Genomic DNA, 58,838 nt, shown 5'->3' with positions numbered 1-58,838 from the left:
CCAATATAGTATAACCCATTTAAGACCCCACACTTGTAGTGTGTAATGTCTGTCAAGACAGTCTACTGTGCATCTGCAGATAAAGTGGACATAGAATTCAATTTCTTGTGGCATGGCCATAAACAATGACTTATTTTGGCATGGCCATAAACAAGGACTTTGGAGTAACAGTTTTACAGAGGAAGAGGTTTTTATTGCCCCTGCTATGACTATATTGGGTAGTGGGTGAGTGTTTGTGTAAGAGAGAGAGAGAGAGAGAGAGAGAGAGAGAGAGAGTTTTTTTTACTGTCGTCTAGTGTTGGGTTTCTTGAGGTTTACCATCTAAATGTGAGGCAGAGGTCATCCATAGTGTCTGAAATGAGAAGTGTAACTCATTCAAAACCTACTGCTGATTTCAGGGTTTACACCAGGACTCCCCAATATGCTTCTCACCGTCTAAATTTATTTGGCCCCCTAAGTTTTCTGAGCAAATATAATGTTAAGGACTATCAAATCACCAAGAAATTCCCAAGTATTCCCAAACATAAAAAGAGAGGCGTATGTGATCGTATCCCAATGTAATCAATGTTTGAAATGATTCTGTTATTGTCCAATACCATGTCTGTTTGGGATTCTTGAGGTCAATTTGCAGTGTACAAATGATTTTTAACTGTGTTCCGGCCCCCGACCATCTCCTCAAGGTAAATTGGCCTAAGGCTGAATTTAGTTGACGATCCCTGGCTTACAGTATCTAAGCACTAACGCAACTGTGTACTCGTGTGCAGCAGGACATTTACCTTCGTTGCAATGTGCCACCATGTGGCAAAACATAGTAACAACACCCAGAACAATGCCATGCGAGGACAACTTTGTTCATGGGTTGAACCTACACTGGAATCACAACACTGAAGTGTTTTTTGTGTGTGATTAATGCTTTGTCTCTCTCCCTACCCCAACCCCAAACCTTGTCCTTCCCCCTGTACAGAGTCTAAAGCCTGCCACTTCAAGAAGGCTCTGGGTGAATGCTTCGGCACCTACCTGCGTTATTTCTACGACCCCATCCATGAGAAGTGTAAGAAGTTTCACTGGACTGGCTGTGTGGGGAACGGAAACAGGTTCATCGACCATCAGGCCTGCAACGCCACCTGTGCTGGGATTCATGGTGAGATGACATGAGATGGCATAATATGAAATAATATGGCATAGCATGACATAAGATTGCCCAATATGACGTAACGTGACTTAAAATGACACAGCATAAACAAATGAATCGTGAATCATGAAATATCCTAATTTAGAGGTTCTACAAATATTTTTGTAGTTTTCAATGCCACATGACACTGAAAAAACACATGAATGTAATGTTGAACAATTAAATGATACTATATTTATAATAATCTGACATAATTACCTGACATAATAATCTGATGTTTTGTCATCAGATGAAGGTAGTGAGGATGAGGAGGATGAGCCCGATACTCCTATTGGTGAGTAGAGATACAGGTCTATATACTCCTATTGGTGGGTAGAGATACAGGTCTATATACGCCTATTAGTGGGTAGAGATACAGGTCTATATACTCCTATTGGTGAGTAGAGATACAGGTCTATATACTCCTATTGGTGAGTAGAGATACAGGTCTATATACTCCTATTGGTGGGTAGAGAGGACAGGTCTATATACTCCTATTGGTGGGTAGAGATACAGGTCTATATACTCCTATTGGTGGGTAGAGATACAGGTCTATATACTCCTATTGGTGAGTTGAGAGATTCACTACATGACCAAAAGTATGTGGACACCTGCTCGTCGAACATCTCATTCCAAAATCATGGGCATAAATATGGAGTTGGTCCCCCCTTTGCTGCTATAACAGCCTCAACTCTTCTGGGAAGGCTTTCCACTAGATGTTGGAACATTGCTGCTATAACAGCCTCCACTCTTCAGGGAAGGCTTTCCACTAGATGTTGGAACATTGCTGCTATAACAGCCTCCACTCTTCAGGGAAGGCTTTCCACTAGATTTTGGAACATTGCTGCTATAACAGCCTCCACTCTTCTGGGAAGGCTTTCCACTAGATGTTGGAACATTGCTGCTATAACAGCCTCCGCTCTTCTGGGAAGGCTTTCCACTAGATGTTGGAACATTGCTGCGGAGACTTGCTTCCTTTCAGCCACAAAAGCATTAGTGAGGTCGGCCACGGATGTAGGGCCGATTAGGCCTGGCTTGCAGGTGACGTTCCAATTCATCCCAAAAGGTGTTCGTTGGGGTTGAAGTCAGGGCTCTGTACAGGCCAGTCAAGTTCTTCCACACCAATCTCAACAAACCATTTCTGTATGGACCTCGCTTTGTGCTCGGGGGCATTGTCATACTGAAACAGGCAAGGGCCTTCCACAAACTGTTACCAAAAAGTTGAAAGCACAGAACCGTCTTGAATGTCATTGTATGCTGTAGCGTTAATATTTCCCTTCACTGGAACTAAGGGGCCTAGCCCGAACCATGAAAAACAGCCGCACACAATTTTCCTCATCCACCAAACTTTACAGTTGGCACTATGCATTGGGGCAGGCAGTGTTCTCCTGGCATCCGCCGAACCCAGATTTGTCCGTCAGACTGCTAGAAGGTGAAGCGTGATTCATAACTCCAGAGAAGGTGTTTCCACTGTTCCAGAGTCCAATGGCGGCGGGCTTTACACCACTCCCGCCGACGCTTGGCATTGCGCATGGTGACCTTTGGCTTGTGTGTGGCTGCTCAGCTATGGAAACCAATTTCATGAAGCTCCCGACAAACAGTTCTTGTGCTGATGTTGTTTCCAGAGGTAGTTTGGAACTCAGTGGTGAGTGTTGCAACCGAGGACAGACGATTTTTACGTGCTTCAGCACTCGATGGTTCTGTTAGATTGTGTGGCCTACCACTCCACGACTGAGCCGTTGTTACTCCAAGACGTTTCCACATCACAATAACAGCACTTACAGTTGACCAGGGCAGCTCTAGCAGGACAAACTGACTTGTTGGAAAGGTGGCATCCTATGACAGTGCCACGTTGAAAGACACTGAGCTCTTGTGATAAAGTACTGTACAGTACAGTGTTAATCATTACTGGTGATATAGTACATTACAGTACAGTGTTAATCATTACTGGTGATATAGTACTGTACAGTACAGTGTTAATCATTACTGGTGATATAGTACTGTACAGTACAGTGTTAATCATTACTGGTGATATAGTACATTACAGTAGAGTGTTAATCATTACTGGTGATATAGTACATTACAGTAGAGTGTTAATCATTACTGGTGATATAGTACATTACAGTAGAGTGTTCAGTCTTTGTTGATACAGTGCAGTACACTGTGCTATTCAATTTTATACACACTGGATGAAATAGCCAAATCCACTCATTTGAAGGGGTGTCCACATACTTTTGTCTATATAGTGTAGGTCTATTCAACAGTTTTGATATTTTATTAATTAGTTGTTGTTATGTTGTTAACAAAAAAACTGACGTTATTCTGCTTCCTGCAGCCCTGATTCTGGGAGTGGTGTTGGGGATCACGGGAGGAATCATTATTGGAGTTGTTATTTTCCTGGTGATACAGAGCAAGTAAGTACACTGTTCATTATTCTCTGATATAGTACAGTACACTGTTCATTATTCTCTGATATAGTACAGTACACTGTTCATTATTCTCTGATATAGTACAGTACACTGTTCATTATTCTCTGATATAGTACAGTACACTGTTCATTATTATCTGATATAGTACAGTACACTGTTCATTATTCTCTGATATAGTACAGTACACTGTTCATTATTCTCTGATACAGTACACTGTTCATTATTCTCTGATAAGTACACTGTTCATTATTCTCTGATATAGTACAGTACACTGTGTTCATTATTCTCTGATAAGGTACACTATTCATTATTCTCTGATACAGTACACTATTCATTATTCTCTGATACAGTACACTGTTCATTATTCTCTGATACAGTACACTGTTCATTATTCTCTGATATAGTACAGTACACTGTTCATTATTCTCTGATACAGTACACTGTTCATTATTCTCTGATACAGTACACTGTTCATTATTCTCTGATATAGTACAGTACACTGTTCATTATTCTCTGATACAGTACACTGTTCATTATTCTCTGATACAGTACAGTACACTGTTCATTATTCTCTGATATAGTACAGTACACTGTTCATTATTCTCTGATACAGTACAGTACACTGTTCATTATTCTCTGATACAGTACAGTACACTGTTCATTATTCTCTGATATAGTACAGTACACTGTTCATTATTCTCTGATACAGTACAGTACACTGTTCATTATTCTCTGATACAGTACAGTACACTGTTCATTATTCTCTGATATAGTACAGTACACTGTTCATTATTCTCTGATACAGTACAGTACACTGTTCATTATTCTCTGATATAGTACAGTACACTGTTCATTATTCTCTGATACAGTACACTGTTCATTATTCTCTGATACAGTACAGTACACTGTTCATTATTCTCTGATATAGTACAGTACACTGTTCATTATTCTCTGATACAGTACAGTACACTGTTCATTATTCTCTGATACAGTACAGTACACTGTTCATTATTCTCTGATATAGTACAGTACACTGTTCATTATTCTCTGATATAGTACAGTACACTGTTCATTATTATCTGATATAGTACAGTACACTGTTCATTATTCTCTGATATAGTACAGTACACTGTTCATTATTCTCTGATACAGTACACTGTTCATTATTCTCTGATACAGTACACTGTTCATTATTCTCTGATATAGTACAGTACACTGTTCATTATTCTCTGATACAGTACACTGTTCATTATTCTCTGATACAGTACACTGTTCATTATTCTCTGATATAGTACAGTACACTGTTCATTATTCTCTGATATAGTACAGTACACTGTTCATTATTCTCTGGTGATACAGTACACTGTTCATTATTCTCTGATACAGTACACTGTTCATTATTCTCTGATATAGTACAGTACACTGTTCATTATTCTCTGATATAGTACAGTACACTGTTCATTATTCTCTGATATAGTACAGTACACTGTTCATTATTCTCTGATATAGTACAGTACACTGTTCATTATTCTCTGATATAGTACAGTACACTGTTCATTATTCTCTGATATAGTACAGTACACTGTTCATTATTCTCTGATATAGTATAGTACACTGTTCATTATTCTCTGATATAGTACAGTACACTGTTCATTATTCTCTGGTACAGTACAGTGTTCATTATTCTCTGATACAGTACACTGTTCATTATTCTCTGATACAGTACAGTGTTCATTATTCTCTGATATAGTACAGTACACTGTTCATTATTCTCTGATATAGTACAGTACACTGTTCATTATTCTCTGATATAGTACAGTACACTGTTCATTATTCTCTGATACAGTACAGTACACTGTTCATTATTCTCTGATATAGTATAGTACACTGTTCATTATCCTCTGATACAGTACAGTACACTGTTCATTATTCTCTGATATAGTACAGTACACTGTTCATTATTCTCTGATATAGTACAGTACACTGTTCATTATTCTCTGATACAGTACAGTACACTGTTCATTATTCTCTGATATAGTATAGTACACTGTTCATTATCCTCTGATACAGTACAGTACACTGTTCATTATTCTCTGATATAGTACAGTACACTGTTCAATATTCTCTGATACAGTACAGTACACTGTTCATTATTCTCTGGTGATACATTACACTGTTCATTATTCTCTGATACTGTACACTGTTCATTATTCTCTGATATAGTACAGTACACTGTTCATTATTCTCTGATACAGTACACTGTTCATTATTCTCTGATACAGTACACTGTTCATTATTCTCTGATACAGTACAGTACACTGTTCATTATTCTCTGATATAGTACAGTACACTGTTCATTATTCTCTGATACAGTACACTGTTCATTATTCTCTGATATAGTACAGTACACTGTTCATTGTTCTCTGGTGATACAGTACACTGTTCATTATTCTCTGATACAGTACAGTACACTGTTCATTATTCTCTGATACAGTACAGTACACTGTTCATTATTCTCTGATATAGTACAGTACACTGTTCATTCTTCTCTGATATAGTACAGTACACTGTTCATTGTTCTCTGGTGATACAGTACACTGTTCATTATTCTCTGATACAGTACAGTACACTGTTCATTCTTCTCTGATACAGTACACTGTTCATTATTCTCTGGTACAGTACAGTACACTGTTCATTATTCTCTGATATAGTACAGTACACTGTTCATTATTCTCTGATATAGTACAGTACACTGTTCATTATTCTCTGATATAGTACAGTACACTGTTCATTATTCTCTGATATAGTACAGTACACTGTTCATTATTCTCTGATATAGTACAGTACACTGTTCATTATTCTCTGGTGATACAGTACACTGTTCATTATTCTCTGATACAGTACAGTGTTCATTATTCTCTGATATAGTACAGTACACTGTTCATTATTCTCTGATATAGTACAGTACACTGTTCATTATTCTCTGATATAGTACAGTACACTGTTCATTATTCTCTGATATAGTACAGTACACTGTTCAATATTCTCTGATATAGTACAGTACACTGTTCATTATTCTCTGATATAGTATAGTACACTGTTCATTATTCTCTGATATAGTACAGTACACTGTTCATTATTCTCTGGTACAGTACAGTGTTCATTATTCTCTGATACAGTACACTGTTCATTATTCTCTGATACAGTACAGTGTTCATTATTCTCTGATATAGTACAGTACACTGTTCATTATTCTCTGATATAGTACAGTACACTGTTCATTATTCTCTGATATAGTACAGTACACTGTTCATTATTCTCTGATACAGTACAGTACACTGTTCATTATTCTCTGATATAGTATAGTACACTGTTCATTATCCTCTGATACAGTACAGTACACTGTTCATTATTCTCTGATATATTACAGTACACTGTTCATTATTCTCTGATATAGTACAGTACACTGTTCATTATTCTCTGATACAGTACAGTACACTGTTCATTATTCTCTGATATAGTATAGTACACTGTTCATTATCCTCTGATACAGTACAGTACACTGTTCATTATTCTCTGATATAGTACAGTACACTGTTCAATATTCTCTGATACAGTACAGTACACTGTTCATTATTCTCTGGTGATACATTACACTGTTCATTATTCTCTGATACTGTACACTGTTCATTATTCTCTGATATAGTACAGTACACTGTTCATTATTCTCTGATACAGTACACTGTTCATTATTCTCTGATACAGTACACTGTTCATTATTCTCTGATATAGTACAGTACACTGTTCATTATTCTCTGATATAGTACACTGTTCATTATTCTCTGGTGATACAGTACACTGTTCATTATTCTCTGATACAGTACAGTACACTGTTCATTATTCTCTGATACAGTACACTGTTCATTATTCTCTGATACAGTACACTGTTCATTATTCTCTGATACAGTACAGTACACTGTTCATTATTCTCTGATATAGTACAGTACACTGTTCATTATTCTCTGATACAGTACAGTACACTGTTCATTATTCTCTGATATAGTACAGTACACTGTTCATTATTCTCTGATACAGTACAGTACACTGTTCATTATTCTCTGATATAGTACAGTACACTGTTCATTATTCTCTGATATAGTACAGTACACTGTTCATTATTCTCTGATACAGTACAGTACACTGTTCATTATTCTCTGATACAGTACACTGTTCATTATTCTCTTTAATTAAAAATATAATAAAATTAAAATAATTTTTACAGAATGATTTTTTGTTGTAATTTGTCTTAATTATACTACAAATAACTAACTGCTCTTTTATATCAAATATCAGTAAGAATCACAAACGTGCACCAAAGAAAGTGAAAGAAGCCAAGATGGAGACACCACTGCAACAGGAGCCAATTGAGATGGCATAGAGAACAGAACACAGGAATGACTGGAAACACCATAGAAATGAGAATGACTAGAGCGCATGATCCCATTCAAGTCCACTTTCCATTTTAAGTGTACCCATGCCAGTCATTGTATTTCTAGGGGAAACACCAGGCAGGGCCCTCACCTGAATGGCCCCTCTCAGGTTGATTTAATAGAGGAATGTAGATCTACAACTAACAACCCTACAATGTAATGTCATGTTTCCCATCATGTGTTGTTATCAGATTATTCACAAATCCTTGTTCCTGGGTTGGAGGAGTGGACAATGAGAGAGTCATATGGTATCTGCCTTCTCCTTCACTAATGCAGGCCAGGCTATTTTCCTCATGGTTATGTTTAAAATGACTCTCAATTATCTTACAACATGTATAAGGCTTTCTGCACTCTCGTCTTTTACAATATGACTTCTGTGTTTATTTCAGGTATATTTGGTAGCTGCTCACATCACCTCCACGGGGCACTATTGTTTATTAATTAGATTACGGCATCGTGTGCTTTTACTGAACTCCTCAGTGGGCAAACAGGGTTCTTCTGATATTCCCATAGTTCTTCACATGGAATGTGTGTTTTATTTTACGTGCTTCATTCTGTTTATGTTTGGTCTGTATCAACATTCACATTGGTTTTGTTCCAACTACTGTATGTAACATTATTGTAAGGCATGATGTGAGAATGAACCAAAACACTGTTTCAAAATATATATATATATATATTATGGGACAGGTTTTACCCACAGAAATAGAATGAATAGAACTGTCATCCCCATTCAAGTAAATTGTGCCATTATGGGACTGAGATGATGTCATCCTCCTGGACTGGCAGCCATTTTGAGTGTACCCATAAGGGCAGGAAGTAAAAGCAGGAAGTAAAAAAAAGCAGGAAGTAAATAAAAACAGCGAGTCAATCTGTGCTGTGATGTTGTTGTTGTGAAATTCCATATACATTTTGAAGGATACATATTCAAATGTGTTACAAAAATAAATTAACACAGATAAACACAAAAATGAAAGATGTGCATAACTTAAAGAGGAATGGAGCTGTGTTGAAATACCGAATACTCATACTGACTACACTAACCATACTATTTGTGATGTAAATGTAGTATGCTTATTGTTCATAGTATGGATACTCATAGAAGTCAAAGATTGTGTGACACCTTCATATGATGGTATTCCAGTGAAATTTAGGCATAACCATTACAAAGGATCAGAAGTCTAGATGGCTCACTACATTTGAACCCTCTTATTAAAAAAAAACAGAAGAAGCTAAATCAATGGCTACAGAGGGACTTATCTTTAAAAGGTAGAGTCCTAATAACCAAGGCTGAAGGTATCTCTAGACTAACATATGGCGCTCAATCTTTATATCTTGAGAGTAAAATTAGCAAGGAGATAGACCAGATGCTTTTCAACTTTCTGTGGAGAAACCGTACCCATTACATTAGGAAAACTGTTGTAATGAACACTTATGAGAATGGTGGACTGAATTTTCTGGACTTCACTACTTTAAATAATACTTTTAAGATCAGTTGGATAAAACAATTCCTAAGAAGACCCACTTCTATCTGGAATTTTATTCCTCATCATGTCTTCTCTACTTTTGGTGGCCTTAACTTCATGTTGTTTTGCAATTATGACATTGACAAAATTCCAGTGAAACTTTCTACTTTTCATCGGCAGGTTTTCTTGTCATGGTCCTTAATTTATAAACACAATTTTTCTCCACACAGATATTATATATGGAATAATCGGGATATATTGTAACAAAAATACTTTGTTTTTAGAATATTGGTTCTGAAATAACATCCTATTGGTGAGCCAACTGGTAAATGCAGAGGGTCTTTTACTCAGTTATAAGGAATTCTTATCACTTTACAAGGTCCCTGTAACACCTAAAGATTTTGCAATTGTTTTAGATGCCATTCCCTCAGGTGTTGCTATGTTATTCAGGAACATGTCAAGACCTGACCCTCAGAGCCTACCTTCTATTGACCCTGTTGACTCATCAGTAGGAAAGATTTGTTTCTCTTTTGGTCCATTCAACAACAGAGCGATACTAACCTTGTTTCAGCAGGATGTTGTCATGCCTTATTGGAATGGATTTATTGATAATATCTGTTGGGAAAAAGTTTGGATGTTGCCACACACATACCTACTTGTTAACAAAATTAAGGAAGTTTCCTTTAAAATGGTTTGTAAATATTATCCTGCCAACCACTATATGAAGAAGTTTAAGGAAAACATCAACTCAAATTGCTCCTTTTGTAAGGACCACCCAGAAACAGTGTTGCATCTTTTTTGGCATTGTATTCATGTAAGAAAACTGTGGCAAGACATCAGTAGATTTATAATTGAACACATTTATGAAGATTTCACACTATTGTGGAGAGATGTGCTGATTGGATTCTTTACATACGATAGAAATAAGCTGAAACATTTTTATGTAATACATTTCATTATTCTTTTGGCCAAATTTCATAAAGACAAATGTAAATTTACAATAAAAAAAAACACATTTTCTTACCCTACAAAAATAAATTGAACTGTATTTTAAAACAGTTAAATACTCTACTAACAAAAAAAGCTGTTAGAATTATAAGTGTATGTATGTCCCTTAAGGTCCTTGTGTAATTGTAATGTGATATTGTACCCCCTAGCTCGATTGTCCATTGTTTATAATCTATATATACTTGTGTTCCCTCATGTACTTTCTGTATTGATTTGTTGTTAATTTAAAAAAAATATTATAATAACATTTTTTTTTTTTTTTAAGTGTGGATACAGTTACTATGCCAAAAGTTCCCAGATGTAGTACTACATTCACCAAAATACGAAGTAGACATACAGTGGATGGACACCATTTCTGTGCTTTTAGGGCCCATAATGCAATTCCTCGGGAAATGGGCGTGGCTTCACAAACGTTTTCATATTTGAATAAAATGGCGGAGAATATGCAGCTGTCGTCCGACGAGAGCGGATACAAATTCAATGTTTTAACTAATTATGACAAATGTTAAGAAAATTTTGAGCAATGCAATGAAGTAATTAGGTTTCTAATAAGTCGCACGTTATGTTGGCTGACAATTTGTTAGTTAAGCAATTCTTACGACCCGCATAGCATATCATTACAGCAGTATGTACCGGTATGTTAGCTAGCTACCTAACGTTAGTTGGCTACTAATACATCAAACTTTCCAGTATATTAAACTATCTGATATCTAACTACCCAACGTTTATTGACTTGATTATTCACGTCCTTCTTAGCTTAGCTAAATGGTGTAGTTGTGCATTCTCAATGGACATTAATTTAGGTGGGTTTATAAATTTGCTCTCATCCCATTTCAGATCACAGAATAATTTGAATTTAGGAAAACTCAACACCCGTTGACAATGGTCGGTGTCCGTAAATGTCGACAAAAAAAGTGGAATTAAATTGTTAGTCACCAACTCTCTGGATAACATAACACCAGCTCTGCTGGGGGGAGTAAAATGGTCCGGCTGTTGTATTATTTGTGTCTGGAAGTAGCTAGTAAAGCTAACCACCTTTAGCCAGTTAGTTTGGGTGCTTGACTGAGGTCAGTATCCTCTTCGGCCAGAGCGCCAGTTGAATTTACGAACAGACCATCTGACAACGCTATAAATTCATGAACACACCCGAAATTGTGAAATGTCTAAGCAAGTAATTTGGGGTGTGCTCATTATGAGACTAACTTTTCGTATGGTTTTGTTTGCGGAACACACAGGCTGGTGTATAGCGTCTCATCCCTGCGTGTGTCGTCTCTTCCATAACCCGTGCAAACCCAGAAGCAACTAGCATTTACATAGGCTTTGAGTAAAACCAGTTCATTTAGTAAATCTAGCCTGCTGTCATTTTTTCTACGGCGCTTATGTAACAATAGTATTCGTTAGCTTGTCCACTATAACATGTTCAAGTGTAACCAGATTAACTTGCTTTGAAGATAAAACTACCATTCAACGCGCAGTAATTCCGTGTCCCTGTTGCTACAGTAGTGACTTCTACTAGCTTTGGCTTCCATCTAGTGGAAAGGAATGATAACTACACTGGGCAGCTAGTTGGCAGAGTCAAAGACGACTTTAATAATAAATGCCATTTAGCAGACGCCTTTATCCAAAGCTACCTGGCTACATGGTAGTGGAAACAGATCACTGAAACAGGATTACAAAAATACAGTCAATTACAGGGTTATTAAGGTGTATTTACAAGTTCCAATAACAAACAAGAAGAGGATCCACATGAAAGGCTTGTGATTGCAAGTCTTTGCCTCTTGCACAAGATCAATAGACAAACAACAGTAGCATATCTTAAAGGGGCAATCAGCAGTTGCTTCATCCGTTTTTGCTCTTATAAATTAATGATATGTAACCATTGATTCTTGAAGAATCTGATAAATGCCTCATGAGCTTCGTTCAACGATCACACTCCATGAGAACCCAAAATATAAGCTTGTTTTACTCCAATGTTTGTAAACAAAGAAAATGTAAACAAATGCTGTATATCCTCAAAACAAAGTTCAACTATAATGTTGATATCATGGATGGTCAGTCCTGTATAGCCTCATAACATGGTTATAACTATAATGTTGATATCACGGATGGTCAGTCCTGTATAGTCTCATAACATGGTTATAACTATAATGTTGATATAATGGATGGTCAGTCCTGTATAGTCTCATAACATGGTTATAACTATAATGTTGATATCACGGATGGTCAGTCCTGTATAGTCTCATAACATGGTTATAACTATAATGTTGATATCACGGATGGTCAGTCCTGTATAGTCTCATAACATGGTTATAACTATAATGTTGATATCATGGATGGTCAGTCCTGTATAGTCTCATAACATGGTTATAACTATAATGTTGATATAATGGATGGTCAGTCCTGTATTGCCTCATAACATGGTTATAACTATAATGTTGATATCACGGATGGTCAGTCCTGTATAGTCTCATAAGATCCCGAGGTATTGAAACCCCTGTGTTTTCCATTGGAAAGGACAAAGTGTCTTCATAGAGCTGGTGAGTGTAATATTGAGAGGGCAGACAGTGGATTTGTTAAAATTTATCTTATAACCTGAAAACTTGCCATACTGAGCAATTGTGTCTAAAATGAGAGGGAGGGATTTCTCAGGGTTGGATATGTAGAGCAAGACATCATCTGCGTAAAGCGAAATCTTGTGCTGCAGGCCCCCTGCAGAAACACCCATAATACTTGGATTGCTCCTTATCAGCTCTGCCAAAGGCTCCGCCCCCAACAAGTAGAGCAGGGGGGACAGCGAGCACCCTTGTCTTGTGCCCCGTTCCAGAGGGAATCTGTCAGAGTTCAGTCCATTAGTAGTCACCATGGCATTTGGATGAGAGTATAGTGATTTGATCCATTTAATAACATTTGGGCCCATATTGAACTTTTCTAAGACTGAAAACAGAAAGCTCCACTCCATCCTGTTAAACACCTTCTCAGCATCCAGTGAAGCCAGGACAGGGGTCTTCTGTGCGTTTACTTGATCAATAATATCAAAAAGACGGCGAATGTTATCAGAAGAGTATCCGCTTTTATTATTTTGGGAAGAAGAGTGTTTAGTCTTTTGGCGAGCAATTTGGTAATTATTTTATAGTCGAAATCCAACAAGCTTATGGGCCGGAAGGACGAAGAGGATAGGGGGACCTTGTCCTTTTTTAGCAACACTGTAATGCGAGCTGTGTGCATTGAGTCCAGGAGAACTCCGTTTTTGCAAAAATCCTTCAGCATTGGCATGAAGATAGGGCTGAGCTGGGGCCAAAAAGCTTTGTAGAACTCTCTGGGGAATCCATCTGGGCCTGGGGACTTATTAGGTGGCATGGAGGTAATTGCCTCCAGGGTCTCCTCAGGAGTGAAGGGGGAGTTGAGATCTCCTTGGTCGGGATCTTCATAACACCAGATCTGAATTGCCTTTTCAAGGAAAATTATCTTCCACTCCTGGATCGAATCAAGAACGATCTCCAAACCTGGATCTCCCTCCCAATTAGTTTAGTAGGAAGAATTAATGTCATCCGTATGAACGTCCTCCCTAGACTGAACTACTTATTTCAGATGCTCCTATGCTATCTCCCACTTTCCTTTTTCAAAACAACTAACCAAAGCATCACCAAATTTATATGGGGCAATAAAAAACCTAGGATCATGTTTTCCACTCTATCGAAACCTGAATCGAAGGGTGGTCTTGCCCTTCCCTCACTTCAATTGTACTACTGGTCTGCCCAAATCCGCAACATGCTAACATGGATCACAAACAGACAAGAGTCAACGTGGATTCAGATAGAAGCCCAATCCTGTGGTTCATTGCCCTTAAGCTCAATTATATTCATTAATAACTTTAGTGAAGTGGGCAACATAGCCAAAACCTTTGTGATTTACAGCACCCTACTAGCGTGGAGGGACTGTAAGAAATACCTGGGCATTTCCTCCCAAATATGTTCTCACTCGCCTATAGTAGGCAACCCAGACTTGCCAAAAGCCCTGAGGGATGCCAGCTTTAATCTTTGGCATACTCTAGGAATCAGGACCTTTTCAGATATATTTCATCAAAAAACCACTACACTGAAATCCTTTCAAAAGCTCTGCAGTGAATTCGATGTGCCAAGATCCCATTTTTTTTTTTTAATATCTTCAAATTAGACATGTAATTTCCTCATTTACCTCCAAGAGGAGGTTTAGAACTCAGTTGAATGAAGTTGAAACCCTTCTTGGCACAATCCATTAAAGGCAAAATATCTTACATATATAATCAAATCAAATGTATTTATATAGCCCTTCGTACATCAGCTGATATCTCAAAGTGCTGTACAGAAACCCAGCCTAAAACCCCAAACAGCAAGCAATGCAGGTGTAGAAGCACGGTGGCTAGGAAAAACTCCCTAGAAAGGCCAAAACCTAGGAAGAAACCTAGAGAGGAACCAGGCTATGTGGGGTGGCCAGTCCTCTTCTGGCTGTGCCGGGTGGAGACTATAACAGAACATGGCCAAGATGTTCAAATGTTCATAAATGACCAGCATGGTCGAATAATAATAAGGCAGAACAGTTGAAACTGGAGCAGCAGCACGGCCAGGTGGACTGGGGACAGCAAGGAGTCATCATGTCAGGTAGTCCTGGGGCATGGTCCTAGGGCTCAGGTCCTCCGAGAGAGAGAAAGAAAGAGAGGAGAGAATTAGAGAACGCACACTTAGATTAACACAGGACACCGAATAGGATTTTAGGAAGGAAATTTACAGTTGATTTGTCAGAGGTCAAACCATTCACAGAGACAAACTGATATCTTTCCGACAGATAAGATCTAAACCAGGCCAGAACTTGTCTGTGTAGACCAATTTGGGTTTCCAATCTCTCCAAAAGAATGTGGTGATCGACGGTATCAAAAGCAGCACTAAGGTCTAGGAGCACGAGGACAGATGCAGAGCCTCGGTCCGATGCCATTAAAATGTAATTTACCACCTTCACAAGTGCCGTCTCAGTCCTATGATGGGGTCTAAATCCAGACTGAAGCATTTTGTATACATTGTTTGTCTTCAGGAAGGCAGTAAGTTGCTGCGCAACAGCCTTTTCTAACATTTTTGAGAGGAATGGAAGATTCGATATAGGCCGATAGTTTTTTATATTTTCTGGGTCAAGGTTTGGCTTTTTCAAGAGAGGCTTTAATACTGCCACTTTTAGTGAGTTTGGTACACATCCGGTGGATAGAGAGCCGTTTATTATGTTCCACATAGGAGGGCCAAGCACAGGAAGCAGCTCTTTCAGTAGTTTAGTTGGAATAGGCTCCAGTATGCAGCTTGAAGGTTTAGAGGCCATGATTATTTTCATCATTGTGTCAAGAGATATAGTACTAAAACACTTGAGCGTCTCTCTTGATCCTAGGTCCTGGCAGAGTTGTGCAGACTCAATCTCCGCTGTGGAGCTTTGCAGCTCCTTCAGGGTTACTTTTGGTCTCTTTGTTGCCTCTCTGATTAATGCCCTTCTTGCCTGGTCCATGAGTTTTGGTGGGCGGCCCTTTCTTGGCAGGTTTGTTGTGGTGCCATACTCTTTCCATTTTATAATAATATAATGTATTTAATGGTGCTCCGTGGGATGGTGAAAGTTTCAGATATTTTTTTATAACCCATCTGTACTTCTCCACAACTTTGTCCCTGACCTGTTTGGAGAGCTCCTTGGTCTTCATGATGCCGCTTGCTTGGTGGTGTCCCTTACTTAGTGGTGTTGCAGGCTCGGTGGCCTTTCAGAACAGGTGTATATCTACTGAGATCATCTGACAGATCATGTGACACAGATTGCACACAAGCAGACTTTATTTAACTAATTATGTGACTTCTGAAGGTAATTGGTTGCACCAGATCTTATTTAGGGGCTTCATAGCAAAGGGGTGAATACATATGCACGCACCACTTTTCAGTTTTTTATTTTTAGGAATTTTTTTAAACAAGTAATTTTTTTCATTGAAATTCACCAATATGGACTATTTTGTGTATGTCCATTACATGAAATCCAAATAAAAATCTATTTAAATTACAGGTTGTAATGCAACAAAATAGGAAAAACGCCATGGGGGAGGAATACTTTTGCAAGGCACTGTACATTTATGTATTTATAGATGTGTGTATCTTTGAATTCGCTGTTGAATGGCCTGCTCCTTATCCATTTTCGGAACACCAGCCCACCGCCCCAAAGTGATGGGCACTCTCTCTCTTTGGGCACTCAGGAGAGTCTGCTGGGATTGTCCTAGAGACAGATATAAGTTACACAAATCATAGTTTTATTTATTATTTGTTATTTATTTAACCAGGTAGGTTAGTTGAGAACAAGTTCTCATTTACAACTGCAACCTGGCCAAGATAAAGCAAAGCACTTAGACACAAACAACAACACAGAATTACACATGGAGTAAAACAAATATAGTCAATAATACAGTAAAAAAATATATATATATAAATATATTATAAAAAAAAATATTTAAAAAATACTATAAAATATATGACATTACCTCTGGCTTCCCAACGGCCACCAGGTCACAGGTCATGCTCATGCCAGATATCAGCAGGTGAGTCCCTCAAGGTCACCCTCACACTTGGATGCCTGTCAGTGGCCAGGGTTTGAATACTGCATCCATGGGCCTGTTAGTAATAGTGATTTTATTATTATTATTATTATTATTATTATTATCCTAAAGGTACCTACATCCTCTTCAAGGGTAAAACTAACTCTCACGACGGTCTTTGAGATAATGCTAAATGTCTCAAACATTAAGTGATTTTTTTCTCCAGAATCTAGATATATTCCATGTTTTAGAGCCCACTATAAGAAGAAGAATGAAACGAAGACATTGTCTGTATCATGTACACTTCACAGATCATAGGGTCTTACAAGAGGCATGTATAGGTCTAAAAAAAGCAACTAATTTGTGAAACTTTTCATACAAACGTAAAAACATACCAAATACACACTTACAACCCTTAGGCTAGGTAACAAAATATAGGTTAGGCTATAGCTTACCTCAATGTGTTGCAGACATCTCTCTAATCCCTCTGTCTCCAAACAGTAACTATTCCTCACATCGCATGCACAGTCTCCTGGGGGAGGATCAGGTGGGAAGCAGAGTCCAGGATGGTGTAAGAGCCAACGGAAGAACTGTCTCCTGGGGGAGGATCAGGTGGGAAGCAGAGTCCAGGATGGTGTAAGAGCCAACGGAAGAACAGTCTCCTGGGAAGCAGAGTCCAGGATGGTGTAAGAGCCAACGGAAGAACAGTCTCCTGGGAAGCAGAGTCCAGGATGGTGTAAGAGCCAACGGAAGAACAGTCTCCTGGGAAGCAGAGTCCAGGATGGTGTAAGAGCCAACGGAAGAACAGTCTCCTGGGAAGCAGAGTCCAGGATGGTGTAAGAGCCAACGGAAGAACAGTCTCCTGGGGGAAGTTGAGATGGTGTAAGAGCCAACGGAGGCACAACGGCCGGGTGAATCACACCGTGCGTCTCCAGATACGATTAGTGGACTGTCACCAACTGTATCCAGAATGGCCTCTGTGTGCTGGGTCAACATGTAGTTAACCTCTGGCACATGGTGCTGTTGGCTTGTGAACCGTCACAGAGACATGGACACCAGACTGAGGAGGTGACATGTTTCCACAAATATGGAGCAGGAGCCCGCCAGTAAAGAAGGCTGCTGATGGCACCAACAGATTCCCTGCAAACAACTTTCCCACTCTGGTCTGGGGATCCCACTTCCTCCTGTGGCCCACAACACACGGTCTCCATGGTGATGGCAAAACCATGTATTTTCAGGGATGAACTGATGACACCTGCTCGACATCCTGGCTCATTGCAGACATTGACATTGAACTCCTTAAGCTTTCTATCAGACTATGTATTGTGGATCTTTCATCTTCAAAAGTATGTCTTGGCTTCTGAGCTCTCAGGTTCATACAGAGAGTTCTGGTCTTCACTGATCTCTCTCTCTCCATCGGCTCCATCTGTGGTGTAGTTCTGGTCTTCACTGATCTCTCTCTCTCCATCGGCTCCATCTGTGGTGTAGTTCTGGTCTTCACTGATCTCTCTCTCTCCATCGGCTCCATCTGTGGTGTAGTTCTGGTCTTCACTGATCTCACTCTCCGTCAGCTTCATCTGTGGTGTAGTTCTGGTCTTCACTGATCTCAGTGAGCGCTATCTAGCTGGGCCTTGAGCTCTACCGCAGCACAGGAACACTCTGGCACCAAGGGGTCAGTTTGGCATGCTATACTAACCGTTCTTTCCTGTTGGTAGAAAACAATTAAGTCATCTATTAGGCTATAGTATATTGGCCATATACCACACCTCCTCAGGCCTTATTGCTAAAGTATATTTCCTTCTTTATCAAATTGATCAAGCACAAATATAATATTTCTTTCAAACCACTTAGGGAAGAACAAAGAACTGTTTTTAACCTCAGTATCTTTGTTGTTCCACAGAAGTGCCTTGTGTGGGGAGAAGTTGTGGCCATAACATAGTTTCCAGGCTAAAAGGGCTTGTTCATGAAATTTGGACAGTTTGATGGGTAATTTTGCTAGAGAATAGTTGCACTTCCACACAAATGTAAGACCACCCAGTTTTAGAATGAAGTACCATAAAGATTCAGAGTTAAACATATTTGATCCAGTTTACTTTAAAGGTATTGTTGATATCAATGAAATCTAGTACTTCAAGCCCACCATCAGCTCTTTGGTTTGATATTACAGGCTTCTCAAGTTTGTGTTGTTTATTTTCCCATATAAAGTCTAGAAAAGTTGTGTTGATATCCTTGCTGGTTTGATCAGCTACAAATAAGGATGGGGCAGGGTAAAACAAAACGTGACAGACCCTCTGCTTTGGACAATAAAACCCTTCCAATAATAGGGAGGTCACGCAGGAGCCAATTAAAACACGGATTTAGTTTTTAACCTCTGAGAGAAAGCGGGATGTTGACGGATAACACGGTTAACCAATCACTAACAACTCGAGTTGTTTTCGCTAAAACGTCACTTCCTCTAAATTCTCTTAAATGTTTTTGGAGCGTTTGACTCGTTTACACTTTCTTTTTTTGTGGACGTGATAGGTTTTGTTTTGATCGTGGCTCCCATCGAAATGGTGTCAAATGAAGATAAATTAATACATCTATTTATAATATGGTCTGTTGCTACGTTAGCTCGCTAATTAAGCAACAATTTAATCACGACACAACAGCTAATTAGCTATCTTTTGCCAAAGCTGCTACGTAAGCTAGCGCAACAACACTGCTGAAACTCGGGAGACGTTAGCTAGCTACCCTAATCTAGTTTGATGGAGTGCCCTCATTTGAACTCCAATGTTTGCATTACCATAGATTCCTCAAGCTTCCCCCATGGTTCCCCATCCTCCTGGTGTTGCAGCGGTGAGTTAGTATACATTTCATTCTGGTAGCTAACGTTAACAACTACATTTAGTCAGCTAACTAGCTACTTGTCTTGACTAGGACTTGTTTTTCTACAGTTTCCCCTGGCTGTCTCTTGATTTGTGAAGTTATTTGCCCCGCACACATTTTTTTTTTACACATTTTGCACCAACGCTATGCGATGCGCCTTCATTGATTTAATAATATTCAGATATTTCTATACTGAAACCAACTTGATGGTGACTCATCTATTTTCATGGCGTGTGAATGTGCTGCCCCATTCATTGACGCCTATTCACGATAGTATCTCCTGACCGGGGGAGTTGCGTTAAGACCCCCGACACTAGTCTAAACATTAACACTCATCGCTTAACGGTAGTATCACATAGAGAATAATGAGGCAGATATTTAATCGGATGTATAAATGTGAAGCATCCGCTTCACACAAATATGGTAGTGAGAGGAAGCCCACTGGCCGGCAGTGGGAGAAGATGGAACTAGATGGAGTTTGGCTGACATTTTGCACATTTTATCATTGCTGAAACGTTTGATGTCAATACAGTTTTAATTTCCCCAAACTAAAATATATTATGAACAGAGTGGACTAAGTTTTGTAGACTTTACCTTTTGCAAAAGTTTAAAATTGCGTTGTTTAGGAGTGGAAAGGCGAATTTAGTTATTGCACACTCGGCACGTCAGAGGAGGCGTTCCCTAACGGAAATATGCAGATATATTCTAGAACTCGCCAATAGGATCTCGCTATCTCGTGCTTAACTCTGCCCACTTCCTTTCTTGTTTTTCCCTCTGACTCATTTGCTCCCATTGGAAACGACAGGCTGTGCTCTCTCTTGATTTAGTTACACACATCTTTGATAGTATCTTCTGACCGGTCGAGTTGTCGTTAAGAGCCCGGACGCTTATTTAAACATTAACACCATTAGCGTTTCCAAAAACGTATTTAAAAAAAAAAAAACTACTCGCATTGTTAGGGTTTGGTGTTCCCACACGGACATATCGCCATGTTTTTATTTATTTATTGCAACAATAACAATATTACACATCAATACAGGGACATTCCTGCGAATACAATGACAAAAATGAAGTAATAGAACACCAGGACATCATTAATATGTGACAAGGCAATGAGTCATTAACAGACATTGAGACATGACTTCTAATCATTTTTCCAACTTTTTAAGTTTCACAAGTTGGAGGGATTTATAACATTCTATCAGTTCAATGAAGAAGAAACAAAACCCTACAAAATAAGGACATGTTCCACCCCATTTAAACTTGTGAATAATAATGTTTAAAAAATAGTTATGATCGGAATTACAAGGATAAGCGTAATGCCATTTAAACATCATCAAAGGTAAACGGGTAATTCTGGAGATTTTATACACAACCGTTCATGACTTTCAATCCATAGTTACCTAGAATGGTGGCATGAAAAAAATAAATGCTCCTTAGATTCTGAATCCGAGGAACAGAAGAAACGAGGCATTTGGTCAAAATGGAATCTTTTGTGCAAGAAATAATTTCCAGGATAGATGTAAGAAAATATTGTAAAATTAGTTTAACTTTTGGAATAACTGGGCAAGTAAGGCAAAGGGTAGTCGCATTTGACCATAACATGGGTTGGTCCCTTCCATAGCATTATATAATTATAATCACCAAAAATTACTTAACTGCCAATCATATCCACTTATTGTTGCATTTTTTTAATCCAAAAAGTTTAGTCATTCATTTGTAAACTTGGAAAAGAGAGAACAACCTCATAACAAAGTGTTCTTAAGTCCAAGTAAAGGAAGTGGAATTGCTTTGCAAACCTTTCATATATTCTCTCTGAGTAATATTAACCTGAAATGTACCAATGAACTCATCAAATGGTAAGAACTCCCCAGGGTTGTCTACCAAATCACATGGTTTCATGCATGTCAACATCAGAAGCCTCCTCCCTAAGTTTGTTTTACTCACTGCTTTAGCACACTCTGCTAACCCTGATGTCCTTGCTGTGTCTGAATCCTGGCTCAGGAAGGCCACCAAAAATTCAGAGATTTCCATACCCAACTATAACATCTTCTGTCAAGATAGAACTGCCAAAGGGGGAGGAGTTAGCCTGCAAAGTAATGTCATACTTTCCAGGTCCATACCCAAACAGTTCAAACTACTAATCTTGAAAATTACTCTCTCCAGAAATAAGTCTCTCACTGTTGCCGCCTGCTACCGACCCCCATCAGCTCCCAGCTGTGCCCTGGACACCATTTGTGAATTGATCGCCCCCCATCTAGCTTCAGAGTTTGTTCTGTTAGGTGACCTAAACTGGGATATGCTTAACACCCCGGCAGTCCTACAATCTAAGCTAGATGCCCTCAATCTCACACAAATCATCAAGGAACCCACCAGGTCTAACCCTAACTCTGTAAACGAGGGCACCCTCATAGACGTCATCCTGACCAACTGGCCCTCCAAATACACCTCCGCTGTCTTCAACCGGGATCTCAGCGATCACTGCCTCATTGCCTGTATCCGCTACGGTGCCGCAGTCAAACGACCACCCCTCATCACTGTCAAACGCTCCCTAAAACACTTCTGTGAGCAGGCCTTTCTCATCGACCTGGCCCGGGTATCCTGGAAGGACATTGACCTCATCCCGTCAGTTGAGGATGCTTGGTCATTCTTTAAAAGTAACTTCCTCACCATTTTAGATAAGCATGCTCTGTTCAAAAAATGCAGAACTAAGAACAGATACAGCCCTTGGTTCACTCCAGACCTGACTGCCCTCGACCAGCACAAAAACATCCTGTGGCGGACTGCAATAGCATCGAATAGTCCCCGTGATATGCAACTGTTCAGGGAAGTCAGGAACCAATACACGCAGTCAGTCAGGAAAGCTAAGGCCAGCTTCTTCAGGCAGAAGTTTGCATCCTGTAGCTCCAACTCCAAAAAGTTCTGGGATACTGTGAAGTCCATGGAGAACAAGAGCACCTCCTCCCAGCTGCCCACTGCACTGAGGCTAGGTAACACGGTCAGCACCGATAAATCCATGATTATCGAAAACTTCAATAAGCATTTCTCAACGGCTGGCCATGCCTTCCGCCTGGCTACTCCAACCTCGGCCAACAGCTCCGCCCCCCCCGCAGCTCCTCGCCCAAGCCTCTCCAGGTTCTCCTTTACCCAAATCCAGATAGCAGATGTTCTGAAAGAGCTGCAAAACCTGGACCCATACAAATCAGCTGGGCTTGACAATCTGGACCCTCTATTTCTGAAACTATCCGCCGCCATTGTCGCAACCCCTATTACCAGCCTGTTCAACCTCTCTTTCATATCGTCTGAGATCCCCAAGGATTGGAAAGCTGCCGCAGTCATCCCCCTCTTCAAAGGGGGAGACACCCTGGACCCAAACTGTTACAGACCTATATCCATCCTGCCTATCTAAGGTCTTCGGAAGCCAAGTCAACAAACAGGTCACTGACCATCTCGAATCCCACCGTACCTTCTCCGCTGTGCAATCTGGTTTCCGAGCCGGTCACGGGTGCACCTCAGCCACACTCAAGGTACTAAACGATATCCTAACCGCCATCGATAAAAGACAGTACTGTGCAGCCGTCTTCATCGACCTTGCCAAGGCTTTCGACTCTGTCAATCACCATATTCTTATCGGCAGACTCTGTAGCCTTGGTTTTTCTAATGACTGCCTTGCCTGGTTCACCAACTACTTTGCAGACAGAGTTCAGTGTGTCAAATCGGAGGGCATGCTTTCCGGTCCTCTGGCAGTCTCTATGGGGGTGCCACAGGGTTCAATTCTCGGGCCGACTCTTTTCTCTGTATATATCAATGATGTTGCTCTTGCTGCTGGCAATTCCCTGATCCACCTCTACGCAGACGACACCATTCTATATACTTTCGGCCCGTCATTGGACACTGTGCTATCTAACCTCCAAACAAGCTTCAATGCCATACAACACTCCTTCCGTGGCCTCCAACTGCTCTTAAACGCTAGTAAAACCAAATGCATGCTTTTCAACCGATCGCTGCCTGCACCCGCATGCTCTACTAGCATCACCACCCTGGATGGTTCCGACCTTGAATATGTGGACATCTATAAGTACCTAGGTGTCTGGCTAGACTGTAAACTCTCCTTCCAGACTCATATCAAACATCTCCAATCGAAAATCAAATCAAGAGTCGGCTTTCTATTCCGCAACAAAGCCTCCTTCACTCACGCCGCCAAGCTTACCCTAGTAAAACTGACTATCCTACCGATCCTCGACTTCGGCGATGTCATCTACAAAATGGCTTCCAACACTCTACTCAGCAAACTGGATGCAGTTTATCACAGTGCCATCCGTTTTGTCACTAAAGCACCTTATACCACCCACCACTGCGACTTGTATGCTCTAGTCGGCTGGCCCTCACTACATATTCGTCGCCAGACCCACTGGCTCCAGGTCATCTACAAGTCCATGCTAGGTAAAGCTCCGCCTTATCTCAGTTCACTGGTCATGATGGCAACACCCACCCGTAGCACGCGCTCCAGCAGGTGTATCTCACTGATCATCCCTAAAGCCAACACCTCATTTGGCCGCCTTTCGTTCCAGTTCTCTGCTGCCTGTGACTGGAACGAATTGCAAAAATCGCTGAAGTTGGAGACTTATCTCCCTCACCAACTTCAAATATCTGCTGTCTGAGCAGTTAACCGATCGCTGCAGCTGTACATAGTCTATCGGTAAAAAGCCCACCCATTTTTACCTACCTCATCCCCATACTGTTTTTATTTATTTACTTTTCTGCTCTTTTGCACACCAATATCTCTACCTGTACATGACCATCTGATCATTTATCACTCCAGTGTTATTAATCTGCAAAATTGTAATTATTCGCCTACCTCCTCATGCCTTTTGCACACATTGTATATAGACTCCCCTTTTTTTTCTACTGTGTTATTGACTTGTTAATTGTTTACTCTATGTGTAACTCTGTGTTGTCTGTTCACACTGCTATGCTTTATCTTGGCCAGGTCGCAGTTGCAAATGAGAACTTGTTCTCAACTAGCCTACCTGGTTAAATAAAGAGAACTTGTTCTCAACTAGCCTACCTGGTTAAATAAAGAGAACTTGTTCTCAACTAGCCTACCTGGTTAAATAAAGAGAACTTGTTCTCAACTAGCCTACCTGGTTAAATAAAGAGAACTTGTTCTCAACTAGCCTACCTGGTTAAATAAAGAGAACTTGTTCTCAACTAGCCTACCTGGTTAAATAAAGAGAACTTGTTCTCAACTAGCCTACCTGGTTAAATAAAGAGAACTTGTTCTCAACTAGCCTACCTGGTTAAATAAAGAGAACTTGTTCTCAACTAGCCTACCTGGTTAAATAAAGAGAACTTGTTCTCAACTAGCCTACCTGGTTAAATAAAGAGAACTTGTTCTCAACTAGCCTACCTGGTTAAATAAAGAGAACTTGTTCTCAACTAGCCTACCTGGTTAAATAAAGAGAACTTGTTCTCAACTAGCCTACCTGGTTAAATAAAGGTGTTCTCAACTAGCCTACCTGGTTAAATAAAGGTGAAATAAAAATTTAAAAAAAATACAAAATGAATACTCTTGTCAAACCAAAGGCCTTTGAAAATGGATTTCCTATTTTAAAACTATATTATTCCAAATCAATGTTTTGTGGGGGGAAAAATTGTGCTTGATTATAATTTTCCAGAAAAATAACATTTGCTGGTGTAACTTAAACAATTTGACATTTAATTTGCTAGGGTCAAAATCCCATTTCATTAGGAGTTTAAGTCCAAGTTTATTAAACAGTTAGGGATATGATACCACAGAGGTAGGATTAGACAGACATTTCAACCATTTAATTCTAAAAGCTCCCAGTAACGACTCAAAATCAATAGCCTGTTAACCTCCATGATCATAGTCTTTCACTAATTGTGATTTCCAAATATAATGTTTAATTCCTCCAAACAAATCTAAATTTAACAGAATTTACTTTTTTTTTTTTTAGGTTATTAGAAGAAAAAGTGCCCGACTTGGGTAAATGATTCTAGATAACCCATCTGTCTTGGACAAAAGAATTACAACCCAAACCATCAAACTATATATATATTTTTTAAATATTTTTTTAAAGACAAAAAAAAACAATTTTAACTGAGTTCGTCGTGAAACTCAAATTATGGCTTGAATTCACTTTAACGTTCAGGAGTTCAGTTTAATGCGACCACTCACTCCGCCATCTTGTCCCCAACCACATATCTCCACGTTACATCGCTTATTTACTGAGACAGTCGGGAAAAGTGGCCACCTGCTCTAATTAGCGATCTATCATGCTCCGAAAACCTGTGTGAGCCTAACTGGTGGGGAGGAAGCGTATTTCATGAACTGGAGGCACACACAGCTTGTAAAATAATCAGGATATCATTCTGCCAGGCAGGTGAAATATATAAAATATATATATTTTATATAAAGTAGCCTAGTATCCTCATTATTTTACAAGCTGTGTGTGCCTCTCGCCACTACTTTAATACGCATCGTGGGGAAAAATAAGTGGGGATAACACTGGTTCATAAGGAGCCAAATGTGGGCCAATGTAACCTCTGAAAACCCTACATACGGCGAAGAAGGGTTTGAGAGCTATGAATGTCCTAATGTTACATGGCGTCTAACGTCTCTTCTCTCTAGTTTGCAGGTCAAACAAAAGTCCTTGGGTATGTCTCACCTGTCTCAATGTGCATTGTGGGAGGTTAGTATTGACATGCAATCATTGTAGCTACTCGCAGTAGATAGTTGGTCATCTCTTTCGACAGTACCCATTCCAGCTTTTAGATGCGTATGAAGGTCCATGTGACTATTGCGAAAGTGATATTACCTTAACTGATGTAAAACTGTAGTTGAGTGCATGTGTTGTGTTTAATGCAGTCAACCGTTCTCTCTCCAGGTATGTGAATGCTCATGCTAAGCAGCACTATGAGGACAGCCAGAGTCAGGTGACGGGAGGTGCTGGTCAGAAGAGATGTGAGGAGCAGGAGAAGAACGCTCAGCACCTGGTCTGCATGGACTGCAGCAGCTACAGTCTCTTCTGGTGAGTGGACCACCTGGTCTGTAGCAGCTACAGTCTCTTCTGGTAAGTGGGCCACCTGGTCTGTAGCAGCTACAGTCTCTTCTGGTGAGTGGGCCACCTCGTCTGCAGCAGCTACAGTCTCTTCTGGTGAGTGGGCCACCTGGTCTGCAGCAGCTACAGTCTCTTCTGGTGAGTGGACCACCTGGTCTGTAGCAGCTACAGTCTCTTCTGGTGAGTGGGCCACCTGGTCTGTAGCAGCTACAGTCTCTTCTGGTGAGTGGGCCACCTGGTCTGTTGCAGCTACAGTCTCTTCTGGTGAGTGGGCCACCTGGTCTGTAGCAGCTACAGTCTCTTCTGGTGAGTGGACCACCTGGTCTGTAGCAGCTACAGTCTCTTCTGGTGAGTGGACCACCTGGTCTGTAGCAGCTACAGTCTCTTCTGGTGAGTGGGCCACTTAGCTTGATAGCTGTGTTTGCTAGACTAGTAGAGGCCATTGTGCAGTGACTTTACCTGAGAAGAACTGTGGCACAGGATTCAGAAACATCTTGGCCCTTGCGTACTTATTACGGCATAGTGACTCTACTGCATACAGCCAGTCCTGTCTCTCTGTTGTCACAGGTGTGGCGTTGACCTCTCTCTCTCTCTCTGTAGTTACAGGTGTGATGACTTTGTAGTGAACGACACCAAGCTAGGACATGTGCAGAAGGTGAGAGAGCATCTACGGAGTCTGGACAAGTGAGTATTCATTAGCAGGATGACCCTACAATGTCTTGTCATTTGCTACTGTTTGCCAACTGGGGTGTTTTCACTAAGAATCAAATGGGAGCAAATTGAACAGAACGTGGAGGGACCTAACTGAATTTGTCCAAGCAAAACCCTAATTTGTATTGCAAAATGGTTTCTGTTGCCAAACATTTTGCTCTAGTGTGCAACTCATGAATTTTAGGGCTGATCGCATTTAGTCGACTGGTCGTTTGTTTGGTCGATAGGCTGTTTGCTGGTTGACCGAGATTTCTTTTAGTTGAGCAGTCGCCCCAAAAATAAGCGTAAAAATATCATGGTGTTCAAGACAATTGCCTGATTGGCTCCTCTCTGAGTGGACTGATCCATTGTGGAGGCTGTGGGGATGGTACAGTCCATCATTCTTACACATGTGCTTCTGAAATTGTATATGGTTATACACTGCTCAAAAAAATAAAGGGAACACTAAAATAACACATCCTAGATCTGAATGAATGAAATATTCTTATGAAATACTTTTTTCTTTACATACCCCCCTTTTCATTCTTGGCTCATCGCTGCAACTCCCCAACGGGCTCTGGAGAGGCGACGAGTTTGCGATAGTAAAGGTTTGATCAACGTATTTGTTATTCAAATTAAAAGACCAATGAATACTGGCCTTTGTGTAATGATTGAACTCCCACCGCTTGTGGGACATTTATTCTGAAGGCACGTATAAATAACTGCACCGAGGACAGACGGTAACTGACAGGCTGACACACATCAGTTACAAGTAGTATCTAGCTAGAAATGCTTTTTAAATTCTAAGAAGGAAAGTAGACGAGGAATGTGTTCCAGCTAGAGTGGACATCTGTCTTCATTAGATTTTGAAAAAATGAAAACCTGCTCCAGAGCCCTCGGGACCTCAGACAGGGGTGAAGGTTCACCTTCCGACAGGACAACGACCCTAAGCACACAGCCAAGACAATGCAGAAGTGGCTTCGGGACAAGTCTTAATGTCCTTGAGTGGCCCAGCCAGAGCCCTTACTTAAACCCGATCGAGCATCTCTGGAGAGACCTGAAAATAGCTGTGCAGTGACGCTCCCCATCCAACCTGACCGAGATCGAGAGGATCTGCAGAGAAGAAGAAACTCCCCAACTACAGGTGTGCCAAGCTTGTAGCGTCATACCCAAGAAGACTTGAGTCTGTAATTGCTGCCAAAGGTGCTACAACAAAGTACTGAGCAAAGGGTCTGAAAATGTATGTAAATGTAATATTTTGTAATAAATTTACAAATAAATCAATCTGTTTTTGCTTTGTCATAATGGGGATTGAGTGTGTAGATTGAGGGGTGAAAAACAATCCTTTCTGTATGCACTGTATATGTTATCAAGGTTTAAGATGATTGTTTTAGTCAATAAAACATCTGTTTGTGCTTCTTGAGGTCAATTTGCTGATTTAAAAATGATTTGTAATTATGTTCCAGCCCCTGAACAATCCGCTGAAGAAAATAATCTCACGGCTGAATCTAGTTGATAATCCCTGATAGCGGGTGTCATTTGGGACAAAGCTCTATTCCACACAGCCTACTTATCATTAATGATATATCTAGTTGATAATCCCTGATAGCGGGTGTCATTTGGGACAAAGCTCTATTCCACACAGCCTACTTATCATTAATGATATATCTAGTTGATAATCCCTGATAGCGGGTGTCATTTGGGACAAAGCTCTATTCCACACAGCCTACTTATCATTAATGATACATCTAGTTGATAATCCCTGATAGCGGGTGTCATTTGGGACAGGCCTATTCTACACAGCCTACTTATCATTAATGATACTATCTAGTTGATAATCCCTGATAGCGGGTGTCATTTGGGACAGGCCTATTCTACACAGCCTACTTATCATTAATGATATATCTAGTTGATAATCCCTGATAGCGGGTGTCATTTGGGACAAAGCTCTATTCCACACAGCCTACTTATCATTAATGATACATCTAGTTGATAATCCCTGATAGAGGGTGTCATTTGGGACAGGCCTATTCTACACAGCCTACTTATCATTAATGATACATCTATAATGCAATGTCTTCCAGTTCTCCATTGGCTGTTGACAGACAGAAGCTCTCGTCTAACTGATATAATTTACATTATGAACTGGGTGGTTCGACCCTGAATGCTGATTGGCTGACAGCCGTGATATTTCAGACTGTATACTACGCGTATGACATAACATGTATTTTTCCTGTTCTAATTACATTGGTAAACAGTTTATAATGGCAATAAGGCACCTCGGGTTTGTGGTATGTGGCCAATAAACCACGGCTAAGGGCTGTATACAGGCACTCCGCGTTGAGTCGTGCTTAACATCAGCCCTTGGCCGTGGTATATTGACCATATACCACACCCCCTCAGGTATTATTGCTTAATTATAACGCTGTGTTTTTGTCAGTTGAGACTGAATGTTATTTATCTCCTACAGCTCTCCGCTGGCTGTTCACAGACGGACGAAGAGGAAACTTCTGGAAAGCAACTCTCCTACCAGTAAACTGTTGAAGGACAATGTGAGTGTTCCACGATTTGATTGGTTTTATTTGCCAGATGTAAAAACTAGATGTTTCCTGATCTTCTATCTCTCAGATACAGACACTTCAGAACAAACTTCCTTTAGATTGTTTTGTAGGATGTAGTGAAACTGTTATGCAATGTGTTTCTATGGGCTAATAGAAAATAATACATATTTTTATTTCTTTTGATCCTTCAAGTGGTCTTTAAAATTCTAAATCAAATAGCTAAATTATCCTTGGTTTGTCCTTAAAATAATTCCGTATGTTAGTAAAGTATTGCCCCCTTTATAATTTTCTCTACTTTTGCTTATTTTTGATACTGAATGTTATCCGATCTTCAACCAACACCTAATATTAGATCAAGGGAACCTGAGTGAACAAATAAAACAACAATTACATATTTATTTAAATAACAAAGCTATAAAAAAGTAATTGCAGCACCCAATGCCCCTGTGTGGAAAAAGTAATTGCAGCACCCAATGCCCCTGTGTGGAAAAAGTAATTGCCCACTTACACTCAATAACTGGTTGTTCCACCTTTAGCTGCAATGACTCCAACCAAACCCTTCCTGTAGTTGTGGACCAACCAAACCCTTCCTGTAGTTGTGGACCAACCAAACCCTTCCTGTAGTTGTGGACCAACCAAACCCTTCCTGTAGTTGTGGACCAACCAAACACTTCCTGTAGTTGTGGACCAACCAAACACTTCCTGTTGTGGACCAACCAAACACTTCCTGTAGTTGTGGACCAACCAAACACTTCCTGTAGTTGTGGACCAACCAAACACTTCCTGTAGTTGTGGACCAACCAAACACTTCCTGTAGTTGTGGACCAACCAGACACTTCCTGTAGTTGTGGACCAACCAAACACTTCCTGTAGTTGTGGACCAACCAAACACTTCCTGTAGTTGTGGACCAGTCTCATGTCTCTGAAGGAATTGTGGCCCAGTCTTCCATGTAGAACTGCTTTAACTCAGCAACATTTGTTGGTTTTCAATCATGAACTGGTCGTTTCATGTCCTGCCACAACATCTCTATTGGGGTTAGGTCTGGACTTTGACTAAGCCGTTCCTAAACTTCAAATTTGTTGCTTCTTAACCATTTTCATTTGGACTTAATTGTTTTGGATCATTGTCTTGCTGCATGACCCAGCTGGCTTCAGCATCACCTCCCAGACTGATGGATTGACATTCTCTGATACAGAGCAGAATTCATGGTTCCTTCTATTAAGTTGTCCAGGTCCTGAGGCAGCAAAGCCTCCTCAAACCATCACACTACCACCACCATGTGTTACCGTTGCTATAAGATTCTTCCTGTGGAATGCAGCGTTTGGTTTTTCACCAGGCATAATAGGACTCATGTCGTCAAAAATGTTATACTTTTGACTCATCTGCCCGTAGAATATTCTTCCAAGAGTTTTAATGATCATCCAGGTGCTTTTTGGCTATCTTGAGTCAACTTTTTTGGCTGAGATGGGTCCCACAGTTTGATCTGGAGAAAGCCATGCAGTCATAAACCAATGAAAGACTGAGTCATATTCATAGCCAATCAAATGGGAACAGAAGGGAATATAGCGTACGTTTTTAAGTATTACATTAAAATACATGAATAGTTTGTCTATGCATCAGAGACAGAGAAATAGAAACAATCTTTTCTGATTGGACAGCAAATAGCCAATAGAAATAGGTTGAGTTACTGACTGTCACTGGTGCTCTTTACTGCCCAGCGCCAGTCAGGTTCGAATAGGTTAGACTATTGTCTGTCACATCACGATGTCGTCACCATCGACGATGGCTGTCGGTCATCAATGATATTACCGTAATATCGCGACAACCCAAATGGCTACCAGTATAGACTGACAACCCAAATGGCTACCAGTTTACAGACCGTGACAACCCAAATGGCTACCAGTTTACAGACCGTGACAACCCAAATGGCTACCAGTTTACAGACTGTGACAACCCAAATGACAACCAACAAATGGCTACCAGTTTACTAGTTTACAGACTGTGACAACCCAAATGGCTACCAGTTTACAGACTGTGTGACAACCCAAATGGCTACCAGACAACCCAAATGGCTACCAGTTTACAGACTGTGACAACCCAAATGGCTACCAGTTTACAGACTGTGACAACCAAATGGCTACCAGTTTACAGACTGTGACAACCCAAATGGCTACCAGTTTACACAGTTTACTGTGACAACCAAATGGCTACCAGTTTACAGACCGGCTGGCTACCAGTTTACAGACTGTGACAACCCAAATGGCTACCAGTTTACAGACTGTGACAACCCAAATGGCTACCAGTTTACAGACCGTGACAACCCAAATGGCTACCAGTTTACAGACAAACCCAAATGGCTACAGACAGTTTTACAGACTGTGACAACCCAAATGGCTACCAGTTTAAATGGCTACCAGTTTACAGACTGACAACCCAAATGGCTACCAGTTTACAGACTGACAACCCAAATGGCTACCAGTTTACAGACTGTGACAACCCAAATGGCTACCAGTTTACAGACTGACAACCCAAATGGCTACCAGTTTACAGACTGTGACAAGCTTGTTATTAACTTCTTCAATTCCATTTAAACTGCTGAGTTTGACAACATACTGCAGGGTATAGATGGAATGTCTTTGTTGAAATGTGCAGTACAAGCTCAGTCTCTGTAGTGTCAGCAGAGCTCTGGGCTAGACGACAATGACAGTCTAGCTGCTGTAAACCCAGACTGACTGTTCTCGAAACAGTCTAGCTGTCATGTCTGCTTTGACACCCTCAGACTACTTATGATGGCTGCCCCAACTTCTGTAACCCTTCTAATAGAGGAATGTCAGTTTCCCTGTGTGTGCACTGTTGCTTCTTAATGGCTCAGCTATGGTCTCTCCTTCCTCTCAGGGTGGGGCCTCCGCTCTCTCTGCCATGGGATTACGTAACCTAGGCAACACATGCTTTATGAATGCCATCCTGCAGTCTCTCAGGTAAGTCCTTCAGGTGAGTTGTGGTTAGGCTTAGGTAAGTGTCTCCGGTAAGTCCCTCACGGCTGAGTTGTGATTAGGCTTAGGTAAGTGTCTCCGGTAAGTCCCTCACGGCTGAGTTGTGGTTAGGCTTAGGTAAGTGTCTCCGGTAAGTCCCTCAGGGGAGTTGTGGTTAGGCTTAGGTAAGTCTCTCAGGTAAGTCCCTCAGGGGAGTTGTGGTTAGGCTTAGGTAAGTCTCTCAGGTAAGTCCCTCAGGTGAGCCAAGGCCCATTATGGTCCCTGTTTGGAACTCAGGTGAGCTGTGTGGCTTAATAAGGCTCTGGTTCTGGCCTCTATATGGCCTCTGTTGTGTGGCCAGCCTCTGGCTCAGGGGTCTGTGGTCATGGCCGGCCTCTGGCTCAGGGGTCTGTGGTCATGGCCGGCCTCTGGGGGAAGAGGCTGGGTGTTAAGAAGCTGGGTTGGGTGGGGAAAGAGGCTAGGCCGGGCCGGTGGGGAAAGAGGCTGGGCCGGGCCGGTGGGGAAAGAGGCTGGGCCGGGCCGGTGGGGAAAGAGGCTGGGCCGGGCCGGTGGGGAAAGAGGCTGGGCCGGGCCGGTGGGGAAAGAGGCTGGGGGCCGGGCCGGTGGGGAAAGAGGCTGGACCGGGCCGGGCCGGTGGGGAAAGAGGGTGTGGGGGGGGGGAAGAGGCTGGGTGTTAAGAAGCTTTTTCTATTCCAGCAACATCCAGCAGTTCAGCTGTTATTTCATGGAGCTGCCAGCGGTGGCGCTGCGGAGCGGGAAGACTGCAGGGCGACGGATGTACCACACCCGCAGCCAGGGGGACACCAGTGTGTAAGGTCTTACGTGTGTGTGTGTGTTTTCAGGGCCTGAAGCTACATTTTTGGTCCACCAGCCACTGTGGCAGATCTACCAGCCACGCAGATTTTTACCAGCCAATATAAAACATTTCCATAAACCGTAACACTTTGTTTGTAAACCAATACATGTGGTTCTAGTATGAAGTAATGTGGTCTATTGCTCCATTTCTTTTAACCACTGGAGTCAGTCAGGGTGTGAGTCTGACCAGTAGCTGCTCTCTTCCCTCGACCCTGATATTCAGACATTGAAAAGAAACATATTTTGTGAACAAAATCTAAGTAGCCAAGAAACATGAGGACAGTCTCACTTCAGTAAACTTTAGTTTTGAGTAAATTAGACCCAACTTTTATGCCTTCTAAAAATGAATGTCTCACTCGGCACCCAGCCAGGCTGTGTTGCAGCGCGAGGTGGGATATAGTTTTTTGTGCCATTCATTTACCAGCTATTTAACAAAATGGCAGAAATACTTTAAACTGCTACTGCAGCATTTATTTTGCTCTACATGTGATCATACTTGACTATTTTATTCACAAATACGAGTGAAATGCTCCCACTGTTGTCCCCTGACCATCTGCCAACGTGGCTGGTGAAATGCTCCCACTGTTGTGCCCTGACCATCTGCCAACGTGGCTGGTGAAATGCTCCCACTGTTGTCCCCTGACCATCTGCCAACGTGGCTGGTGAAATGCTCCCACTGTTGTCCCCTGACCATCTGCCAATGTGGCTGTTTAAATGGACTTCCTACCCGCCAAAGCCTTAATCTACCCGCATGTAAGAGTCAAAAATACACCATAGGGCTGGGCGATATGGACCAAATATCATATCACGGTATAAAAATACACATTTAACATTATTTTATGTTTTTGAATAATATAAGTTAATGTGCTTTATGAGTAGCGCATGGCACTAGGGTGGCAACACATACAGCTCCAGTCAAACGTTTGGTCAAACCTACTCATTCCAGGGCTTTTATTTAAGACATCAAAACTATGAAACAACACATATGGAATCATGTAGTCAGCGAATAAGTGTTAAACAAATCTAAAATATATTTTAGATTCTTCAAAGTAGCCACCCTTTGCCTTGATGACAGCTATGCACACTTGGCATTCTCTCAACCAGCTTCACCTACAATGCTTTTCCAAGAATCTTGAAGGAGTTCCTACATATCTAATGTCCATTTCTCGTGTTTCTTGGGCTTGGTCTTTAGCCTTATTTTCTTATCTTCTGTATACCACTACTACCGTGTCACAACACAAATGATTGGCTCAAAAGCATTAAGAAGGAAATAAATTCTACAAATTAACTTTTAACAAGGCACACCTGTTAATTGAAATGCATTCCAGTTGACTACCTCATGAAGCTGGTTGAGAGAATGCCAAGTGTGCAAAGCTAGTTTTGGTGGCTTCATTATTCTACAATGTAGAAAATAGTGTGGGGGGGGGGACTTATGAGTAGGTGTCCAGACTTTTGACTGGTACTGTACATTGTAAGTGATTTCAATGGGTCTTTCTCCTTTCTCATTGTTTTATACTGTTCAACTTCAACCCAAAATTATATTCATCAGTTTCTGCATTTCCTGCACTCATTTGAGAATTTCTACACTGCATGTAGAGCTGCATGACATGGGCAAACAATTTATAGGCCTGTTTTTAACCAGATGTTGGAATTGCGATTTGACTTGTGATTTGACATGACAAAGAATTTAAATGCCAGAGGATTTATTGTGACAGGGTTGGAACCAAAGTGTTGATAAGTGTTTCTTAGGGGACCCTATAATCTTTGGCTACATGTTTTATCTTAGCTTTTTAATGTAGCTAACATATTCTTGCTTTGTGCATTCATCTTTGATTTAGAACATACTGTTGCACAAAAAAATATGATGATTGGTTTCGAGTTAGTGAGCAGCACAGAGGATGTTTAACTGAAGGAGTTGTGCTCTTGGAGGTTCCTGGTATTGACAGTAGTCCTATGTTTGTCTCTGTTTCCCAGGTCCTTGGTGGAGGAGTTGAGGAAGACCCTGTGTTATCTGTGGCAGGGTGGCCCAACAGCCTTCAGCCCCGACTCTTTGTTCTACGTTGTCTGGAAAATCATGCCCAGCTTCAGGTACTATGACAGACCTCTTCATTTCAGCAATGTCTGCTCAATGGGCTTTTCCCCTCCGATTTAATGTTGGGATCATAACGTAAGACGACTGATCTAGGATCAGTTTTGGCCTTTCAGAACATCTGTTAAGATTAAATAGACAGGTGGAGTCCTGATCCTAAATCAACATGCCTTCTCTCTCTTTGTGGCAGTGTTGTAATATTTAAGACCAACAATTGAGTGTCTCGTGTCAGATAGAATTTTATTCTCAGACATTGAGGACTGGTAATTTCTTCCCGAGACCAGTGGAGTAAAAACCTCCTATGAGCTCCCATTCAGTCAGCGCCTGCTTTGCCAGGCCAAATATCCTTTCATGACGTCTTATCACCTATTGAAACCTGAGCTTCCTATTTGTAACATTACTGTCCTTATATCCTCAGACTTTGTCTCGCTCGTCAGAACTTTAATTGGCTGGTAGGGAAGAGTGGGGGGGGGCACCTTCAGTCCATCTATTATAGATCTGTTAGTGTCATTTTATATTGGATCTCGATCTGCCCTCAGCATGTCTAAAGCAGCCTTAACGTTTGGGTCGCAGACATGTTCAAAACATATCACTGTTGAGTGGTAACGCTGATGTCCTTGACCCTTGACCCTGTGTTGAGTGGTAATGTTGATGTCCTTGACCCTGTGTTGTGTCCAGGGGGTAGGTAATGTTGATGTCCTTGACCCTGTGTTGAGTGGTAATGTTGATGTCCTTGACCCTGTGTTGAGTGGTAATGTTGATGTCCTTGACCCTGTGTTGAGTGGTAATGTTGATGTCCTTGACCCTGTGTTGAGTGGTAATGTTGATGTCCTTGACCCTGTGTTGAGTGGTAATGTTGATGTCCTTGACCCTGTGTTGTGTCCAGGGGGTAGGTAATGTTGATGTCCTTGACCCTGTGTTGAGTGGTAATGTTGATGTCCTTGACCCTGTGTTGAGTGGTAATGTTGATGTCCTTGACCCTGTGTTGAGTGGTAATGTTGATGTCCTTGACCCTGTGTTGAGTCCAGGGGGTAATGTTGATGTCCTTGACCCTTGACCCTGTGTTGTTCCCAGGGGGTACCAGCAGCAGGATGCTCATGAGTTCATGCGTTACCTGCTGGACCATCTCCATAGAGAACTACAGGGCGGTCTGAACGGAGCCAAGCACCCCGCTCTCCCCGTTCCACCGGATTCTGTTAAAGTGTCAGGAGACAACCCTACTCTGTCACAAGACGGGCTCCCGGTACCCCAGGACGAGGGGAAACTGCCCGCCGCGGGGGGAAAATGCTGCATGTAAGAACTTCCTTTCTCGTCTGATTGGATAGTAGTGTCTGTCTGGTGTTTCCATGTACAGGAGCCATTGGCCGGCCATGGTATCTGGATTTCAGATAGAGAAGCTGAACCCTGATGCATGTTTACCACAGCAGATGGCTTAGGACAAACAAGACCATTCTGAGTTATGTACAATCCCCTACCTATTTATTTAAACAGTAAAACAAATTAATTGGACTTTATACTCAATCAAATCAATCAAGTACAGAAACCCAGCCTAAAACCCCAAACCACAATCAATGCAGGTGTAGAAGCACGGTGGCTAGGAAAAACTCCCTAGAAAGGCCAAAGCCTGGTTCCTCTCTAGGTTTCTTCCTAGGTTATGTGGGGTGGCCAGTCCCCTTCTGGCTGTGCCGGGTGGAGATTATAACAGTACATGGCCAAGATGTTCAAATGTTCATAGAAGACCAGCAGGGTCAAATAATAATCACAGTGGTTGTAGAGGGTGCAACAGGTCAGCGCCTCAGGAGTAAATGTCAGTTGGCTTTTCATAGCCGATCATTAGGAGTATCTCTACCGCTCCTGCTGTCTCTAGAGAGTCCAAAACAGCAGGTCAGGGACTGAAACATTTTGAGGCGTCAGGATAGAATGTCACCTTTTAATTTGAGGGTATTTTCATATCTGTTTTACTGTTTAGAAATGAAGGTACTTTGTGTCTAGTCCCCCCCCTCATTTTTAAAGGCGTCATAAGTATTTTGACAATTTCACTTAGTGTATTAAAGTAGTCAAAAGTGTAGTATTTGGTCCCATATTCATATCACGCAATGACTACATCAAGCTGGTGACTACAGACTGGTTGGATGTGGTTAGTTTGGGTAGTTTCAGATTACTTTGTGTCCAATAGAAATGAATGGTAAATGTATTGTCATTTTGGAGTCACTTTTATTATATATAATAATAGAATGTTTCTAAACACTTCTACATTAATGTGGGTGCTACCATGGTTATGGATAATCGTGAATAACGATGAGTGAGAAAGTTACTGAGGCATAAGTATAATAACCACCAAAAATGCTAACCTCCACTGCTATTGTAATGGTGAGAGGTTAGCATGTCTTGGAGGTATGATATAAAATGCTAACCTCCACTGCTATTGTAATGGTGAGAGGTTAGCATGTCTTGGAGGTATGATATAAAATGCTAACCTCCACTGCTATTGTAATGGTGAGAGGTTAGCATGTCTACGGGTGTCGTCCAGGGGATCATCAGCCTAATTCAGCCACGAGCCGAGAGGTATTTCCATATATATTTAACTGAGGGGATGGTCAGGGGGCCTGAACATAATTACAATACATTTTTGGACTGCAAATTGTAAGAATCCCAAACCTTGCTTACATTTGTATAAATTTGTATACGGTCACTTGTCCTATATTTTTATTTAATCCTGTCCCCGCAGGAGGCCTTTTGCCTTTTGGTAGGCCGTCTTTGTAAATAACAATTTGTTGTTAACCGACTTGCCTGGTTAAATGAATTACTTATGTGTGGGATTACTTTGATCACATTTCCAAAATGTAAAAACACCTGTCGCTGATTTACGGGTGTTTTTAGTTTTATGTCCATTATAATTTCTTACGCATAACTTGGGGGACCAAATAAAATCACCTGTGGGCTAAAGTTGGCCCACGGGCCACCAGTTGGGGAACCCTGATGTAGTCATTGCGTGATGTAATATGGGACCAAAATAAAAATTTGAATTTGTCCAAATACTTGAGGGGGAATAGATGCATAAATTACTTTGATTTCTAAACGCTAAAACAGAGATGAAAATGGCCTCAAATAAAAGGTTTCTGTTGAGTGAGAATGCTGTCCAGCTGAATGCTGCGGTCATGTGAGAGAGGGGATAGAGCCTCTGTTTTCTACACCAATACTGTTGAAAGGAACATGTATTTCCACTACCACGTTGGAGACGCTTGCTGAAGTGGCTACTCTGAAGTCTGCTTTGTCTTTTCAGAAACGGCAGTTCTACTGTGGTCACGTCTATATTTGGCGGCGTTCTGCAGAATGAAGTCAACTGCCTGATCTGTGGGACTGAGTCTAGAAAGTTTGACCCTTTCCTTGGTAAGTTCTGTCCACTGTCAGTCCACCTTTAGGGGGTCAATTCCATTTCAATTCCGTCAAATCAGGAACTTAACAGAAATTCCAAATGTCCCCCGGCCTCCAGATCTGTCCCTGGATATTCCCAATCAGTTCAGACACAAGAGAGCCAAGGACCAAGAGCCTGGTCCTACCTGCACGTTACGAGGTGAGTTCTATTGTACCGTTGATGCTCTAATGTACTCAACTGTAGCTCTATTCTGCTGTTGGTTGTCAGACTGCCTGCACCTGTTCTGTTGTAGATACATATGACTGAGGAGTAGACTGGGCGTATCACACTCTATGTACTACCCATACAAGATGAGTTATGTTCTGTTGAACAGTGGTGGACGTAAACAAATGTATAGGTGTAGTTTAATATGCTCGGTCTCTGTCATAATGCGTGTTCTGTCTCTGTCATAATGCGTGTTCTCTGTCTCTGTCATAATGCGTGTTCTGTCTCTGTCATAATGCGTGTTCTGTCTCTGTCATAATGCGTGTTCTCTGTCTCTTGGGTCATAATGCGTGTTCTCTGTCTCTTGGGACATAGTGCGTGTTCTCTGTCTCTTGGGACATAGTGCGTGTTCTCTGTCTCTTGGGTCATAGTGCGTGTTCTCTGTCTCTTGGGTCATAGTGCGTGTTCTCTGTCTCTTGGGTCATAGTGCGTGTTCTCTGTCTCTTGGGTCATAGTGCGTGTTCTCTGTCTCTTGGGACATAGTGCGTGTTCTCTGTCTCTTGGGTCATAGTGCGTGTTCTCTGTCTCTTGGGTCATAGTGCGTGTTCTCTGTCTCTTGGGTCATAGTGCGTGTTCTCTGTCTCTTGGGTCATAGTGCGTGTTCTCTGTCTCTTGGGTCATAGTGCGTGTTCTCTGTCTCTTGGGTCATAGTGCGTGTTCTCTGTCTCTTGGGTCATAGTGCGTGTTCTCTGTCTCTTGGGTCATAGTGCGTGTTCTCTGTCTCTTGGGTCATAGTGCGTGTTCTCTGTCTCTTGGGACATAGTGCGTGTTCTCTGTCTCTTGGGACATAGTGCGTGTTTTGTTGGTACACCAGATACACCTCCAATTGACTCAAATTATGTCAATTAGCCCATCAGAAGCTTCTAAAGCCATGACATTTTCTGGAATTTTCCAAGCTGTTTAAAGGCACAGTCAACTTGGTGTATGTAAACTTCTGACCCACTGGAATTGTGATACAGTGAATTATGTGAAATAATCTGTCTGTAAACAATTGTTGGAAAAATTACTTGTCATGCACAAAGTAGTAGATGTCCTAACCGACTTGCCAAAACTATAGTTGGTTAACAAGAAATTTGTGGTGTGGTTGAAAAACGAGTTTTAATGACTCCAACCTAAGTGGAATGTAAACTTCAGACTTCAACTATAGATATATTCACTACATATAGCTCCTAGTATGGTGTTTGTATGTAGCGGCTACATTTCTTTCAGAATGTATTCATATCCCTCAGTCTTTCTGGGTAAGTCCCTAAGAGCTTTGCACACCTGGATTGTACAATATTTGCACATTATTCTTTAAAGAATTCAAGCTCTGTCTAGTTGGTTGTTGATCATTGCTAGACAGCCATTTTCAAGTCTTGCTGATTTTAAGTCAGAACTGTAACTAGGCCACTTTGGAACATTCAATGTTTTCTTGGGAATCAACTCCAGTGTAGATTTGGCCTTGTGTTTTAGATTATTGTCCTGCAGAAAGGTGAATTAATCTCCAAGTGTTTGGTGGAGAGCAGACTGAACCAGGTTTTACTCTGGGATTTTGCCTGTGCTTATAGCTGTATTGTTTTATTTTTGTCCTTAAACTCCCTAGTCCTTAATGATGACAAGCATACCCATAACATGATGCAGCCACCACCATGCTTAAAAATATGAAGTGGTACTCAGTGATGTTGTTGGCTTTGCCCCAAACATAAAACTTTGTATTCAATATATAAAGTTAGTTTCTTTGCCCCAGTTTTACTTTAGTGCCTTGTTGCAAACAGGATGTATGTTTTGTAATATTTTTTATTCTGAACAGGCTTCCTTTTCACTCTGTCATTTAGGTTAGTATTGTGGAGTAACGACAAGGTTGTTGATCCATACGGTTTTCTTCTATCACAGCCATTAAACTCTGTTACTGTTTTAAAGTCACCATTGGCCTCATGGTGAAATCTCTGACTGGGTTCCTTCCTCTCCGGGGAGATATTTTCAAAGTGTATTTTTTTTAACCTATCTACCAATAGGTGTCTTTGTCGTTCAATCTGTTTGAAATTCACTGCTCGACTAAGGGACCTTACCATTATCTGTATGTGTGGGGTACAGAGATGAGGTAGTCATTCATGTTAAACACTCTGTGGGCAACACTACTAGCCCACAGAGTGAGTCCATGCAACTTATTACGTAACTTGTTAAGCAAATGTTTTACATTTACTTACTTATTATATTTTACTGTTTGAACTTATCCATAACAAAGGGGTTGAATACTTATTGACTCAAGCCATTTCAGGTTTAAATCCTTTCTGGTTTAGTGTAATCCACGACATCTCTCTGTCCCTGCTCTTCTTCAGACTGCCTGTGTAGCTTCACTGACCTGGAGGAACTAGACCAGGCAGAGCTCTATATGTGCCACAGGTGTAAGAAGAGACAGAAATCAACCAAGAAGTTCTGGGTCCAGAAGCTGCCCAAGGTGTTGTGTCTGCACCTGAAGAGGTTCCACTGGACATCCTACCTGAGGAACAAAGTAACCACCTATGTCGAGTTCCCTCTACGAGGCCTGGACATGAGGGGGTATTTACTACAGGTTAGCACTAACCCTTAAACCTCTGGGGAGGGGGTATTTACTACAGGTTAGCACTAACCCTTAAACCTCTGGGGAGGGGGGGGAGGGGGTATTTACTACAGGTTTGCACTAACCCTTAAACCTCTGGGGAGGGGTATTTACTACAGGTTAGCACTAACCCTTAAACCTCTGGGGAGGGGGTATTTACTAACCCTTAAACCTCTGGGGAGGGGGTTTTAGCACTAACCCTTAAACCTCTGGGGAGGGGGTATTTACTACAGGTTAGCACTAACCCTTAAACCTCTGGGGAGGGGGTATTTACTACAGGTTAGCACTAACCCTTAAACCTCTGGGGAGGGGGTATTTACTACAGGTTAGCACTAACCCTTAAACCTCTGGGGAGGGGGTATTTACTACAGGTTAGCACTAACCCTTAAACCTCTGGGGAGGGGGTATTTACTACAGGTTAGCACTAACCCTTAAACCTCTGGGGAGGGGGTATTTACTACAGGTTAGCACTAACCCTTAAACCTCTGGGGAGGGGGTATTTACTACAGGTTAGCACTAACCCTTAAACCTCTGGGGAGGGGGTATTTACTACAGGTTAGCACTAACCCTTAAACCTCTGGGGGGGTTAAAAGTCAACATGTGAAATTATTTTGGTCCATTTTTATTTAGAATTTTAGGACCCCTTAAGGTATCAATACAATAATCAATGATAATTTATCCTGCGGATTTGAAGTGTCTGTATCTACGAGATGGATAGAAAGCTCAGTGTTTTTTTGTTTGAAGTGTCTTTATCTAGGAGGTAGGTAGAAAGCTCAGGAAGTGTTTTTTTTTTTTACATGGACGTGGCCAAAAGTTTTGAGAATGACACAAATATTAATTTCCACAAAGTTTGCTGCTTCAGTGTCTTTAGATATTTTTGTCAGATGTTACTATGGAATACTGAAGTATAATTACAAGCATTTCATAAGTGTCAAAGGCTTTTATTGACAATTACATGAAGTTGATGCAAAGAGTCAATATTTTAAGTGTTGACCCTTCTTTTTCAAGACCTCTGCAATCCGCCCTGGCATGCTGTCAATTAACTTCTGGGCCACATCCTGACTGATGGCAGCCCATTCTTGCATAATCAATGCTTGGAGTTTATCAGAATTTGTGGGTTTTTGTTTGTCCACCAACTTCTTGAGGATTGACCACATGTTATTAATGGGATTAAGGTCTGTGGAGTTTCCTGGCCATGGACCCAAAATATCGATGTTTTGTTCCCCGAGCCACTTAGTTATCACTTTTGCCTTATGGCAAGGTGCTCCATCATGCTGGAAGAGACATTGTTCATCACCAAACTGTTCCTGGATGGTTGGGAGAAGTTGCTCTCGGAGGATGTGTTGGTACCATTCTTTATTCATGGCTGTGTTCTTAGGCAAAATTGTGAGTGAGCCCACTCCCTTGGCTGAGAAGCAACCCCACACATGAATGGTCTCAGGATGCTTTACTGTTGGCATGACACAGAACTGATGGTAGCGCTCACCTTGTCTTCTCCGGACAAGCTTTTTTCCGGATGCCCCAAACAATTGGAAAGGGGATTCATCAGAAAAATAACTTTACCCCAGTCCTCAGCAGTCCAATCCCTGTACCTTTTATAGAAGATCAGTCTGTCCCTGATGTTTTTCCTGGAGAGAACTGCCTTCTTTGCTGCCCTTCTTGACACCAGGCCATCCTCCAAAAGTCTTCACCTCACTGTGTGTGCAGATGCACTCCCACCTGCCTGCTGCCATTCCTGAGCAAGCTCTGTACTGGTGGTGCCCCGATCCCGCAGCTGAATCAACTTTAGGAGACAGTCCTGGCGCTTGCTGGACTTTCTTGGGCGCCCTGAAGCCTTCTTCACAACAATTGAACCGCTCTCCTTGAAGTTCTTGATTATCTGATAAATAGTTGATTTAGTTGCAATCATACTGGCAGCAATGTCCTTGCCTGTGAAGCCCTTTTTGTGCAATGCAATGATGACGGTATTGGTTCCTTGCAGGTAACCATGGTTGACAGAGGAAGAACAATGATTCCAAGCACCACCTCCTTTTGAAGCTTCCAGTCTGTTATTCGAACTCAATCAGCATGACGGAGTGATCTCTAGAATTGTCTTCGTCAACACTCACACCTGTGTCAATGAGAGAATCACTGACATGTCAGCTGGTCCTTTTGTGGCAGGGCTGAAATACAGTGGAAATGTTTTTTGGGGATTCAGTTAATTTGCATGGCAAAGAGGGACTTGGCAATTATTTGCATTTCATCGGATCACTTTGTAACATTCTGTACTATATGCAAATTTCCATTATACAAACTGAGGCAGCAGACTTTCTGAAAATGTTTGTCATTCTTTTCGACTGGACATTTAACCCCTTTTTTTGGCACAAAAACTACCTTCATACTTCCATTCATAAAAATAAAAAAACTTTTATCCTCAGACGAGTCCCGTGACACTTGTGGGGGGGGGTTGTTCAAGAGTCATCTTTCCACAAGGGGGTGATATTAGTGTGTAAACGGTTCGGACGCTACAGACCAGAAGTCATCAGCGTTACGGACTTCAGACCCCTGAGTCCCTGTGGGGGTCTTTTAGCGAAACAGAGAACACCTTCGTGTTCGTGAGAGTCATCTCTCCATGGTCTCCATGGTTTGCTGCTGGCAAAGCCTTAAACACCCCTACCCTATGGACTGGTACTTACTAGAGGTGAGACCTGACCCTATGGACTGGTACTTACTAGAGGTGAGACCTGACCCTATGGACTGGTACTTACTAGAGGTGAGACCTGACCCTATGGACTGGTACTTACTAGAGGTGAGACCTGACCCTACGGACTGGTACTTACTAGAGGTGAGACCTGACCCTACGGACTGGTACTTACTAGAGGTGAGACCTGACCCTACGGACTGGTACTTACTAGAGGTGAGACCTGACCCTACGGACTGGTACTTACTAGAGGTGAGACCTGACCCTACGGACTGGTACTTACTGAGACCTGACCCTACGGACTGGTACTTACTGAGACCTGGCCCTACGGACTGGTACCTGAGACCTGGCCCTACGGACTGGTACTTACTGAGACCTGGCCCTACGGACTGGTACTTACTGAGACCTGACCCTACGGACTGGACCTACGGACTGAGACCTGGCCCTACGGACTGAGACCTGGCCCTACGGACTGAGACCTGGCCCTACGTATCATCTCTGAGGAGTGGACATGAGTAGGTGATAATCCAAACACTAGGAATTTCCATTGGATGCGATTTAATGTCTGTGAAATGAGCCTCAAAAATCCTTATGTCAAAGGCTGAAGGCTTCAGATGTCTGGAGAAATGTTCTGTTTTGTTGTGTTTGAGCAGCCGGAGGAGGCATTACCTGACCGGTGGCTGTATGACCTGGTAGCTGTGGTGGTGCATCATGGGTCAGGGTGAGTACTGATGCTCTCTCAACTGGGTTATAATGGCTGTTTACACAGGCAGCCTAATTCAGATTTTTTTTCCACTAATTGGTATTTTGACCAATCACATCCAATCTTTTTCAGCTATGATCTGATTGGTAAAAAGACCAATTAGGGGGAAAAAATTATCAGAATTTGTCCTGCCTGTGTAAACGCAGCCAATGTTGCAAGATGTTTTTCAAGTACACCACTCTGTAGTTCCCTCAGTTGGTGGTGTTCCTGCCTGATGAGCCAACTGAACGTGTCCCCATTAATAGCTGATCATTGCATAAAGGCAGCCAGCAGGGTCATGTTCATTGGGGCAAAACATTTTGAGAACAGAAAATAAGCATTCGCTTTGCTTAAGGTACTGCGTAGGGTTGGGAGGGACCTCACGATACTACTGATATCACTATACTAAGATGACGATACGTATTGTGATTCGATGTTCCAACCGATTTGCTCACCATAGATCTACTGCAGAGGGACAAGGGAGAGCACTGAGAACATGAGTTTCGGTTAGTTATGGAAGTGCTGGAAACACATTTGCTCCCTATTTTAAAAAAAGATGGAGAACCAGCTTTAAAGAAAAAATACTGGCGTTTTGGTGCAGGTACAGCCAACTAGCGGAAAAATAATATTGCAATATTGGTGGCAGGGTAGCCTAGTGGTTAGAGCGTTGGACTAGTAACCGGAAGGTTGCAAGTTCAAACCCCCGAGCTGACAAGGTACAAATCTGTCGTTCTGCCCCTGAACAGGCAGTTAACCCACTGTTCCACTGTTCGTCATTGAAAATAAGAATTTGTTCTTAACTGACTTGCCTAGTTAAATAAAGGTGAAAAAAATTAATTCAGGATGGAACATCAATGCGAGCTGTGGCAAGAAGGTTTGCGGTGTCTGTCACCGTAGTGTCCAGAGCATGGAGACGCTACCAGGAGACAGGCAGTACATCAGGAGACGTGGAGGAGGCCGTAGGATGGCAACAACTGAGCAGCAGGACCGCTACCTCCGCCTTTGTGCAAGGAGGAGCAGGAGGGGCCGCACAGCCCTCCATGTGCTCGCCAGAGGTAGCCTGACTGCCATTTGGTACTGAGATTCTCATTGATGCTATGGTCCCGCCCGTTCCCCAGACCTGAATCCAATTGAGCACATCTGGGACATCATGTCTCACTCCATCCACCAACGCCACGTTGCACCACAGACTGTACAGGAGTTGGCAGATGCTTTAGTCCAGGTCTGGGAGGAGATCCCTCAGGAGACCATCCGCCACCTCATCAGGAGCATGCCCAGGCGTTGTAGGGAGGTCATACAGGCACTAGGCAGAGCCTCATTTTGACTTGTTTTAAGGACATTACATCAAAGTTGGATCAGCCTGTAGTGTGGTTTTCCACTTTAATTTTGAGTGTGACTCCAAATCCAGACCTCCATGGGTTGATATTTGATTTCCATTGATAATTTTTGTGTGATTTTGTTGTCAGCACATTCAACTATGTAAAGAAAAAAGTATTTAATAAGAATAATTCATTCAGATCTAGGATGTATTATTTTAGTGTTCCCTTTATTTTTTTGAGCAGTGTATATACACATTACACAGCCTGTAGAATATATATACACACAGCCTGTAGAATATATATACACACAGCCTGTAGAATATATATACACATTACACAGCCTGTAGAATATATATACACACAGCCTGTAGAATATATATACACACAGCCTGTAGAATATATATACACACAGCCTGTAGAATATATATACACACAGCCTGTAGAATATATATACACACAGCCTGTAGAATATATATACACATTACAGCCTGTAGAATATATATACACACAGCCTGTAGAATATATATACACACAGCCTGTAGAATATATATACACACAGCCTGTAGAATATATATACACACAGCCTGTAGAATATATATACACACAGCCTGTAGAATATATATACACACAGCCTGTAGAATATATATACACACAGCCTGTAGAATATATATACACACAGCCTGTAGAATATATATACACACAGCCTGTAGAATATATATACACACAGCCTGTAGAATATATATACACACAGCCTGTAGAATATATATACACACAGCCTGTAGAATATATATACACACAGCCTTAGAATATATATACACAGCCTGTAGAATATATATACACACAGCCTGTAGAATATATATACACATAGCCTGTAGAATATATATACACACAGCCTGTAGAATATATATACACACAGCCTGTAGAATATATATACACACAGCCTGTAGAATATATATACACACAGCCTGTAGAATATATATACACACAGCCTGTAGAATATATATACACACAGCCTGTAGAATATATATAACTTTAGCAAACCCCCTCCCCCGTCCATTACTAGTTGGTCTGACCCTGTTTCACTCTGTTTTCTTCCATTCAGTATCTTTTAAAATCTGTTTTAATTGTGTTGGCAGGGTTGGATCGGGACATTACACAGCGTATGGAAAACGGGAGGGTCGCTGGTACCACTTCAACGACAGCACAGTGACTCTGACTGAGGAGGAGACGGTGGTTAAAGCCAAGGCTTACATTCTTTTCTACACAGAGAGATCTGACAAAACTACACCTGAGACTGACACCAGGCGTTAACCTGACTTCAGACCGTTCCCGACCCCAGACTGACTTCAGACCGTTCCCGACTTCAGACCGTTCCCGACCCCAGACTGACGGCAGACCGTTCCCGACCCCAGACTGACGGCAGACCGCTCCCCAGACCTACCTCATCACCAGGACAAGACCTTTCCTCTCAGCCTGAATCACGTCCTTAAAGCACACAACCAAATTGCTGCTTGATATTTGAGTTCTGTATGAAAGAGGAAAAAATGGGTCTCAAAATGGCAACCTATTCTCTATGTCTCAAAATGGCAACCCTCCATGGAGGTGATCTGTCCTGATGGTGAACATGTCCTGCTGTCCTGAGGGTGAACATGTCCTGGTGGTGATCTGTCCTGGTGGTGAACATGACCATATCCTGGTGGTGAACCCGTGTCCTGGTGGTGAACATGACCATGAATGGTGAACATGGTGGTGATCTGTCCTGATGGTGATGACCATGTCCTGGTGGTGATCTGTCCTGACATTCCTCCATGGAGGTGATCTGTCCTGATGGTGAACATGACCATATCCTGGTGGTGATCTGTCCTGAGGTGTGAACATGACCATGTCCTGGTGGTGATCTGTCCTGATGGTGAACATGTCCTGGTGGTGATGACCATGTCCTGGTGGTGAACATGACCATATCCTGGTGGTGATCTGTCCTGGTGGTGAACATGACCATATCCTGGTGGTGAACATGACCGTGTCCTGGTGGTGATCTGTCCTGATGGTGAACATGTCCTGGTGGTGATCTGTCCTGATGGTGAACATGACCATGTCCTGGTGGTGATCTGTCCTGGTGGTGAACATGACCATATCCTGGTGGTGAACATGACCGTGTCCTGGCGGTGAACACCAAGGTTCAGAAAATGTGTATATTTCTTTCTTGAGTCTATTGGTCTTCTCTGTCTAAGCCAGTTGGTAGTTTTCTATTTTCAACTAAATGTGATTTTAGGCATTAGAACTTGACTGATGTCTTGATTTTTAAATGATATATAGTGACTGAGTGTACCCTCTTGATCAGAACCAATGTGGACATGTATCAACATTCTGTAATATGTTCTCTTGATTTTCCTGTTGCAACCTTTTCCTCGGTCTGTCTGCCACTTCAGACTAGATGTTTTATTAAATAGGATGAAGAGATTATAGAAATGGTGTCATCTGTATGAAAAAAAAAACATGCAGATCAATGGAATCTGTTTTTACAAAACTTTGGAATATTCAGGTCGTATCATCGTACCTCCTTGAAGAGCATAGTTAGAACAACACGTGTTTAGATTATTCCATATAAACCTATTAAACCACTATCCTTCCTCATATTAAACACGATGCAGCTCAATGGAATCAGTGTGTTTGTTTTAGCCCTCAGAAAATGCTACCGAAGTTATCAACACAATGTAAACTCAACAAAAAAGAAACGTCCTCTCACTGTCAACTGTTTATTTTCAGCAAACTTAACATGTGTAAATATTTGTATGAACACAAGAATCAACAACTCAGACATATAAACTGAACAAGTTCCACAGACGTGACTAACAGAAATGGAATAATGTGTCCCTGAACAAAGGGGGAGGGGTGGGGGTCAAAATCCAAAGTAACAGTCAGTATCTGGTGTGGCCACCAGCTGCATTAAGTACTGCAGTGCATCTCCTCATGGACTGCACTACTAGATTTGCCTGTTCTTGCTGTGAGATGTTACCCCACTCTTCCACCAAGGCACCAGCAAGTTCCCGGACATTTCTGGTGGGAATGGCCCTAGCCCTCACCCTCTGATCCAACAGGTCTCAGAAGTGCTCAATGGGATTGAGATCTGGGCTCTTCGCTGGCCATGGCAGAACACTGACATACATGTCTTGCAGGAAATCACGCACAGAACAAGCAGTATGGCTGGTGGCATTGTCAGGATGAGCCTGCAGGAAGGGTACCACATGAGGGAGGAGGATGTCTTCCCTGTAACGCACAGAGTTGAGATTGCCTGCAATGACAACAAGCTCAGTCCGATGATGCTGTGACACACCGCCCCAGACCAAGACGGACCCTCCACCTCGATCCTGCTCTAGAGTACAGGCCTCGGTGTAACGCTCATTCCTTCAACAATAAACGTGAGTCCGACCATTGTCCCTGGTGAGACAAAACCGCGACTTGTCAGTGAAGAGCACTATATGCCAGTCCTGTCTGGTCCAGCGACGGTGGGTTTGTTCCCATAGGCGACGTTGTTGCCGGTGATGTCTGGTGAGGACCTGCCTTACAACAGGCCTACAAGCCCTCAGTCCAGCCTATTGCGGACAGTCTGAGCACTGATGGAGGGATTGTGCGTTCCTGGTGTAACTCGGGCAGTTGTTGTTGCCATCCTGTACCTGATCCTGTGCAGGTGGTGTTACATGTCTGCCACTGCGATGGCGATCAGCTGTCCATCTTGTCTCCCTGTAGCGCTGTCTCAGGCGTCTCACAGTACGGACATTGCAATTTATTGCCCTGGCCACATCTGCAGTCCTCATGCCTCCTTGCAGCATGCTTAAGGCACATTCACACAGATGAGCAGGGACCCTGGGCATCTATCTTTTGGTGATTTTCAGAGTCAGTAGAAAGGCCTCTTTAGTGCCCTAAGTTTTCATAACTGTGACCTTAATTGCCTACCATCTGTAAGCTGTTAGTGTCTTTACGACCATTCCACAGGTGTATGTTCATTAATTGTTTATGGTTCATTGAACAAGCAGGGAAACAGTGTTTAAACCCTTTACAATTAACATCTGTGAAGTTATTTGGATTTTTACAAATTATCTTTGAAAGATAAAAGGTCCTTTTTTTTTTTTTGCTGTGTTTGGTATTCGTGCTGGAAAAACACTCGACCACTGCTATTCTTTCTTCCAGGATGCTTACAAGGCCCTCACCCGCCCTCCCTTCGACAAATCAGATCATGATTCATCATGATTCATTTTGCTCCTCCCTTCCTATAGGCAGAAACTCACAGGAAGTACCCGTGCTAAGGTCTATTCAATGCTGGTCTGACCAATCAGAATCCATATTTCAAGATTGTTTTGATCACGTGGACTTGGACACTGTGATTTCATCAGGAAGTTTATAGAGGATGTTGTTCCCACCGTGACTATTGAAACAGAAACTGTGGATAGATGGCAGCATTCATGCAAAACTGAACGTGTGAACCACCGCATTTAACCATGACGGTGTGACTGGGAATATGGCCGAATACAAACAGGGTAGTTATTCCCTCCGCAAGGCAATCAAACAAGCTAAGCGTCAGAATAGAGGAGTCTCAATTCAACGGCTCAGACACATATGTGGCAGGGTCTACAGACAATCGTGGACTATAAAGGGAAAACCACCACGTCGCGGACACCGACGTCTTTCTTCCGGATGAGCTAAACACCTTCACCTTCTTTGAGGATAACACAGTGCCACTGATGTGGCCCGTTCCCAAGGACTGTAGGCTCTCATTCTCTGTGGCCGACGTAAGACATTTAAACGTGTTAAGCCTCATAAGGCTGCCAGCCCAGACAACATCCATAGCCATGTCCTCAGAGCAGACCAGCTGGCTTGAGTTTTTAGGGACACATTCAATCTCTTCCTATGCCAGTCTGCTGTCTGCTTGAAGATGGCCACCATTGTTCCTCTTCCCAAGAAGGCAAAGATAACTGAACTAAATGGCTATCACTATCACCCCTCACTTCTGTCATCAGGAAGTGCTTTGAGAGACTAGTCAAGGATCATATTACCTCTACCTTACCTGACACCCTAGACCCACTTCAATTTGTGTACCGCAAAGATCCACAGACGATGCAATCACTATCACACTGCGCTATGCCATCTGGACAAGAGGAATACCTATGTAAGAATGCTGTCCATTGACCACAGCTCAGCATTCAACACCGTAGTACCCTCCAAAGTCATCATTAAGCTTGGGGCCCTGGGTCTGAACCTCACCTTGAGCAACTGCGTCCTGGACTTCCTGAGGGGCTGTCCCCAGGTGGTGAAGGTAGGAAACAACACCTCCACTTCGCTTATCCTCAACACGGGCCCAACAAGGGTGTGTGCTCAGCCCCCTCCTGTACTCCCTGTTCACCCATGACTGCGTGGCATAGCATGCCTCCAACTCAATCATCAAGTTTGCAGATGACAACCGTAGTAGGCCTGATTACCAACCATGACCAACATCACTGACAAACGGAAATGGTCCACCCACACAGACAGTGTGGCGCAGCAGTGCCTCTTCAACCTCCAGGTGGCTGAAGAAATGTGTCTTGTCACCTAAAACACTCACAAACTTTTACAGATGCACAATTGAGAGCATCCTGTTGCTCTGTATCACCGCCTGGTACGGCAACTCCACCGCCTGGTACGGCAACTCCACCGCCCGCAACCGCAGGGCTCTCCAGAGGGTGGTGATGTCTGCACAACGCATCCCCGGGGGCAAACTACCTGCCCTCCAGGACACCTACACCACCTGACGTCACAGGAATGACAAAAAGATCAAGGATATCAACCACCCGAGCCACTGCCTGTTCACCCTACTAGCATACAGAAGGGTATGGCCAGATAATGGCGGACGGAAGACAGGGTGGTGCGGCAGGTGCCGTTTCTCATTCAAATGCTGTTATTTGATGTAAAACATCAGGGGTACGCCGACCCCAGCTAAGTAACTCATGCAAAGAGTTAACTTCTTGATGCACCCATCCATTTGCGGGAACATTTTCGTCAACATCCGCTGAATTGCAGAGCGCCAATTTCAAATTAAGTTACTAAAAATATTTAATAAAATCACAAGTGCAACAAAGCAAAACACAGCTTAGCTTGTTGTTAATCCACCTGGCGTGCCAGATTTCAAAAAAGCTTTTCGGCGAAAGCATACCAAGCATTTATGTAAAGACATCTCTCTCAGCAGACAAAACATTACAAACAGCTAGCAGCAAAGTAGATTGATCACGAAAGTCAGAAAAGCAATAAAATGAATTACTTACCTTTCGCTATCTTCGGATGTTTGCACACGCGAGACTCCCAGTTACACAAATGTTCCTTTTGTTCCATAAAGATTATTTTTATATCCAAAATACCTCCATTTGGTTGGCGCGTTAGGTTCATATATCCACAGGCTCGAGCGGTCACGACGGGGCAGACAAATTCCAAATAGTATCCGTGAAGTTCGTAGAAACATGTCAAACATTTTTTTATAATCAATCCTCAGGTTGTTTTTACAATATATAATCGATAATATTTCAACCGGGCTGTAGCTTCTTCAATAGGAGAGAGAGAGAGAATGTCTGCTCCACTCTTGGCGCATGCAAAACGCTGCTGGCACCCAGCCATCCAATGACGAGATGTGATCTTTCTCGCTAATTTTTCAAAATTATAGCCTGAAACTATGTCTAAAGACTGTCCACACCATGTGGAAGCCATAGGAAAAGGAATCTGGTTGATATCCCTTTAAATGGAGGAAAGGCATGCAGAGAGCATGAGAGCTTTCAGGAAAAACTTCCGGGTTGGATTTTCCTCAGGTTTTTGCCTGCAATATCAGTTCTGTTATACTCAGACAATATTTTTACAGTTTTGGAAACTTTAGAGTGTTTTCTATCCTAATCTGACAATTATATGCATATTCTAGATTCTGGGCCTGAGAAATAGGCAGTTTCATTTGGGTACGTTTTTCATCCAGACATCAAAATACTGTCCCCTACACTCTAGAAAACACATAATTGTGCTCTATCTCCATTACTTTGCCATGATTGTCAGTTATGTAGCTGCTCTACTGATAATCTCAGTGCGTCCTTGCTGGGATGACACAAATCTACTGCCGGAGAATACCAACACCAAACACATTGGTTCACCGTTCCACGGGAGTGGACAGTACACAGCATACCATAATGTTCTGAATAATGGCCAAGTCTACCTCGCTCCCTATTCCACTGAACCGTTTAGGCGTAACAAACGCAAGTCCAACATTTATCGGAAACTGTTAAACTACCTGTTCACTACCCTTCTACTTTCCGGGGATGTGCAACTCAATCCTGGGCCTATCATCACTGAGCCAGCGATACTCACAGGAGTGGAAAGCAGTGGATGGCCTCGTCTACTGATCGTCGGCCGCTGTGGAAGTGGGTGAGTGCTATGGTTTGGTTTCTCTCGACTCACCCGGCTCCAGGATAGATTCAGACTCTTCAAACATACCCACGTCGCTATATGCGATCCCTGACTCTGCTTCTGGTACGCAAGCTGTTTTAATTAGTTCCCCGCATCCAGTGCAGGTGGGAGGGATTGTTAATGAATCAAAACTAAACAAAACGGCCTAAACCCAGCCGTCAGAAAACACAAATGGAACTTTTTTCAATGTGTCAATCACTCTGGAGTCATCTGGGCCCCAAGAGCTAAGCCCAAGGACTACTAGGTGGGCACTTGAACATTTCGTAGTGTCATTCCAAAAAGTGATCAAATTCAACATCTTCTCACTGACTCCAACCTTGACTTCCTCTGCCTCTCAGAGACACTGCTCCATAAAAACTCTCCATATGCTGTGTCATGACATTGGCCTGGGCGTAGGTTTATGACAGTCATAAATACCTCTTCCCCCCCTTTTCCTCTCTACCCTACTGATGTTACATTTGCAAACCCCTTGGTTAACATAGAGATTCTGGAAACATCCGAATGTGGGGGGAAATGAACTATATTCTGGTAATCTGAACAATGGAACATATGCGGTGGTACTTAATGAATATGATGTCAGTTCAGTTGTCATCTGAGACAATATCATCAATGATAAGATGACAAACTCTACAGTGGAAAGTCTACACAGTGGAAAGTCTACACATCAGTTATCGGAATCACATGGAATTGTTCAATTTAAATGTTTGAATATGAAATTATTTGTGATGGGATGAAATGTGATTTTAGCTTCTAAAATGTGAAATTTGGGTTTTCATAAGGTAGGGCTCTGCTCAATCAGTGGCTCGCCCCTGTGAAGGGACATGGGCTATACAACTTTTCAAACACACCCTCCTCTCCCTCCCTATATAAAGCCTTGACGACAATATAACCTCCTGTTCCGAGGATGTGAGGACGACGGTCCGATGTCAGAATGGTTCAGACAATAACTAACAGAATGAAGCCAACATCAGCTTGAGCTTTGGTTGCGAATGGTATGAACTTTGAACTCTTATTCACTACAGAAGTGATACCTCCTAGCCGTTGAGTTAGCAACAGCAGCCGCAAACAAAGGTTAGGAAGGAACAGACAGAGTATCCCGTCTATCACACCGACGTTACTACAACGTATCCAATTGACCACCAGAGACATTCTTCAAAGGACTCGGTTTGGCAACACAGCCTTCCATCTACCACCAACCTACTGAAGCGCAGCTCAGAGTAAATATTTATTGCATTTTCCTTTTCGAAATGGGTGGTAATTTAGAATGCATCAGGTACTGTATTTACGATAGCACAGCTTCACCTTTGTTCCTCAGTCTTCCCGCTCTTTCACTCAAACCCCGCCCCTTTTCTTTTGTGTAACAAGCTGTCATATCTGTTCCGCCTGCTAGGGACGCTTTCCTTTATGATGTAATTTGTAATCAAGTTATGATTAATTATGTGTATGTGTCATTTTGTGTGATTAGTTTGGGTTTAATTATTTATTTACTAAATACCTATTTTGTATTACTGATACAACTTGTTAGCCAGGGTTTGTGCAGATAACCAAGAATGTACAACTTTCAGACTGAATTAAGGTGATTAATATTGACTGCTATTGATGTAAAATATTACTAGGTCTTTAAGAGTTTATTCAGAAGATAACAGCTCTATAAATATTATTTTGTGGTGCCCGACTCTCTAGTTAATTACATTTACATGATTAGCTTATTCAGGTGATATTAATTACGGAGAAATGTATTTTATAGAATAGCATGTCATATCACTTAATCCGGCATAGCCAAAGACACGACAGCTGCTTTGGTTGTGCCTGGCTACCAGGTTTTCAGGAGAGACCGGATTGAAGGAAGAGGGGGTGTGATGATTTACATTAAAGAACATATCCGATGTAAACTAATTGAGTGGTCATGTGATAATGAACTAGAATGTATTGGCCTGAACGTTACACTGTCTCCCCAAATGTCTTTTACCCTTATTGGAATGTATAGGCCACCTTCCACCAAAAGTGTTTTTTGATCAGTTTAATAACTTGCTTAGGGAATGTGAGTTTGGGAGAGAGGTCATCTTAATGGGATATTTTAACATTAATTATGAGGACAAGTCTTGTAGGAAAACCCTTAAACGGATCACTAATACCTTTGACCTTACACAGCTAGTTAAAGGGCCAACCAGGGTGACTTGTTGCTCTAAAACAGATTGATTTGGTGTTCAGTAATAAACCAGAGAGAGACTAAATCATTCAATATGGTTACTGGGCTATCTGATCATAATCTGACACTTATAGCCAGAAAGCTGTCTAAGAGCAGGTTTAACCTCTCTACTGTTAGAAAGCCGGATCAACTAAGAATACTTAAGAGAATTAAACTGTATTTTGAAAACACAATTAAGGGAATTAACTGGAATGATCTCTTGTCCTATACAGACGTGGAAGCTGATAGTCAGGTTTTTCTATCCACAATCCAGACCACAATAAATGGTTTCCTAAAGAAAATCAAATCCAAACCTGGACAGAAGAGCACTCTTTCTTGGCTAAATGGAGAAATCTGGAAATTGATGAAAGAACGAGATTATGCTCTAAAAATAGCCCTAAGATCCAAATTAGAGCATGACAGACGTAGGTTTACCATGTTGAGAAATAAGGTGATGAAAGAAATCAGACAGGCGAAGGCAAACCTTTTTATTAACATCATTGGTGAAGCAAAGAGAAATTCTAAACTGATCTGGGAGAATCTAAAAAAGTTAACAGGGAAAGACCATAGTAACACTGCAAAAAGACTAGAAATCATGGTGAATAACAATCTCGCACAGGATGCAGTCGAAATAGCAATAGCCTTCAATTCCTACTTTATTGACTCTCAGGGTACTGACACAGAACCCCTCCACTGGTTTCTTGGGCTCAGTGCTAGTACACGATGCTCAACCTGTCTTCATCATAAGGGAGGCTTCTGAGTCAAAGGTGAACAAGGTGATTAGCTCACTAAAGAACTCTAAAGCCAAAGATGTGTTTGTGCTGGACTTGACCTTTCTTAAAAACTACAAAGAGTCACTCATTGGCCCCATTACTAAAGTCACCAACACATCTATTGGTCTCGGGGTGTTTCCAAGGGTATGGAAGATGGCCATCTTTAAATCGGGCGACCCTGCTGACGTGAGTAACTACAGGCCCATTAGTATACTACCTGTGGTGTCAAAGGTTGTTGAAAAGTGTGTAGCAGAACAACTGATTGCCCACCTCAACAACAGCCCCTTCACAGTACACTCCATGCAGTTTGGCTTCAGAGCGAAACACTCCACAGAAACGGCCAACTGCTTTCTTCTGGAAAATGTGAAGTCCAAGATGGACAAAGTTGTTGTTGGGGCTGTGTTTCTGGACCTAAGGAAGGCTTTTGATACTGTTAACCATGCGATTCTCATCACAAAATTGTCCCAAGTTATCTTTTCCCCCGATGCCTTGAGATTGATGAAATCATACCTTGAAGACAGAACTCGGTGTGTCAGAGTGAGCAATGAGCTGTCGCCCACGCTATGATGTGGGCATGATACTGGGGCCCCTCCTGTTCAGCCTGTACATTAATGATCTGCCTTCTGTCTGTACTGGGTCTGAAGTTCAAATGTATGCAGATGATACAGTGATATATGTGCATGCAAAGAGCAAACAACAAGCTGCACAAGAACTCACTACTGTAATGGTCCAGGTTACAAAGTGGCTCAGTGACTCACTACTGTAATGGTCCAGGTTACAAAGTGGCTCAGTGACTCACTACTGTAATGGTCCAGGTTACAAAGTGACTCAGTGACTCACTACTGTAATGGTCCAGGTTACAAAGTGACTCAGTGACTCACTACTGTAATGGTCCAGGTTACAAAGTGGCTCACTACTGTAATGGTCCAGGTTACAAAGTGGCTCACTACTGTAATGGTCCAGGTTACAAAGTGGCTCAGTGACTCACTACTGTAATGGTCCAGGTTACAAAGTGGCTCAGTGACTCACTACTGTAATGGTCCAGGTTACAAAGTGGCTCAGTGACTCACTACTGTAATGGTCCAGGTTACAAAGTGACTCAGTGACTCACTACTGTAATGGTCCAGGTTACAAAGTGACTCAGTGACTCACTACTGTAATGGTC

The 58,838-nt window shown here is 41.9% G+C and overlaps 2 protein-coding genes and 1 long non-coding RNA gene across 4 annotated transcripts in view; 2 read left to right on the top strand and 1 right to left on the bottom strand.

Annotated features, from left to right (window-relative positions):
• The window catches only part of si:dkeyp-73b11.8 (BPTI/Kunitz domain-containing protein), a 21,751-nt gene extending 12,690 nt beyond the window's left edge, over positions 1 to 9,061 (top strand). Inside the window, exons 3-6 of the mRNA XM_042326279.1 lie at positions 965 to 1,141; positions 1,422 to 1,466; positions 3,507 to 3,585; positions 7,954 to 9,061. Of these exons, the coding sequence (XP_042182213.1) occupies positions 965 to 1,141; positions 1,422 to 1,466; positions 3,507 to 3,585; positions 7,954 to 8,038 (386 nt within the window). The 3' untranslated portion in view covers positions 8,039 to 9,061. The remainder of the gene's footprint in view (positions 1 to 964; positions 1,142 to 1,421; positions 1,467 to 3,506; positions 3,586 to 7,953) is intronic.
• A 7,566-nt stretch (positions 9,062 to 16,627) lies between these two features.
• On the bottom strand, positions 16,628 to 18,839 carry LOC112237095. Its single transcript, XR_002951343.2, has 3 exons — positions 17,600 to 18,839; positions 17,091 to 17,220; positions 16,628 to 16,828 (listed from the first exon to the last, which is right to left on the bottom strand). It is a non-coding gene; the product is annotated as an uncharacterized LOC112237095 (long non-coding RNA).
• A 763-nt stretch (positions 18,840 to 19,602) lies between these two features.
• Positions 19,603 to 48,813, top strand: usp3 (ubiquitin specific peptidase 3). Of its 2 annotated transcripts, none has more exons than XM_042325720.1 (14): positions 19,603 to 19,982; positions 26,672 to 26,725; positions 26,921 to 27,064; positions 27,695 to 27,778; positions 30,255 to 30,336; positions 33,242 to 33,324; positions 34,036 to 34,149; positions 36,169 to 36,282; positions 37,358 to 37,576; positions 39,567 to 39,673; positions 39,777 to 39,857; positions 42,242 to 42,474; positions 45,835 to 45,902; positions 48,379 to 48,813. In XM_042325720.1, the coding sequence occupies exons 3-14, from the start codon at positions 27,036 to 27,038 to the stop codon at positions 48,551 to 48,553; spliced, it is 1,389 nt and encodes a 462-aa protein (XP_042181654.1). In that variant the 5' UTR covers positions 19,603 to 19,982; positions 26,672 to 26,725; positions 26,921 to 27,035; the 3' UTR covers positions 48,554 to 48,813. The 2 variants fall into 2 exon arrangements, with proteins under 2 accessions (XP_042181654.1, XP_024261472.1); XM_024405704.2 differs by having other exon boundaries at positions 26,665 to 26,725.
• Positions 48,814 to 58,838: the final 10,025 nt, after the last annotated feature.

This window comes from Oncorhynchus tshawytscha, linkage group LG01, assembly GCF_018296145.1.
Source record: "Oncorhynchus tshawytscha isolate Ot180627B linkage group LG01, Otsh_v2.0, whole genome shotgun sequence".
NCBI classification, from domain to species: domain Eukaryota; kingdom Metazoa; phylum Chordata; class Actinopteri; order Salmoniformes; family Salmonidae; genus Oncorhynchus; species Oncorhynchus tshawytscha.
This window is presented reverse-complemented; position numbering and strand designations above follow the sequence as displayed.

Coding starts and splice junctions, on each gene's coding strand:
- usp3 (XM_024405704.2), top strand. CDS start 19,892: ATGGAGTGCCCTCATTTGAACTCCAATGTTTGCATTACCATAGATTCC. Junction 27,065..27,694: donor AGCAGCTACAGTCTCTTCTG/GTGAGTGGACCA, acceptor CTCTCTCTGTAG/TTACAGGTGTGATGACTTTG. Junction 33,325..34,035: donor GCCATCCTGCAGTCTCTCAG/GTAAGTCCTTCA, acceptor TTTCTATTCCAG/CAACATCCAGCAGTTCAGCT.